We start from the raw sequence: 62,596 nt of genomic DNA, 5'->3' as shown, positions 1-62,596 counted from the left end.
TGGAGCCAGCTGGACCACAGAACAATTCTTCCTTCTCCCGGAGAGAAAAGGAGCCTGGGGTCCGAGTGCTGCCTAATCCTGGCCGCTAAAGGAAGGGCCCTCGGAGCTGAGCCTGGGCCCTCCGGGCAGCTGCGCCCATCCTCGGAAAGCTCCTGGAACAGAGGGCCTCTACCCTCCTCCTGAGCTTCCCAGGCCCGGTCTCCTCAGCTCCTCGAGGCACTCTAATCCTCTAAACATTCACAGTCTTAAGTGTCCGCGGATCGGGGCTGCTCGGAGGTGCCCCGGCCGGCCCCGGCCTTGGAGTCAGGAGGATCTCGGCCGGTAGCAATGGGACTCCTGGGCAAGACCCTTAAGCCGTTTTTGCCTCGGTTCCTCATCCGTAAAATGGGGACACACTGGAGAAGGAAAGGGCAAACCACTCCAGTATCTTTGTCAAGATAAGCACAGGGCCAGGGAGAGACAGACGGCACAGAACAACAAAAGCCAAGGGCTAGGTGGTCCAAAGACCAAAGGAAAACACTGCCCCAATCCTCTCGGATTTTTCCCTTCTGATTGGGGTACTTTAAGGAAGTAGGCTTATGGTGTGATAATGAGAGAGTGAGTGAAAAGTCCCCTCCCCCCCGGGGGTTTAAATTCTGTCCAGGGATACTATATGCAAATTAGAGATAATGGGAGGGGTGAGAGGGCAATGATAACTCTGGGGAGCTTGAAGCCCTGAACTTACTTATTAAAAAACTGGGGCAAAACCATCTTAATTAGCATGTTTATAAAAGAAAGTCTCCGGTCTGAAAGTACTATCACCAAACTGGAGATTTAGAGAGAAAGCTGAAATCTGACCTAGAGACTTCTGGGTGTTTGCGTCGTCATCTAATCAAATGTTAAAGCAAAATGATAACAATCCCATCTTTATTGTGAGGGGAAGGGGGAAGAGAGATCTATGCCACGTCAAAAGATATCGCTAGAGAGCTAGTTGGAAAAATCAAGAACCTTGAGAATTTATGAAGCGATTTGGTTTTTCAAAGAACTTTGCATAGATTGTCTCCCTGGAACCTCACCACAAATTTTGCCAGTCCCCTAAATTAGCCAGTTCTGTCCTTCCTGTGCCAGCTTCTGAGGACTGACCCAGCTGAGCTGAGGTGATTTTGCATTTTATTCCATTCAGATCACTCATATTCAGATCCACCCAGTCCTAACCCTACTCCAAAAGGAAACAATTTCTGGTATGGCAGCTGTGTCCTTGGCCATCATTTCATAGAGATCAGGACACCTGGAAAGCACAAGCCTGGGGTCAAGAGGCCTGAGTTTGAGTCTAAACTAACACTCATCAGTCCTGTAGTATTTGGCAGTTCCTCCTCTATATGAACCAGTTTTCTTATCTGTAAAGTGAAGAGCGGACGAAGAGTGTGTGACCATATCATCTAAGTATCCTTCTGTTCTAAATCCTATGAATCCGTGACCATTTTGAGCTTTCTCAGTTTCTGAAATGCAACATCTTTCAGTAAAAGCTAAATAAATCCTATGCCTTCTTCCCTTACTATCTCTCCTGCAGCCAACATAGAAGCTTTTGCTAATTAATATATCTTGAGAAGAACTCAGAAGAAGGGAAAAACCAGAATTCAGGAAGTACTGGCTTCCCCAGTGACTGACCATGTAACTTGGCATAACTTGTTTCTTTTTTCCAGATCTGTTTCCATATCTGTAAAATGAAAGGATTGGACTAGTCTAGCTGATATTGAAGGTCCTTTTCAGCACTGGCATACTATGTCCTGACGTTCTTGTTAGCTCTGACATTCAATTGTACAGTCTTTCTTACGCTCTGACATGTTCTATTCTAAAGTTCATTCCAATTCTGACATTTTATGTTCTGAGGTCTTCTCAGCTCCAAAATTCTTTGTTCTAGGATTTCTTCATTTTCTACATTCTGCATTCCAAAGGTCTTCACAGTTTTGATACTCTGTATTCTAATGTCCCTCTCAGCTCTGATGTTCTTTGTTCTAAGGTTCTTCTTGGTCCTGACATTTAGTGTTCTAAGATTTCTCTCGCTTCTGATGCTGTGTTCTAAGCTCTGGTGTTCTTTATTCTAAGGTCCCTCTCAGCTCTGATGTTCTGTGTTATAAGGTCCTTCTAAGCTTTTATATTCTATGTTCTAAGACCTCTCCTAGCTCTGACATTCTGTGGGTTAAAGATCATTCCAACTTAACCATTCTGTTTTTTTGTTCTCCAGAACCCTTTTAGCTCCCAGTGGCAATTTATTGCCCCAAGAAGAATGAACATGGAAGACCCTCAAATTTCCCATGGTCAGCCTTTTTTTCCCTTCTTAAAGGTACATGACAGCAGTGCCCATCTTCCTTTGAATACCCAGGAATGCTGCTACATTTCCTAGAATTTTCTTGGTTCCTAACCTAATCCCCGACCCCCACCCATTAGAACATTAGGAGAAATATTTTGATTTTGAGATGGAGCCATTTCGACCCTCTGAGTTCAACCAAGAATAATTTATTATATCCTAGCTATATATTTCCACACATGGTGCCAGGTCCTTGGTAGACGGAAACAAAAAGGAAACAAAGTAAACATAGGTATAGACCAGATAAATTCAAAGTGATTGGGGGGAAGAGTTTTGAGAAAAAAGGTCCTCTGAGGAAAAAGGCATTTGAATGGAACTTTTAAAGGAGTTCCAAGAGGTTGGGGAGGAACAGTCTAGAAAAGTGGAATAACATATGTGCAGACAGAGATAGCAGTCAGTCACTCAAAAAGGTTTTATTAAGCCTCTTCTATGTGCAGTACAAATAGAGGCAAAAGAGTCCCTGCCCTCAAGGGGCTTAAAAACAACTGACTTCTCAACAGGTGGAATGGAGAAGCAAGTTTTCAAGGTCTGGGGGATAGACAATGAAAAAGTTTTCAGTGGAAAGATGGAGTGTCTTGATTGTGGGTTTTATCAGGAATCCATAGTCAATGAATCAATTGAAGATCTAGGTGAAACATTTGTAGTCAGGAGGATGGGAGTTCCAATCTGATCCAGACACTTGACTGTTACTGGTTGTGTGACCTTGGACAAGTCTCTTAACCCTGACTGCCTTACATACAGAACCAGAATCTCTAGTCATCCTGATTCTTCTTTTTTTTTTTTTTTTTTTTTAGGTTTTTGCAAGGCAGATCGGGTTAAGTGGCTTGCCCAAGGCCACACAGCTAGGTAATTATTAAGTGTCTGAGACTGGATTTGAACCCAGGTACTCCTGACTCCAGGGCTGGTGCTTTATCCACTGCGCCACCTAGCTGCCCCTATCTTGCTTCTTATCAAGCCACTGGACTCAGATGACTCTGGAGAAGAAAGTGAGGTTGGTCCTCCTCGCTTAAATCCACTTCACATGCTTGTCCCCTTGATGTTGTAGTCTTCTTCAAAAATGAAGGACAAAGCATTATAAGGAAAGTGAAAAAGTCAGAGGGGGGCTAGTTTATGAAGGGCTTTGAATGCCAAACAGAGCACTTTGAATTTGCTGTTGGAGGCAATAGGGAACCACTGGAGTTGATTGAGTAGGGGGCGCATGTGACAAAATCAGACTGTGCTTTAGGAAAATCCATTGGGTGATTGAAGGAGAATGGACTGGAGAGAGGAGTAACTTGAGGCAGGCAGCCCTACCAGCAGGATATTGCAGTAATTCAGGTGTAAGATGAAGAGAGCTGTTCTAGGTGGTGACAGGAAGAGAAGAGAAGGGATGTTGCAATGAAGAAATTGGCAGACCATAACAACAATTTGGATATGGAGAGAAGGGGATGAGATACAGTAAGGAATCCAGGATGATTCCTAGATTGGGAGTCTAAGGGTCTGGGAGGATGGTGTTCTTTCTTTAGTCAAAGGGGAGTTGAAAGGAGGAAATAAATTCTATTTTAGACATCCAATTGGAGATGTCTGAAAGGTAGTTAGAGATGTGAAACCAATAGAGAAATTGGTGGGCTAGATAAGATTTGAAAAGTATAGAAATGGTCAAAAATCTAAGGGAGTTCATGAAATCACCAAGAGTAGTAGGATAGAGGCAGAAGAGAAGAAGGTCCAGGACAGAACCCTTAAGTCAAAGGTCGTGATCTATTGGAGGATCCAGCAAAGGAGGTAGAGAAGGAACAGTCATGTATAGGAGAACCAGGAGAAGGTGGTGCTATAAAAACCTAGAAGAAGGCAGCTAGGTGGTGCAGTGGATAGAGCACCAGCCCTGGAATCAGGAGGACCTGAGTTCAAATTCTGCCTCAGACACTTAACAATTACCTAGTTGTATGACCTTGGCCAAGTTGCTTAACCCCGTTGCCTTGCAAAAACAACAAAAAAAAACTAGAGAGAAGAGAGTACCAGGGAAGAGAGAGTCATCAACAGTGTCAAAGGCTGCTCTCTAGAGGTCAAGGAGTTTGATGGGAGAGGCAACATGCAAACGACTATGTACAAATAATATAGGCAGAATAAATTGGAGATAATCCTTAGAGAGAAAGCATTAACATTAAAGGAGTATCAGGAAAGGATCCCTGAAACTTGATACACAAAGAAAGCCAAAGAAAGCAGAGTATAGAATTGAAGAAGGAAAGCATTCCAGGTGGGAAAACATTTAAGAGTCAGGAGATAGAGGTTTTATATGCCAGGACCAGCAAGGAAACCAGTAGCACTGAATCACAGAGTATGTACATGATGGGAGCTAGTGGTAGGGAGGAAGTTAGGGGTAAGAAGACTTGGAAGTGACACAGGTGATAAAGGGCTTTAAGTCATAAAGGGTTGTTAAAAGGGCTTTAAAAAAATTGAGGGTTTTATTTTTGGTCCTAGAGGCAATGGGGAGCCACTGGAGCGTATTGAATAGGAGGGTAACATGGTCAGACTTGTGATTTAAGAAGATCAATTTGACATCTTGAACTAGAGTGGAGAGAGAGAGACCAACCAACAAGGTATTGGAATTGTCCTAGTGTGAGGTGATTAGTGTTTAAACCTGGCAAGAAAAGGGAGAAAAGGGACATATAGGTATATATTTGAGAAGTTATGAAAGTAGAAATAGCAGGACTTGACAAGTGATTGGATGTTGGAGAGACAGAGTCAGAAAAAGAAGAGAGACAAAGAGAGAAAAGAGAGAGAAGCAGAGAGCAGAGAGGAAGTGAGTGGAAGAGAGAGACAACAGAAGAAAAGGAGGGAAGAAAAAAGGGGGAGGGAGGGAGAGAGAGAGAGAGAGAGAGAGAGAGAGAGAGAGAGAGAGAGAGAGAGAGAGAGAGAGATCAAGAATGACAAAACGAAACTAAGAGCCTAGTAGAATGGTGTTGCTCTCCATAGCAACAGAGAACTTAGGAAAAGAGGTTTTGGGGAAAAGATAACAAATTCAATATAAGATATGGTGAGTTTAAAATGTCTACAAGATACCCAATTCAAATTATCCAGTAAATAGTTGGAGACCATTGTTATTGTTTGGCCTTCAGAGTCAGAGATTAGAGACTGAAGGTCAAAAACAAAGTTAAAACTGGATAAATAGATCTGAGAATCATCAGCTTAGAGATGAGTTGAATCCATAGGAATTGGTGAAATTATCAAGGGCAATAGTATAAAGGCAGATGAGAAGAAGGTCCAGGATAGAGCCTATGGACATAATCTAAGTGAGGATCTGGCAAAGTGGCCTGAAGAATAAGATAGGAAGAGGAGCAGTGTCACCAAACTGAAAGCAACTAGAGCAATAAAGAGAAGGTGATTACAGTCAAAGGTGGTGGTTGTTATTGACCTTCATGAAATCAAGTAAATGTGCAGAAACCATTCTCACAATCTCTTCCAGAACCATCTGAACACAGTGGCCTGATATAGCAGGAACAGGATGACTTTTTTTGGCCTGGATACCACTGGAGACCTTGGCCTTATAGATGGAGGTCTTTCTCATATGGCTGGGACATCTCAGCATTTCAGTATCATCAGGTTTAGGGGTTCTGACTTAGCACATTCAGTTAAAATTTCACAACTGGATCCTCATCTCAGCAGATACATCTCTCTTGCTAATGGCAAATCCTTCCCCCTGCCCCCGGCTCCTATTCTTTTTTCTTTATTTTAATATTTAATATTTATTTATTCTCATTTTGTACAAATAATTTTTTGTACATTAATAAAATATTCTTGTTTAAGAGTAAACAGAATACCCCCTCCCCCCCAAAATATAGACTCGCTTGAGCAATAAAGTAAAGGGGAGAGAAAAAAATTAAAATTAAAAAAATAATAGTAATTATTGTAGGTATGGCCAGGTGGCGCAATGGACGGACCACCAGCCCTGGAGCCAGGAGCACCTGAGCCCATATCCGGCCCCGTACACCCGACAATCACCCAGCCGTGTGACATACAAGCCACCCCAACCCCACTGCCCTGCAAAAAAACAAAAAAAAAAAAAGAAAAAAAGACTAAAATAAAATAAAATAGTAATAATAGTAGGGGCGGCTGTATGGGGGACAGAGCATTGGCCCTTAAGCCAGGAGCACCTGGGTCCAAATCTGGCTTCAGACACCCAATGATCACCCTGCTATGCGGCCCCAGGCAGGCCACCCAGCCCCATTTGCCCTGCACTCCCCCCAAAATAATAATAATAAAAAATGTGCTTCAGTCTTTGTTGCAACACCAACAACTCTGTCACAAGTGGATCACATTCCTTATGATAATTCCATCACAAAAGTTACTTCCATATTTTTCCACCACTGCCATTGCTGATCACAACTCCCTCATTTCATTTTTCTCCACTACCATGTACTATATTTTCTCTTTCCTTTCATTCTGACTCTGCTGTAGGGGAGCTGAATGGCACAGCAGACAGATCCCTGGCCCTGGGGCCAAGAGGCCCCGAGCCCCCCTACCACCCCTTAGGCCCAGCATCCACATGGCCCTATGGTCCCGGACAGGCCTTCCAATCCCAGCCCCTTGTAAGAAGTAAAAAAGAAAATGTGTTTTATCTGACCATTCACCCCCCCATGGTCCATCCTCTCCTCCATCACTCACATCCCCCCTCCCCCATCCCCCCTTTTCTTCTTACTCCAGATGCCTATACCCCATTGAGTATATATGCTGTTTCCTCTCCTAACCACCTCTGATGAGAGCAAATATTCCCTCATTCCCTCTTGCCTTCCCCACTTCCATATCATTGCAATAGCTCATTGTAATAAAGAAAAATCTTATTATATGAGATATCTTGGCCTATTCCCCCTTTCCCTTTTCTTTCTCCCATTACATTTCCCTTTTTTTTTTAGATTTTTCAAGGCAATGGGGTTAAGTGGCTTGCCCAAGGCCATACGGCTAGGTAATTATTAAGTGTCTGAGGTTGGATTTGAACCCAGGTACTCTTGACTCAAAGGCCCGGTGCTCTATTCACTGAGCCACCTAGCCACCCCATTTCCCTTTTTTCTATTGACTCCATTTTTACTCCATATTTTATCTTCAAATTCAGCTTTCTCCTGTGCTTCAACTATAAAAGCTCCTTCTACCTGCTCTATTAACTGAGAAGGTTCATATGAGTATTATCAGTGTCATTTTTCTATGCAGGAACACATGCAGTTCATCATCATTAAGTCCCTCATATTTTCCCTCTCTCCTCCAATCTCTATGCTTCACCTGAGTCCTGTATCTGAAGATCAAACCTTCTGTTCAGCTCTGGCCATTCCAACAGGAACATTTGAAATTCCCCTGGTTCATTGAAAGTCCATCTTTTTCCCTGGAAGTGGACATTCATTTTTGCTGGGTAGTTGATTTTCGGTTGCATTCCAAGCTCTTTTGCCTTCCAGTATATTATATTCCAAGTCCTACGAGCTTTTAATGTAGTTGCTGCTAAGTCCTATGAGGTCCTGACTGCAGCTCTATGATATTTGAACTGTGTCCTTATGGCTGCTTGTAATATTTTCTCTTTGACTTGGGAGTTCTGGAACTTGGCTATAATATTCCTAGGGGTTGACTTTTTGGGATCTCTTTCTCTGGGGGAATCGGTGGATTCTCTCCATTTCTATTTTGCCCTCTGCTTCTAGAATATCAGGGCAATTTTCCTGTAGTAATTCTTTGATGATGTCAAGGCTCTTTTCCTGATCATGACTTTCAGGTATTCCAATAATTTTTAAATTATCTTTCCTAAATCTGTTTTCCATATCAGTTGTTTTTTCAATGAGATGTTTCACATTTTCTTCTAATTTTTCTTTTTTTTTTGGTTTTGAATTAATGAGTCCTGATTTCTCATAAATTCATCAATCTCCCTGAGTTCTATTCTTTGCCTGAAGGATTTGTTTTATTCAGAGAGTTTTCTTATCTCTTTTTTCCATGTGGCCAATTCTGCTTTTTAAAGCATTCTTCTCCTCAATAACTTTTTGAACTGTTTTATTCATTTGACCTAAGCTGGTTTTTAGCATGCTATTTTCTTCAGCATTTTTTTGGATTTTCTTGACTAGGTTGCTGACTTCATTTTCATGTTTTTCCTGCATCTCTCTCATTTCTTTTCCCAGTTTTTCTTCTAACTCCCTCATTTGATTTTCAAAGTCTTTTTTGAGCTCTGTCATAGCCTAAGCCCAATTTCTATTTTTTTCTTGGAGTCTTTAGATGCAGGAGCTTGTGCTTCCTCATCTTCAGACTGAGTATATTGATCCTTCTTGGGATCATAGATAATGTATTTCTCGATGGTGTTCCTCTTGTTTCTCTGCTTGCTCATTTTCCCAGCCTAAGCCTGTTTTGGGGGTGCTTCCTGAGCTTTTGGGACACTCCCACAAGGGTCTCAGTGTGTGAGGCTCTGTCCTCCCTCCTGGTCTGTGAATGACCATATGTGCCCCCCTCTGCTACGGGGCTGAGGTGGAGGGGGCCCCTGCTGTTCTATAGGGGGGCCTAGACTGTGATCATTCGTGTTCAGAGCCCCAGAGTCCTGTTCCAGGGACAGAGCTCGGCAGTCTCTCTTCATTCCCCTCTCTAGGTTCAATGGGCTCATGCCCTGGGGGCTCCTGGTTACTGGCTCCACCTGCTTCTGTTCCTGGATCTGGGCTGCTTTGGCCATGCTGCTTGCTGTATGCCCTGAGGGCTGGGCTTCACATGCTCGCTCTGGCAGAGGTCCCCCGCTGTTCCCCCAATTTGTTCCCCGTGCTCCCCCGGCGTGTAGGTCAGGAGACTCCCCCGTTGCTGTGAACAACGGCTCCCAGCATCCTGGGGCTGCCTCTGGGAGGCCGAAGTTCTTTCACTCTGGTGGGCCACCCCTCTGGCAGGCTGCCCCTGCAACCCCGGGGAGCAGAGCCTTTCTGCTCTTTTCCAGGTTACCTTGAGTAGGAGAACTGCCTCAGTGGGTTCCTTTGTGGGTTCTGTCTCTCGAAAATTTAGTTAAAGTCCTTAGTTTCGAAGATTTATGAGAGAGCGCCTAGGACAGGATCTGTTTTTGTCGCCATCTTGGCTCCGCCCTGCTAATGGCAAATCTTCATCAGTAAGGTAGCAGAGTTCCAGAATGATGATGTTTGAGAAAAGGTCATTAGAAAATGGTAATTAGGGGAGGCTAGGTGGTACAGTGGATGAAGCACTGTCCCTGGAGTCAGAAGTACCTGAGTTCAAATCCAACCTCAGACACTTAATAATGACCTAGCTGTGTGGCCTTGGGCAAGCCACTTAACCCCATTGCCTTGCAAAACAAATGGTAATTAAGAGATCTTTGCTAACTTTGGAGAGAGTAGTTTCAGGTGAATGATGAAGTCAGAACCCAGACTGTAGAGGATCTCAATAGATGTGGGGAAGTGGAAGCATCCATAGGGAAAAGCTTTAAATGACAAGGAACTTGTAGTTTATTTTAGAGACAAGGGGGAACCACTTCTTGGAGCCGGAGGAAATTCTTAAGGAGAAAAGAGTGACTTAGTCATTCTTTAGGTATATTAATTTAAAAACTGTATATAGGATTATTAGAAAGGCAGGGAAACTAATCAAGTGGCTATTGAAATAATCTAGGCTGGAGTTGAAGAGGGCCTGGACTGATGTGGCTGTGTTATGAGCAGACAGAAGGCTGCAAAAAGATGTTGAGAATCAACAACATTTAGCAGCTGATTAGATTGATGGGGTGGGAGTGGGGGAGGGAGAGGAAAGAGTTGAAGGTGAGAGAGATTAAATTTGGGTGACTTGAAGGATGGTGATGCCATCAACAAAAATGGAGGAAGTATTTAGGGGAAAAGACATTGTTTGGTTTTTAGATGTGTTGAAAATAAGAAACCTGGACAGCTAGCTGGCATAGTGGATAGAACACTGGCCCTGGAGTCAGGAGGACCTCAGACACTTAAGAATGACCTAGCTCTGTGACCTTGGGAAAGTCACTTAACTTCATTGCCTTGCAAAAATAAGAAACCTATGGGACACCCAGATGAAGATATCCAGAAGGCAGTTAGAGTTGGGGAGCTGGAGGCTCCCCATGGAAGAGTGCTGGATATGCAGGTTTGAGAGTCATCTGCATAGAGATGCTGGTTGAATTGATAGGAAAAGATGAGGTTCCCCAAGAAGGAGAGTAGAGTGAGAGAAGAGAAAACCCCAATTCTCCTGGAAGCACCTCCTGGAATAAGGAGCTGGACATGGAGTTGTCAGGATTCTTTTAGTGAGTCTGCAACTTCACTGAGAATTCTAACATCTTAAAATTGGAAAGGACTACAGAGGGGGTTTATCTGCAACCATGGAAGGAATGTCCTCCACAAGGTCCCTGAAAGTCTCTACTTGAACCCTTCTAGTACTAGTGAGCTGGCCATCTTGTAAAGTGAACCATTCCTTTGTTGGACTATCAGAATTTTTATCAAGCACTTAATATGGGTCTATTATGTGACAGGAAATGAGAAAGAAAATATATATCTATGTATATACACACATGTATATTTGTATAGGTGTATTATATCTATGTATATGTAAACATTTACATAAATATACATATAAATCTATCTTGGTCATACATTGTTGTGTGCATATTGGCTCCTCCATTAGACTGGAACAAGGACTATCTATTATTTACACACACACACACACACACACACACACACAAACTTAAGTGTATTATTTTTGTTGAGTCATTTCAGTCATGTCCAATTTTTTGTTCTTTGGGTCCCCATTTGGAGTTTTCTTAGCAAAGATACTGGAGTGGTTTCCCATTTTCTTCTCCAGCTCATTTTACAATAAGAAAACTCTGGTAAGCAGGATCACACAGATAATAAATGTCTGAAGTTGAATTTGAACTCAACAATAAGACTTCCTGACTCCAAGCCAAGAACTCTATCCATTTCACTGACTAATTGCCTCTGGTGCCTGCCCCCTCCCATGTATATAAATATATATGTATTATATGGAGTTGTCAGGATTCTTTTGGTGAGTCTGCAACTTCACTGAGGATTCTAACATCTTAAAACTGCACAGGACCACAAAGGGGGTTTACCTGCAACCATGGAAGGAATATCCTCCACAGGGTATATGTGTATATATGCATATAACTGTATGGGTATTCATGTACATGTGTATGCACACATACACCATATCATACTGCCTCCCTTGTGAAGATGAAATAAGAGAATATAAGCAAAGAGTTCTGTAAATTTTAAAGAGATCTATAAATGTCAATCATTGCTATTAAATTGTTTTGTTAATAATGAAGGAAGCTAGGTATCACAATGAATAGAGAGCTAAACCTGACCTGGAGTCAGGAAGTTCAAATCTCACTTCAGATATTTACTAACTATGTGATTCTAGATAAGATACTTAGCCTCTGTCTACCTCAGTTTCCTCATCTCTAAAATGGGAATGATAAAAACACCTACCTCCCAGGACTGTTGTGAGGATAAAATGAGCTAATATTTGTAAAGTACATTGCACATCTTAATGAGGTATATAAATGCTAATGATTATTAAAAGTGCAAACCATATAAGGCATGCTCCCTCATAGGAGAAGGCTAGAAGAAACTATGACATCTAAGAAACTATGACATCTGGTCCACTCTGAGTCTCCTGGAAACACAACTTCACTCTTAATTGCTCCCAGAAGTTGAGCTTTCAGGGAGTCAGGGTAATTCAGTTTCAGACTCAGATAAAGCAAGTGGGACCCCAACGCAACTGCACCAATCCTGAATAGGTCAGTTGAGGCTAAACCCGGAGGTTGAGAGAATTCCTTTGGTGACATTGGCTGCACTCATGGTTATTCATCAGTCAGACTGGTCTACCATCTACAAACACGGGCTTGGCCACCTAGCCTGCATCACTTTGCTCAATTGGACTATGAATCTATAGGATTCTATGCTCTATAGGAACACAACCTATAAATTAATTTAATTAATTAAATTGCATGGACCTGTCCGTGCTTCACATCCCACCCACCCACCCATCCATACAGATGGACACCAGGACTGGCTGAACGCAAGTATTTTGTCATGTGACATATACCTTGCTGTCACTCATTTCCTCCCTCCAAACACATTGCTCCAAACTCCAATTCAAACTTGTATTGCTACTAGGGGTTATGACAGTTGTCTATTTTATAATCTTTCTCTCAATCCCTGTGAGCCTGTGACTACCTGGACCAAAGCTCACTTCCTTGGCCCCCACATCTGATTTGTATCGGATTTTCTTATTATAATGTAAACAACTCCAGGGCCGGGATTATAACACACGTTCCTATTTCTATTTTCAGTACCAGTTTCATAGTAGACACTCTTAGTTTGTTCTTCATTCTCAAAAAGCATCTGAACATTGGGGATGACCTGATGCCATGACATGCATAACATTGTGAATTGGATTTTAGTGAGAGAGGGCTTTGCAGTCACCAGCCTTACTTTCTCCTCTAGAACCAAAGGCTGATTGGTGCCCAGGACAGTATCCTGTACATAGCAGGTGGTCAGTGCCCTATTGTGAAATGATACTGAATTGAATACAACCCAGACATACCTTCTGGATTAGCCTTATATTCATTCAACATATTCAGGGATCACTATGCACCAAGGTCCTCTGGATGTGAGTCCTCAGAAAGAAGAATAAAACCCAGCCTTCCTCTAGATGTGAGCTCACAGAAAGAAGAATCAGTCTTAGTCTTCTTCTAGATGTGAGTCCACAGAAAGACCAGCTTCCCCTAGATGTGAGTCCACAGAAAGACATAGCCTCCACTAGATGTGAGTCCACAGAAAGACCCAGCTTCACATAGACATGAGTCAACAGAAAGACCCCTCTTCCCCTGAATGTGAGTCCACAGAAAGACCCAGCTTCCTCTGGATGTGAGTCCACAGAAAGACCCAGATTCCTTTGGATGTGAGTCCACAGAAAGAATCAGCTTCCTATGGATGTGAGTCCACAAAAAGACCCAGCCTCCCCTAGATCTGAGTCCAAGGAAAGACCCAGCCTCCCCTAGATGTGAGTCCACAGAAAGACCCAGCCTTCCCCTAAATGTGAGTCCAGAAAAAAAACCCAGCTTCCCGTAGATGTGAGTCCAGAAAAAAACCCAGCCTCCCTTAGTTGTGAGTTCACAAAAAGACCCAGCCTCCCCTTATTGTGACTCCACAGAAAGACCCAGCCTCCCCTTATTGTGAGTCCACAGAAAGACCCAGCATCCCCTAGATGTGAGTCTACAGAAAGACGCAGCTTCCCCTAGATGTGAGTCCACGGAATGACCAAGCCTTCCTCTGGATGTGAGTCCACAGAAAGACCCAGATTCCTTTGGATGTGAGTCCACAGAAAGACTCAGCTTCCTATGGATGTGAGTCCAAGGAAAGACCCAGACTCTCCTAGATCTGAGTCCAAGATAAGACCCAGGCTCCCCTAGATGTGAGTCCACAGAAAGACCCAGCCTTCCCCCTAGATGTGAGTCCACAGAAAGACTCAGCTTTCCCCTAAATGTGAGTCCAGAAAAAACCCCAGCTTCGCGTAGATGTGGGTCCACAGAAAGACCCAGCCTCCCTTAGTTGTGAGTTCACAAAAAGACCCAGCCTCCCCTTATTGTGACTCCACAGAAAGACCCAGCATCCCCTAGATGTGAGTCCACAGAAAGACGCAGCTTCCCCTAGACGTGAGACAACAGAAAGACCCAGCTTCCTCTAGATGTGAGTCCACAGAACGACCAAGTCTTACTCTGGATGTGACTCCACAGAAACACCAAGCCTTCCTCTGGATGTGAGTCCACTGAAAGACCCAGCCTTCCCCTAGATGTGAGTCCACAGAAAGACCCAGGCTTCCCCTAAATGTGAGTCCAGGAAAAAAGCCAGCTTCCCATAGATGTGGGTCCACAGAAAGACCCATCCTCCCTTAGTTGTGAGTTCACAAAAAGACCCAGTATCGCCTTATTGTAACTCCACAGAAAGGCCCAGCATCCCCTAGATGTGAGTCCACAGAAAGACGCAGCTTCCTATGGATGTGAGTCCACAAAAAGACCCAGCCTCCCCTAGATCTGAGTCCAAGGAAAGACCCAGCCTCCCCTAGTTGTGAGTCCAAGATAAGACCCAGACTCCTCTAGATGTGAGTCCACAGAAAGACCCAGCTTCCCCTAGATGTGAGTCCACAGAACGACCAAGGCTTCCTCTGGATGTGACCCCACAGAAAGACCAAGCCTTCCCATGAATGTGACTCCATAGAAAGACCCAGCTTACCATAGACGTGACTCCACAGAAAGACGGAGCATCGCCAAGATGTGAGTCCATAGAAAGACCCAGCTTCCCCGGGATATGAGTCCACAGAAAGCCCCAGCTTCCCCTAGATGTGAGTCTACAGAAACACCAAGCCTTCCTCTGGATGTGAGCCCACAGAAAGACCCAGCTTCCCCTAGACCTGAGGCCACAGGAACACCCAGCCTCCCCTAGACCTGAGTCCACAGACAGACCCACCTTTGCCCAGACATGAGTCCACAGAAATACCCAGGTTCCTCTGGATGTGAGTCCACAGAAAGACCCAGCTTCCTCTGGATGTGAGTCCAGAGAAAGACCACTCTTCCCCTGGTTGTGAGTCCAGGGAAAGACCCCTCTTCCCCTGGACATGAGTCCACAGAAAGACCCAGCTTCCCCTGGATGTGAGTCTACAGAAAAACCAAGCCTTCCTCTGGATGTGAGTCCACTGAAAGACCCAGCTTCCTCTGGATGTGAGGCCACAAAAAAGACCAAACCTTCCTCTGGATATGAGTCCCCAGAAAGACCAAACCTCCCCTAGACATGAGTCCAGAGATAGACCCAGCCTCCCCTAGAAGTGAGGACACCGAAAGACCCAGCCTCGCCTAGACGTTGAGTCCACAGAAAGACCCAGCTTTTCCTAGACCTGAGTCCACAGAAACACCCAGCCTCCCCTAGACCTGAGTCCACAGACAGACCCAGCTTTCCCTGGCCGTGGGTCCACAGAAATACCCAGCTTCCGCTGGATGTGAGTCAACAGAAAGACCCAGATTCCTCTGGATGTGAGTCCACAGAAAGACCAAACCTTCCTCTGGATATGAGTCCCGAGAAAGACCAAGCCTCCCCTAGACATGAGTCCAGAGATAGACCCCTCCCATAGACCCACAGAAAGACCCAGCCTCCCCTAGACCTGAGTCCACAGACAGATGCAGCTTTCCCTAGCCATGAGTAGACAGAAATACCCAGCTTCCTCTGGATGTGAGTCCACAGAAAGACACAGCTTCCCCTAGATGTGAGTCCACAGAATGAACAAGCCTTCTTCTGTATGTGACTTCACAGAAAGACCCAGCTTCCCCTGGATGTGAGTCCACAGAAAGCTCCAGCTTCCCCTAGATGTGAGTCCACAGAAACACCAAGCCTTCCTCTGGATGTGAGTCCACTGAAAGACCCAGCTTCCTCTGGATGTGAGTCCAAAGAAAGACCCAGCTTCCCTTAGATGTGAGTCCACAGAATGAGCAAGCCTTCCTCTGGATGTGACTCCACAGAAAGACCCAGTTTCCCCAGGATGTGAGTCCACAGAAAGCCCCAGCTTCCCGTAGTTGTGAGTCCACAGAAACACCAAGCCTTCCTCTGCATGTGAGTCCACTGAAAGACCCAGCTTCCTCTGGATGTGAGTCCACAGAAAGACCAAACCTTCCTCTGGATATGAGTCCCCCAAAAGACCAAACCTCCCCTAGACATGAGTCCAGAGATAGACCCAGCCTCCCCTAGAAGTGAGGACACCGAAAGACCCAGCCTCGCCTAGACGTTGAGTCCACAGAAAGACCCAGCTTTTCCTAGACCTGAGTCCACAGAAACACCCAGCCTCCCCTAGACCTGAGTCCACAGACAGACCCAGCTTTCCCTGGCCGTGGGTCCACAGAAATACCCAGCTTCCGCTGGATGTGAGTCAACAGAAAGACCCAGATTCCTCTGGATGTGAGTCCACAGAAAGACCAAACCTTCCTCTGGATATGATCCCGAGAAAGACCAAGCCTCCCCTAGACGTGAGTCCAGAGATAGACCCAGCCTCCCATAGACGTGAGTCCACAGAAAGACCCAGCCTCCCCTAGACCTGAGTCCACAGACAGACGCAGCTTTCCCTAGCCATGAGTAGACAGAAATACCCAGCTTCCTCTGGATGTGAGTCCACAGAAAGACACAGCTTCCCCTAGATGTGAGTCCACAGAATGAGCAAGCCTTCTTCTGTATGTGACTTCACAGAAAGACCCAGCTTCCCCTGGATGTGAGTCCACAGAAAGCTTCAGCTTCCCCTAGATGTGAGTCCACAGAAATACCAAGCCTTCCTCTGGATGTGAGTCCACTGAAAGACCCAGCTTCCTCTGGATGTGAGTCCAAAGAAAGACCCAGCTTCCCTTAGATGTGAGTCCACAGAATGAGCAAGCCTTCCTCTGGATGTGACTCCACAGAAAGACCCAGTTTCCCCAGGATGTGAGTCCACAGAAAGCCCCAGCTTCCCGTAGTTGTGAGTCCACAGAAACACCAAGCCTTCCTCTGCATGTGAGTCCACTGAAAGACCCAGCTTCCTCTGGATGTGAGTCCACAGAAAGACCAAACCTTCCTCTGGATATGAGTCCCCCAAAAGACCAAACCTCCCCTAGACATGAGTCCAGAGATAGACCCAGCCTCCCCTAGAAGTGAGGACACCGAAAGACCCAGCCTCGCCTAGACGTTGAGTCCACAGAAAGACCCAGCTTTTCCTAGACCTGAGTCCACAGAAACACCCAGCCTCCCCTAGACCTGAGTCCACAGACAGACCCAGCTTTCCCTGGCCGTGGGTCCACAGAAATACCCAGCTTCCGCTGGATGTGAGTCAACAGAAAGACCCAGATTCCTCTGGATGTGAGTCCACAGAAAGACCAAACCTTCCTCTGGATATGATCCCGAGAAAGACCAAGCCTCCCCTAGACGTGAGTCCAGAGATAGACCCAGCCTCCCATAGACGTGAGTCCACAGAAAGACCCAGCCTCCCCTAGACCTGAGTCCACAGACAGACGCAGCTTTCCCTAGCCATGAGTAGACAGAAATACCCAGCTTCCTCTGGATGTGAGTCCACAGAAAGACACAGCTTCCCCTAGATGTGAGTCCACAGAATGAGCAAGCCTTCTTCTGTATGTGACTTCACAGAAAGACCCAGCTTCCCCTGGATGTGAGTCCACAGAAAGCTTCAGCTTCCCCTAGATGTGAGTCCACAGAAACACCAAGCCTTCCTCTGGATGTGAGTCCACTGAAAGACCCAGCTTCCTCTGGATGTGAGTCCAAAGAAAGACCCAGCTTCCCTTAGATGTGAGTCCACAGAATGAGCAAGCCTTCCTCTGGATGTGACTCCACAGAAAGACCCAGTTTCCCCAGGATGTGAGTCCACAGAAAGCCCCAGCTTCCCGTAGTTGTGAGTCCACAGAAACACCAAGCCTTCCTCTGCATGTGAGTCCACTGAAAGACCCAGCTTCCTCTGGATGTGAGTCCACAGAAAGACCAAACCTTCCTCTGGATATGAGTCCCCCAAAAGACCAAACCTCCCCTAGACATGAGTCCAGAGATAGACCCAGCCTCCCCTAGAAGTGAGGACACCGAAAGACCCAGCCTCGTCTAGACGTTGAGTCGACAGAAAGACCCAGCTTTCCCTAGACCTGAGTCCACAGAAACACCCAGCCTCCCCTAGACCTGAGTCCACAGACAGACCCAGCTTTCCCTGGCCATGGGTCCACAGAAATACCCAGCTTCCACTGGATGTGAGTCAACAGAAAGACCCAGCTTCCTCTGGATGTGAGTCCACAGAAAGACCAAACCTTCCTCTGGATATGAGCCCCGAGAAAGACCAAGCCTCCCCTAGACCTGAGTCCACAGACAGACCCAGCTTTCCCTAACCGTGAGTCCATAGAAATACCCAGCTTCCTCTGGATGTGAGTCCACAGAAAGACCCAGCTTCCTCTGGATGTGAGTCCAGAGAAACACTCCTCTTCCCCTGGTTGTGAGTCCAGGGAAAGACCCCTCTTCCCCTGGACGTGAGTCCACAGAAAGACCCAGCCTCCACAGAAAGACCCAGCCTCCCCTAGATGTGAGTCAACAGAAAGACAGAGACTTCCTCAGGATGTGACTCCACAGAAAGACCCAACTTCATCTGGATGTGAGTCCACAGAACGACCCAGCTTCATCTGGATGTGAGTCCACAGAACGACCCAGCTTCCCCTAATGTGAGTCCACAGAAAGACCAAGCCTTCCACTAGATGTGAGACCACAGAAAGACACAGATTCCTCAGGATTTGAGTCCAAAGAAAGACTGAGCTTCCCCTAGATGTGAGTCCACAGAAAAACCCAGCCTCCCTTAGATGTGAGTCCACAGAAATACCCAGGTTCCTCTAGATGTGTGTCCAAAGAAAGACCAAGCCTCCCCTGGATGTGAGTACAGAGAAAGACCCAGCTTCCCCTAGATGTGAGAACACAGAAAGACCCAACTTCCCCTAGATGTGAGTCCAATGAAAGACCCAACTTCCTCTGCGTGTGAGTCCACAAAAAGACCCAGCTTCCTCTGGAGTTGAGTCCACAGAAAGACCTAGCTTCCCTTAGATGTGAGTCCACAGAAAGACCCAGCTTCTCCTGTATGTTAGTCCACAGAAAGACCAAGCTTTCCTCTAGATGTCAGTCTGCAGAATGACCAAGCCTTGCTCTGGATGTGAGTCCACAGAAAGATCCAGCTATCCCTAGAGGTGAGTCCACAGAACAAACCCAGCCTCCCCTGGATGTGAATCCACAGAAAGACTCAGCTTGACATAGACGTCAGTGCACAGAAACACTCAGCTTCCTTTGGATGTGAGTCCACAAAAAAGACACCTCTTCCCCTGTATGTGAGTCCACAGAAAGACCCAGGTTCCTCTGGAGATGTGTCCACAGAAAGACCCAGCTTCCTCTGACTGTGAGTCCACAAAAACACCCAGCTTCCCCTAGATGTGAGTCCACAAAAAGACCAAGCTTCATCTGGATGTGAGTACACAGAAAGATGCAGTTTTCTCTGGATGTGAGTCCACAGAACGACCCAGCTTCCCCTATGTCTGAGTCCACAAAAAGACCAAGCCTTCCTCTAGATGTGAGTCCACAGGAAGACCCAGCTTCCCCTAGACGTGAGTCCACAAAAAGACCAAGCCTTCCTCTACATGTCACTCCACAGTAAGACCAAGCCTTCCTCTAGATGTGAGTCCTCAGAAAGACCCAGTTTCCCCTAGATATGAGTCCACAGAAAGACCAAGCCTTCCTCTGGATGTGAGTCCACAGTAAGACCCAGGCTTCCTCTAGATGTGAGTCCACAGAAAGGCCCAGCTTCCTCTTGATGGGAGTCCACAGAAAGAGCTAGCTTCCGCTGCATGTGAGTCTACAGAAAGACCCAGCCTCCCTGAGACGGGAGTCCACAGAAAGACCCAGCTTCCCCTAGATGTGAGTCCACCAAAACACCCAGCTTCGCCTAGACGTGAGTCTAGAAAAAGACCCAACTTCCCCTAGTCGTGAGTCCACAGAAAGCCCCAGCTTCCTCTGGATGTGAGTCCACAGAAAGACCCAGCAAGCCCTGCATGTGAGTCCAAAGAAAGCCCCAGCCTCCCCTGGATGTAAGTCCACAGAAAGACCGGGCCTCCCCTTGATGTGAGTCCATAGAAAGACCCAGCATCACATAGACGTGAGTCCACAAAAACACCCAGTTTCCTCTGTATGTCAGTCCACAGAAGGACCCCTCTTACTCTGGATGTGAGTCCACAGAAAGACCCAGCATCCCCTAGACGTGAGTCCCCAGAAAGACCAAGCCTCCCCTTGACGTGAGTCCAGAGATAGACCCAGCCTCTCCTAGAAGTGAGTCCACAGAAATACCCAGCTTCCCCTAGATGTGAGTCCACAGAACGACCAAGCCTGCCTCTGGATGTGACTCCACAGAAAGACCCAGCTTCCCCTGGATGTGAGTCTACAGAAAGACCAAACCTTCCTCTGAATATGAGTCCCCAGAAAGACCAAGCCTCCCCTAGATGTGAGTTAAGAGATAGACCCAGTCTCTCCTAGAAGTGAGTCCACAGAAATACCCAGCTTCCTCTGGAGCTGTGTCCACAGAAAGACCAAGCTTGGCCTAGATGTGAGTCCAGAGAAAGACCCAGCTTCGCCTGGATGTTAGTCCACAAAAAGACCAAGCTTTCCTCTAGATGTCAGTCCCGAGAACGACCAAGCCTTCCTCTGGATGTGAGTCCACAGAAAGATGCAGCTTCCCCTAGACGTGAGTCCACCGAAACACCCAGCGTCCCCTAGACATGAGCCCACAAAAAAACCCAGCTTCTGTTGGATGTGAGTCCACAGAAGACCCAGCTTCAGCTGGATGTGAGTCCACAGAAAGACCCAGCTTCCTCTGGATGCGAGTCCACAGAAAGACCCAGCTTCCTCTGGAGATGAGTCCACAGAAAGCCCTAGCTTCCCCTAGATGTGAGTCCACCGAAACACCCAGCCTCGCCTAGACGTGAGTCCACACAAAGGACCAGCTTCTGCTGAATGTGAGTCCACAGCTTGACCCAGCTTCCGATGGATGTGAGTGCACAGAAAGACCCAGCTTCCCCTAGACCTGAGTCCACCGAAACACCCAGCGTCCCATAGACGTCAGTCCACAAAAAGACCCAGCTTTTGTTGGATGTGAGTCCACAGGTGGACCCAGCTTCTTATGGACGTGAGTCCACAGAAAGACCCAGCTTCCCCTAATCATAAGTCCACAGAAAGACCCAGCTTCAGCTGGATGTGAGTCCACAGAAAGAGCCAGCTTCCTCTGGATGCAAGTCCACAGGAAGACCCAGCATGCCCCGCCTGTGAGTTCAAAGAAAGCCCCAGCCTCCCCTTGATGTGAGTCCATAGAAAGACCCAGCTTCACATAGACATGAGTCCACAGAAACACCCAGCTTCCTCTGGATGTCAGTCCACAGAAAGACCCAGCTTCCCCTGGATGTGAGTCCACAGAAAGACCCAGCTTCCTCTATATGTGAGTCCACAGAAAGACCCAGCTTCCTCTGGATGTCAGTCCACAGAAAGACCCAGCTTCTTCTGGATGGGAGTCCACAGAAAGACCCAGCATCCTCTAGAAGTGAGTCCACATAAAGACCCAGATTCCTTTGGATGAGAGTCCATAGAAAGACTCAGCTTCATATGGATGTGAGTCCACAGAAAGACCCAGCCTCCCCTAGATGTGAGTCCACAGAAAGATCAAACCTTCCTCTAGATGTCAGTCCACAGAAAGACTCAGGCTTCCTCTAGATGTGAGTCCACAGAAAGTCCCAGCCTCCACTAGAAGTGAGTCCAAAGAAAGGTCCAGCTTCCTCTTGATGGGAGTCCACAGAATGACCAGACCTCCCCTAGATGTGACTCCACAGAAAGAACCAGCTTCACATAGACCTGAGTCCACAGAAACACCCAGCTTCCTCTGAATGTGAGTCCACAGAAAGACCCAGCTTCCTCTGAATGGGAGTCGACAGAAAGACCCAGATTCCTCTGCATGTGAGTCCACAGAAAGACCCAGATTCCTAAGGATGTGAGTCGACAGAAAGTCCCAGCCTCCCCTAGATCTGAGTCCAAAAAAAGACCCACCCTCCTCTGGATGGGAGTCCAGGAAAATAACCCAGCTTCCCCTTATTGTGAGTCCACAGAAAGACCCAGCATCCCCTAGATGTGAGTCCACAGAAAACCCCAGCTTCCCCTACATATGAGAACACAGAAAGACCCAGCGTCCCCTACATGTGAGTTTAAAGAAAGACCCAGCCTCCATTACATGAGAGTCCACAGAAAGACCAAGCCTTAGGCAGATGTGAGTCCACAGAAAGACCAAGCCGTCTTCTAAATCTCAGGCCACAGAAAGTCCCAGGCTTCCCCTAGATGTGAGTCCACAGAAAGACCCAGCCTTCCCCTAGATGTGAGTCCACAGAAAGACCCAGCCTTTCTCTAGATGTCACTCCACTGAAAGACCAAGCCTTCTTCTGCATGTGAGTCCACAGAAAGACCCAGCTTCCCCTAGACGTGAGTCAACAGAAAGACCCAGCCTCCCGTAGATGTGAGTCCACAGAAAGACCCAGCTTCCCCTAGATGAGTCCACAGAACGACCAAGCCTTCCTCTGGATGTGAGTGCACAGAAAGACCCAGCTACCCTGTTATGTGAGAGGACAGAAAGACCCAGCTTCCCCTGGATGTGAGTCCACAGAAAGACCCAGCATGACCTGCATGTGTGTTCAAAGAAAGACCCAGCCTTCCCAAGACATGAGTCCACAGAAAGACCCAGCTTCCCCTAAACATGAGTCCACAAAAAGAACCAGCTTCCCCTAGTCGTGAGTCCAAAGAAAGAACCAGCTTCCCCTAGTCGTGAGTGCACAGAAAGACCAAGCTTCCACTGAATGTGAGTCCACACAAAGACACAGCTTCCTCTATATGTGAGTCCACAGAAAGACCCAGCTTCCTCTGAATATGAGTCCCCAGAAAGACCAAGCCTCCCCTTGACGTGAGTCCAGAGATAGACCCAGCCTCTCCTAGAAGTGAGTCCACAGAAATACCCAGCTTCCTCTGGAGCTGTGTCCACAGAAAGACCTAGCTTGGCCTAGATGTGAGTCCAGAGACAGACCCAGCTTTGCCTGGATGTTAGTCCACAGAAAGACCAAGCTTTGTTCTAGATGTCAGCCTGCAGAACGACCAAGCCTTCCTCTGGATGTGAGTCCACAGAGAGATTCAGCTTCCCCTAGAGGTGAGTACACAGAAAGATCCAGCTTACCCTTGATGTGAGAACAGAGAAAGACCCAGCTTCCCCTCGATGTGAGTCCACAGAAAGACCCAGCATGCCCTGCATGTGAGTTCAAAGAAAGCCCCAGCCTCCCCTGGATGTGAATCCACAGAAAGACCAGGCCTTCCCTTGATGTGAGTCCATAGAAAGACCCAGCTTCACATAGACATGAGTCCACAGAAACAACCAGCTGCCTCTGGATGTCAGTCCACAGAAAGAACCCTCTTCCCCTGGATGGGAGTCCAGAGAAAGACCCAGCCTCCTCTGGATGGGAGTCCATAGAAAACCCAGCTTCCTCTAGATGTGAGTCAACAGAAACACCCAGCTTCCTCTGGATGTGAGTCCACAGAAAGACACAGATTCCTTTGGATGTGAGTCCACAGAAATACTCAGCTTCCTATGGATTTGAGTCCACAGAAAGACTCAGCCTCCCCTAGATCTGAGTCCAAGGAAAGACCCAGCCTCCCCTAGATGTGAATCCAAGATAAGACCCAGCCTCCCCTTGATGTGAGTCCACAGAAAGTCCCAGGCTTCCCCTAAATGTGAGTCCAGAAAAAACCCAGCTTCGCCTTATTGTGTGTCCACAGAAAGAGCCAGCATCCCCTAGATATGAGTCCACAGAAAGTCCCAGCCTTCCCCCAAAATGTGAGTCCAGAAAAAAACCCAGCTTTGCCTTATTGTGTGTCCACAGAAAGAGCCAGCATCCCCTAGATGTGAGTCCACAGAAAGATTCAGCTTCCCCTAGACATGAGTCAACAGAAAGACCCAGCCTCCCCTAGATCTGAGTCCAAGGAAAGACCCAGCCTCCCCTTGATGTGAGTCCACAGAAAGTCCCAGGCTTCCCCTAAATGTGAGTCCAGAAAAAACCCAGCTTCGCCTTATTGTGTGTCCACAGAAAGAGCCAGCATCCCCTAGATATGAGTCCACAGAAAGTCCCAGCCTTCCCCCAAAATGTGAGTCCAGAAAAAAACCCAGCTTTGCCTTATTGTGTGTCCACAGAAAGAGCCAGCATCCCCTAGATGTGAGTCCACAGAAAGATGCAGCTTCCCCTAGACATGAGTCAACAGAAAGACCCAGCCTCCCCTAGATGTGAGTGCACAGAACAACCCAGCTTCCCCTAGATGTGAGTCCACAGAACGACCAAGCCTTCTTCTGGATGTGACTCCACAGAAAGACCCAGCTTCCCCTGGATGTGAGTCTACAGAAAGACCAAACCTTCCTCTGAATATGAGTCCCCAGAAAGACCAAACCTCCCCTAGATGTGAGTTAAGAGATAGACCCAGTCTCTCCTAGAAGTGAGTCCACAGAAATACCCAGCTTCCTCTGGAGCTGTGTCCACAGAAAGACCAAGCTTGGCCTAGATGTGAGTCCAGAGAAAGACCCAGCTTCGCCTGGATGTTAGTCCACAAAAAGACCAAGCTTTCCTCTAGATGTCAGTCCCGAGAACGACCAAGCCTTCCTCTGGATGTGAGTCCACAGAAAGACGCAGCTTCCCCTAGACGTGAGTCCACCGAAACACCCAGCGTCCCCTAGACATGAGTCCACAAAAAGACCCAGCTTCTGTTGGATGTGAGTCCACAGAAGACCCAGCTTCAGCTGGATGTGAGTCCACAGAAAGACCCAGCTTCCTCTGGATGCGAGTCCACAGAAAGACCCAGCTTCCTCTGGAGATGAGTCCACAGAAAGACCAAGCTTCCTCTTGATGTGAGTCCATAGAAAGACCCAGCTTGCCCTGGATGTGAGTCCAGAGAAAGACCAGGCCTCCCCTATGCGTGAGTCCAGAGAATGACCAAGCCTTCCTCTGGATGTGACTCCACAGAAAGACCCAGCTTCCCCTGGGTGTGCGTCGACAGAAAGACCAAGCCCTCCTCTGAATGTGACTCCGCAGAAAGACCCAGCTTCCCCTCGATGTAAGTCCATGGAAAGACCCAGCTTCCTTTGGACGTGATTCCATGGAAAGACCCACCTTACCCTAGACATGAGCCCACAGAAAAATGGAGCGTTGCCAAGATGTGAATCATAGAAAGACCCAGCTTCCCCAGGATGTGAGTCCCCAGGAAGACCCAGCTTGACCTGGATGTGAGTCCACTAAACGACACAGCTTGCCCTGGATGTGAGTCCAGAGAAAGACCCAGGCTCCTCTATGTGTGAGTCCACAGATAGACACAGCCTCCCCTTGACGTGAGTCCACAGAAACACCCAGCTTCCCCTAGACGTGAATGAACAGAAAGACCCAGCCTCCCCTAGATGTGAGTCCACAGAACAACCAAGCCTTCCTCTGGATGTGACTCCACAGAAGGACCCAGCTTCCCCTGGGTGTGAGTCGACAGAAAGACCAAGCCTTCCTCTGCATATGACTCCACAGAAAGACCCACCTTCCCCTGGATGTGAGTCTACAGAAAGACCAAGACTTCCTCTGGATATGAGTCCACAGGAAGACTAAGCCTTCCTCTGGATGTGAGTCCACAGAAAGACCCAACCTTCCCTTGGATGTGAGTCCACAGAAAGACCCACCCTCCCCTGGATGTCAATCCACAAAAAGACTGAGCCTCCCCTAGACTTGAGTCCACAGAAAGACCCAGCTTCACATAGATGTGAGTCCATAGAAACACCCAGCATCCTCTGAATGTGAGTCCACAGAAAGACTCCTTTGCCCTTCGATGTGAGTCCACAGAAAGACCAAGCCTTCTTCTAGATCTGAGGCCACAGAAAGTCCCAGCCTTCCTCTAGATGTGAGTCCACAGAAAAACCCAGCCTTCATCTGGATGTGAGTCCACAGAAAGCCCTAGCTTCCCCTGGATGTGAGTCCACAGAAAGACCGAGCTTCGCTAGGATGTTAGTCCACAGAAAGAACCAGGTTCTCTTAGAGGTAATTCCAAAGAACGACCAAGCTTTCCCTAGATGTGAGTCCACAGAAAGCCCCAGCCTCCCCTGGATGTCAGTCCACTAAAAGACTGAACCTCCCCTAGACGTGAGTCCACAGAAAGACCCAGCTTCACATAGACGTGAGTCCACAGAAAGACCCAGCTTCCTCTGAATGTGAGTCCACAGAAAGACTCCTTTTCCCCTGGATGTGAGTCCATAGAAATACCAAGCCTTCTTCTTGATCTGAGGCCACAGAAAGTCCCAGCCTTCCTCTAGATGTGAGTCCACAGGAAGACCCAGCTTCACATAGACGTGAGTCCACAGAAAGACCCAGCTTCCTCTGAATGTGAGTCCACAGAAAGACTCCTTTTCCCCTGGATGTGAGTCCATAGAAATACCAAGCCTTCTTCTTGATCTGAGGCCACAGAAAGTCCCAGCCTTCCTCTAGATGTGAGTCCACAGGAAGACCCAGCTTCCCCTAGATGTGAGTCCACAGAAAAACCAAGCCTTCCCCTGGATGTGAGTCCAAAGAATGACCCAGCTTCCCCTGGATGTGAGTCTACAGAAAAACCAAGACTTCCTCTGGATATGAGTCCACAGGAAGACTAAGCCTTCCTCTAGATGTGAGTCCACAGAACAACCCAGCTTCCCCGGGATATGAGTCTACAGAAAGACCCAGCTTCCCCTAGATGTGAGTCAACAGAAAAACCAAGACTTCCTCTGGATATGAATCCACAGGAAGACTAAGCCTTCCTCTGGATATGAGTCCACAGAAAGCCCTAGCTTCCCCTGGATGTGAGTCCACAGAAAGACCAAGCTTCGCTAGGATGTTAGTCCACAGAAAGAACCAGGATCTCCTAGAGGTGATTCCACAGAACGACCCAGCTTTCCCTAGATGTGAGTCCACAGAAAGCCCCAGCCTCCCCTGGATGTCAGTCCACTAAAAGACTGAACCTCCCCTAGACGTGAGTCCACAGAAACACCCAGCTTCACATAGACGTGAGTCCACAGAAAGACCCAGCTTCCTCTGAATGTGAGTCCACAGAAAGACTCCTTTTCCCCTGGATGTGAGTCCACAGAAAGACCAAGCCTTCTTCTTGATCTGAGGCCACAGAAAGTCCCAGCCTTCCTCTAGATGTGAGTCCACAGAAAAACCAAGCCTTCCCCTGGATGTGAGTCCACAGGAAGACTAAGCCTTCCTCTGGATGTGAGTCCACAGAAAGACCCAACCTTCCCCTGGATGTGAGTCCACAGAAAGACCCACCCTCCCCTGGATGTCAGTCCACAAAAAGACTGAACCTCCCCTAGATGTGAGTCCATGGAAAGACCCAGCATCCTCTGAATGTGAGTCCACAGAAAGACTCCTTTGCCCTTGGATGTGAGTCCACAGAAAGACCAAGCCTTCTTCTTGATCTGAGGCCACAGAAAGTCCCAGCCTTCCTCTAGATGTGAGTCCACAGAAAAACCCAGCCTTCATCTGGATGTAAGTCCACAGAAAGCCCTAGCTTCCCCTGGATGTGAGTCCACAGAACGACCCAGCTTCCCCGGGATGTGAGTCTACAGAAAAACCAAGACTTCCTCTGGATATGAGTCCACAGGAAGACTAAGCCTTCCTCTGGATGTGAGTCCACAGAACAACCCAGCTTCCCCGGGATATGAGTCTACAGAAAGACCCAGCTTCCCCTAGATGTGAGTCAACAGAAAAACCAAGACTTCCTCTGGATATGAATCCACAGGAAGACTAAGCCTTCCTCTGGATATGAGTCCACAGAAAGACCCAGCTTCCTCTGGATGTGAGTCCACAGAAGGACCCAGCTTTCCCTAGACGCGAGTCCACAAAAAGACCCAGATTCACATAGATATGAGTCCATAGAAGCACCCAGCATCCTCTGGAAGTGAGTCCACAAAAAGACTCCTTTGCCCTTGGATGTGAGTCCATAGAAAGACCAAGCCTTCTTCTAGATCTGAGGCCACAGAAAGTGGCTGGGTCGTTCTGTGGACTCACACCCAGCCTTCCTCTAGATGTGAGTCCAAAGGAAGACCCAGCTTCTCCTAGATGTGAGTCCACAGAAAAACCAAGCCTTCCTCTGGATGTGAGTCCACAGAAAGCCCAAGCTTCCCCTGGATGTCAGTCCACAAAAAGACTGAGCCTCCCCTAGACGTGAGTCCACAGAAAGACCCAGCTTCACATAGCCATGTGTCCACAGAAACACCCAGGTTCCTCTGGATGTGAGTCCACAGAAAGACCCCTCTTCTCATGGATGTGAGTCCAGAGAAATTTCCCTCTTCCCCTGGATATGAGATCACAGAAAGAACCAGCTTCCTCTGGATGTGAGTCGACCAAAAGACCCAGATTCCCCTAGACATGAGTCCACAGAAAGACCCAGCCTCCCCTAGATGCATGTCCACAAAAAAGACCAAGGTTCCTTTGGATGAGAGTCCACAGAAAGTCCCAGCTTCCCCTAGACATGAGTCCACTGAAACACCCAGGTTCCCCTAGACGTGAGTCCACGAAGAGACCTAGATTCCTTTGGATGTGAGTCCACAGAAAGACTCAGCTTCCTATGGATGTGAGTCCACAGTAAGGTCCAGCCTCCCCTAGATCTGAGTCCAATGAAATACCCAGCTGCCCCCAGTTGTGAGTCCAAGATAAGACCCAGCCTCCCCTAGATGTGAATCCAGTAAAAATCCTGGCTTCCTGTAGATGTGGGTCCACAGAAAGACCCAGCCTCCCTTAGTTGTGAGTTCACAAAAAGACCCAGCCTCCCCTTATTGTGAGTCCACAGAAAGACCAAGCCTTCCTCTGGATCTGACTCCACGGAAAGACCCAGCTTCCCCTGGACTTGCGTCCAGAGAAACACCTAGCTTACCCTAGACGTGAGTCCACAGAAGGACAGAGCGTCACCAAGATGTGAGTCCACAGAAAGACCCAGCTTCCCCTAGATGTGAGTAAACAGAAAGACCAAGCCTTCCGCTGGATGTGAGTCCACGGAAAGACCCAACTTCCCCTGGACTTGCGTCCAGAGAAATACCTAGCTTACCCTAGACATGATTCCACAGAAACACAGTGTTGCCAAGATGTGAGTCCACAGAAAGACCCAGCTTCCCTGGGATGTGAGTCTACAGAAAGACCCAGCTTCCCCTAGATGTGAGTCAACAGAAAGACCAAGACTTTCTCTGTATGTGAGTCCACAGGAAGACTAAGCCTTACTCTAGATGTGAGTCCACAGAAACACCAAGCCTTCCTCTGGATGTAAGTCCACAGAAAGACCCAGCTTCTTCTGGGTGTGAGTCCACAGAAAGACCAAACCTTCCTCTGGATGTGAGTCCACAGAAAGACCCAGCTTGACCTGGATGTGAGTCCACAGAAAGACCGAGCTTCCCCTAGATGTGAGTCCACAGAAACACTAAGCTTTCCTCTGGATGTGAATCCACAGAAAGACCCAGCTTCCCCTGGATGTGAGTCCACAGAAAGACCAAACCGTCCTCTGGATGTGAATCCACAGAAAGACCCAGCATCCTCTGGATGTGAGTACACAGAACAACTCAGGTTCCCCTAGATGTGTGTCCACAGAAAATCTCAGCCTCCACAGAAAGACCCAGCTTCCTCTAGATGTGAGTCCACAGAAAGACCCAGCTTCCACTAGATGTGAGTCCCCAGAAAGACCCAGCTTGACCTCGATGTGAGTTCACCGAAAGACCCACCTCGCCCTGTATGTGAGTCCAGAGAAAATCCAGGCCTCCGCTATGCGTGGGTCCACAGAACAACCAAGCCTTCCTCTGGATATGACTCCACAGAAAGACCCAGCTTCCCCTGGATGTGAGTCCACAGAAAGACCCAGGTTCCCTTGGACGTGATTCCACAGAAAGACCCAGCTTACCCTAGACATGAGTCCACAGAAAGATGGAGCTACTCCAAGATGTGAGTCACAGAAAGACCCAGATTCCCCGGGATGTGAGTCCCCAGAAAGACCCAGCTTGACCTCGATGTGAGTCCACCGAAAGACCCAGCCTTCCTCTAGATGTGAGTCCACAGGAAGACTCAGCTTCCCCTAGATGTGAGTCCACAGGAAGACCCAGGTTCCCTTGGACGTGATTCCACAGGAAGACTCAGCTTCCCCTAGATGTGAGTCCACAGAAAGACCAAGCCTTTCTCTAGGTGTGAGTCCACTGAAAGACCAAGCCTTCCTCTGCATGTGAGTCCACAGAAAGACCCAGCTTCCCCCAGCTGTGAGTCCACAGAAAGACCAAGCCTTCCTCTGGATGTCACTCCACAGAAAGACCCAGGGTTCCTCTAGATGTCACTCCACAGAAAGACCCAGGGTTCCTCTAGATGTGAGTACACAGAAAGATTCAGCCTCCCCTAGATGTGAGTCCACAGAAAGACCCAGCTTCCTCTGGATGCGAGTCCACAGAAAGACCCCTCTTCTCATGGATGTGAGTCCAGAGAAATTCCCCTTTTCCCCTGCATATGAGTCCACAGAAAGAACCAGCTTCCTCTGGATGTGAGTCCACAGAAAGACCCAGCCTCCCCTAGATGCATGTCCACAAAAAGACCCAGGTTCTTTTGGATGAGAGTCCACAGAAAATCACAGCTTCCTCTGGATGTGAGTCGACAGAAAGACCCAGCTCCCTCTGTATGTGAGTCTACAGAAAGTCCCAGCCTCCCTTAGACGTGAATCCATAGAAAGACCCAGCTTCCCCTAGACGTGCGTCCACTGAAACACCCAGCCTCCCCTAGACATGAATCCACAAAAAGACCCAGCTTCTGCTGGATGTGAGTCCACGGCTTGACCCATCTTCCCCTAGACGTGAGTCCACCAAAACACCCAGCCTCCCCTAGACCACAAAAAGACCCAGCTTCAGCTGGATGTGAGTGCACAGCCTGACCCAGCTTCCTCTGGATGTGAGTCCACAGAAAGTTCCAGCCTCCCCTAGATGTGAGTCCCTTGAAACACCCAGCGTCCCCTAAACGTGAGTCCAAAAAAAGACCCAGCTTCTGCTGCATGTGAGTCCAAAGCTGAACTCAGCTTCCTATGGATGTGAGTCCACAGAAAGACCCAGCTTCCTCTGGAGGTCAGTCCACAGAAAGACCCAGCTTCTCCTGGATGTTAGTCCACAGAAAGAACAAGGTTCCCCTAGAGGTGAGTCCATAGAAAGACCCAGCATGCCCTGGTTGTGAGTCCACAGAAAGCCCCAGCCTCCCCTGGATGTCAGTCCACAAAAAGACTGAGCCTCCCCTAGACGTGAGCCCACAGAAAGACCCAGCTTCATATAGACATGTGTCCACAGAAACACCTAGCTTCCTCTGGATGTTAGTCCACAGAAAGACCGCTTTTCTCATGGATGTGAGTCCAGAGGAATTCCCCTCTTCCCCTGGATATGAGTCCACAGAAAGAACCAGCTTCCTCTGGATGTGAGTCCACTGAAAGACCCAGATTCCCCTAGATGTGAATCCACAGAAAGACCCAGCCTCCCCTATATGCATGTCCACAAAAAGACCCAGATTCCTTTGGATGAGAGTCCACAGAAAATCACAGCTTCCTCTGCATGCGAGTCGACAGAAAGACCCAGCTTCCTCTGTATGTGAGTCCACAGAAAGTCCCAGCCTCCCCTAGACGTGAGTCCACCGAAACACCCAGCCTCCCCTAGATGTGAGTCCACCGAAACACCCAGCCTCCCCTAGACGTGAATCCACAAAAAGACCCAGCTTCTGCTGGATGTGAGTCCACAGCCTGACCCAGCTTCCTCTGGATGTGAGTCCACCGAAACACCCACCCTCCCCTAGATGTGAGTCCACAGAAAGACCCAGCTTCAGCTAGACGTGAGTCTACCAAAACACCCAGAGCCCCTAGACATGAGTCCAAAAAAAGACCCAGCTTCCGCTGGATGTGAGTCTACAGCTTGACCCAGCTTCCTATGGATGTGAGTCCACAGAAAGACCCAGCTTCCCCTAGTCGTAAGTCCACAGAAAGACCCAGCTTCCTCTGGATGTGAGTCCACAGAAAGACCCAGCTTTCCCTAAATGTGAGTGCACAGAAAGACCAAGCCTTCCTTTAGATGTAACTCCAAAGTAAGACCCAGGCTTCATCTAGATGTGAGTCCACAGAAAGACCCAGCCTCCACTAGATGTGAGTCCCCAGAAAGGCCCAGCTTCCTCTTGATGGGAGTCCACAGAAAGACTCAGCTTCCTCTGGATGTGAGTCCACAGAAAGACCCAGATTCCTTTGGATGTGAGTCCACAGAAAGACCCAACCTCCCCTAGATGCATGTCCACAAAAAGACCCAGGTTCCTTTGGATGAGAGTCCACAGAAAGTCCCAGGTTCCTCTGGATGCGACTCCACAGAAAGGCCCAGCTTCCTCTACATGTGAGTCCACAGAAAGACCCAGCATCCTCTGGATGTGAGTCCACAGAAAGACCCAGATTCCTTTGGATGTGAATCCACAGAAAGACTCAGCTTCCTATGGATGTGAGTTCGCAGAAAGACACAGCCTCCCCTATATCTGAGTCCAAGGAAAGACCCAGCCTCCCCTAGATGTGAATCCAGAAAATAACCCGGATTCCTGTAGATGTGGGTCCACAGAAAGACCCAGCCTCCCCTAGATGTGAGTGCACAGGAAGACTCAGCATCCCCTAGATGTGAGTCCAGAAAAAGACATAGCTCCCTCTGGATGTGAGCCACAGAAAAACAGAGCCTCCCCTAGATGTGAGTCAACAGAGAGACCTAGCCCCCCTAGATGTGAGTGCACAGAAAGACCCAGCTTCCCCTAGATGTGAATCCACAGAAAGACCCAGCTTCCCCTGGATGTGAGTCCACAGAAAGACCCAGCTTACCCTGGATGTGCATCCACTGAAAGACCCAGCTTACCCTAGACGTGAGTCCACAGAAAGATGGAGCGTCACCAAGATGTGAGTCCACAGAAAGACCCAGCTTCCCCTAGATGTGAGCCAACAGAAAGACCAAGACTTCCTCTCAATGTGAGTCCACAGAAACACCAAGCCTTCCTCTAGATGTGAGTCTACAGAAAGACCCAGCTTCCTCTGGATGTGAGTCCACAGAAAGACCCAGCTCGACCTAGATGTGAGTCCACAGAAAGACCCAGCTTGCCCTGGATGTGAGTCCACAGAAAGACCCAGCCTCCCCTAGATGTGAGTGCACAGAAAGACCCAGCTTCCCCTAGATTTAAGTCCACAGAAAGCCCTAGCTTCCACTATATGTGAGTCCACAGAAAGACCCAGATTCCCCTGGACATGATTCCACAGAAAGACTGAGCCTCCCCAGATGTGAGTCCACAGAAAGACCCAGCTTCCTCTGGAGGTGAGTCCACAGAAAGACCCAGCTTCCGCTGGATGTGAGTCCACAGCCTGACCCAGCTTCCTCTGGAGGTGAGTCCACAGAAAGCCCTAGCTTCCCCTGAATGCGAGTTCACAGAAAGACGCAGCTTTGCCTGGATGTTACTCCACAGAAAGAACCAGGTTCCCCTAGAGGTGAGTCCACAGAACGACGCATCTTTCCCTAGATTTGAGTCCATAGAAATACTCAGCATGCCCTGGATGTGAGTCCAAGAAAGACCCAGCCTCCCCTAGATGCATGTCCACAAAAAGACCCAGATTCCTTTGGATGAGAGTCCACAGAAAGTCCCAGGTTCCTCTAGATGTGAGTCCACAGAAAGTCCCAGGTTCCTCTAGATGTGAGTCCACAGAAAGACCCAGCTTCCTACGGATATGAGTCCACAGAAAGACACAGCCTCCCCTAGATCTGAATCCAAGGAAAGACCCAGCCTCCCCTAGATGTGAGTCCAAAATAAGACCCAGCCTCCCCTAGATGTGAATCCAGAAAATAACCCGGCTTCCCGTAGATGTGGGTCCACAGAAAGACCCAGCCTCCCTTAGTTGTGAGTTCACAGAAAGACCCAGCCTCCCCTTATTGTGAGTCCACAGAAAGACCCAGCCTCCCCTAGATGTGAGTGCACAGGAAGACCCAGCATCCCCTAGATGTGAGTCCACAGAAAGATGCAGCTTCCTCTGGACGTGAGGCACAGAAAAACACAGCCTCCCCTAGATGTGAGTCAACAGAAAGACCAAGCCTTCCTCTGGATGTGACTCCACAGAAAAACCCAGCTTCCCCTGTATGTGAGTCCACAGAAAGACCCAGCTTTCCCTGAATGTGCATACACAGAAAGACCCAGCTTACCCTAGACGTGAGTCCACAGAAAGATGGAGCTTCACCAAGATGTGAGTCACAGAAAGATCCAGCTTCCCCGGGATGTGAGTCCAAAATAAGACCCAGCCTCCCCTAGATGTGAATCCAGAAAATAACCCGGCTTCCCATAGATGTGGGTCCACAGAAAGACCCAGCCTCCCTTAGTTGTGAGTTCACAAAAAGACCCAGCCTCCTCTTATTGTGAGTCCACAGAAAGACCCAGCCTCCCCTAGATGTGAGTCCACAGAAAGATGCAGCTTCCTCTGGACGTGAGGCACAGAAAAACACAGCCTCCCCTAGATGTGAGTCAACAGAAAGACCAAGCCTTCCTCTGGATGTGAGTCCACAGAAAGACTAAGCCTTCCTCTGGATGTGAGTCCACAGAAACACCAAGCCTTCCTCTGGATGTGAGTCCACAGAAAGACCCAGCTTCCTCTGAATGTGAGTCCACAGAAAGACCAAACCTTCCTCTGGATGTGAGTTCACAGAAAGACCCAGCTTCCCCTGTATGTGAGTACAAAGAATGACTCAGGTTCCCCTAGCTGTGTGTCCCCAGAAAATCCCAGCCTCTACAGAAAGACCCACCTTCCTCTAGATGTGAGTCCACAGAAAGACCCAGCTTCCCCTAGATGTGAGTCCACAGAAAGACCCAGGTTTCCCTGGACATGATTCCACAGAAAGGCTCAGCCTCCCCTAGATCCGAGGCCACAGAAAGACCCAGCTTCCTCTGGATGCGAGTCCACAGAAAGTCCCAACTTCCTCTGCATGCGAGTCTACAGAAAGATCCAGCTTACCCTGGATGTGAGTCCACAGAAATACCCAGCCTCCCCTAGATGTTAGTCCACGGAAAGACCCAGCTTCCCCTGGATGTGAGTCCAGAGAAAGACCCAACATTCCCTGCATCTGAGTCCACAGAAAGACCCACCTTCCCCTAGATGTGAGTCCACAGAAAGATGAATAAGAACCCACAGGTCAGTAGAGAAGATAGGATGTGGACAAGAATAACATTGGATGCTTCTGGGTCATGTAGAATGATATGAGAAATAGAAACCAAGTTTTGAAGGAAATGATTGTGGTGATTCAGAATCAGAAACCTTGGGTTCACATTTCAATTGGTTTACTTGATAGCCTGTGCAACTACAATCAAATCCCTGTTCTCTCTTTGGGCCTCAGTTTCTTCTTTTGTAGAGTTGAATTAGATGATTTCTAATTTAAACTCCAAAGAATGTGGTATTGTCTGCTAGCTAGATTAGGGTAGGGGATGGAGATCACTTCAACTACATAAAGGGAACCACTTTCCTGGAAGAAAGTGTTAAGAGTGAGAAAAGAGACAAAGACTAAACCAAAACTCTTGAACCTTACAACCTTTGGGCTAATTGTTCCATGTGGGAGTTTGCTTGCTTTCATGTTTTCAAGGCACCTTTTGTGGAGCCTCCTTTGAACTTTACTATAATTTTGGGAGACTAGTTCTAAAGACATCATTAAACCCATTTTTCAGATGAGCAACCCAAGGCTCAGAAAGATTGGGTCACCTACCTGGTGAGTCACCCAATTAGTAATCAATCTTCCATATAATCTCTATGTATTTCCATGTTTTTGTTTTTTTGCTTTTTTCCCTATTAGAATATAAGTTCTTTGTATTCTCAGGGCTTAGCTCACTCAGCTCCTGGTATATGTTGATGGTACCAGCTGTGTCTGACTCCTTGTGACCCTCTTGGCAATGATACTAGAGTGGTTTACCGTTTCCTTCTCCAGTGTGCCCCTATTTAACAGATGAGGAACTGAGGCAAAGAAGGTTTAAATGACTGTCCAAGGCCATACAGCTAGGACATGTATGAGTCAGGATTTGAATTCAGATCTGGCTCTAGGCCCACTGCTTTATCCACTAGACTGATCCAAAATACAGTAGACTCTAAATAAGCTCTTGTTAGTTGAAGCAATATTGGAACCCAGCTAGTTGCTTCTGGATCAAAGCTCCTCACTCTATCCCCCGGGACTATCATCCTCTCTAGACAGGTTTTTTTTTTCCTTTTTTTGAGCCTAAATCTTTCCACAATGTTTCTGCCATCTAGATCTAAAGAATAATCCCTTTTGCCACAGTAACCTTTCAGACACCTAAAGACATCATCAGTCTTTCCCTACTGAGTCTTCCCTTTTCCAAAGCTAAACCTGCTCCAATTCTTCAGGCTCTCTACTGGAATGGTGAGGTTCCAGGCCCCTCCCTATCTTGATCACCCTCCTCTGGGCTCCAGCTCTGGCTTGTCAGTGACCCTGGACACATTATTTCAGATAAGGCTTGACCAGAGGGAAACACAATGGACCCATTATTCCCTGGGTCTGGACAGTAGGCTTTTCATGAATGCTGCCTAAGGTTCACTGAGCTGTTTTGACTGCTGGGGTCACACTGTTGGCTCAGAGTGCTTTTGTGGTCATTAACTGCACCCCTTATTCCCATGCACTCCTGGTCAACATTATCCCACCCCCTCCTCTCGACAGCCCACCCCTAATCCTGAACAGGGCTAGCATGTCTAAACCCAGACTCAGGAGGGATACAACTATGGCTGAGATTAAGTCCCCTGGCAGAATCCAGAAAATAATAAGGAGGAACTGAGGCAATGAGACAACCATACCCACAACTCAGGATTAAAACTGCCAAAAAAGAAAAAGAAAACAAATAAAGATGAATAAGCAAAGGAAAAAGAACCTGATATATCATAGATACATCACAGAAAGCCACTATGGTATAAAAGAAGATCTGGGAACAAAATCAGAGAAAGACAGGTTAAAAAAAAGCCTCTCCTAGAGTAATGTCAAATGGTTACAAGCTCAAAAAGTATTCTTAAATATTTTTCTTTTTGGCAAGGCAATGGGGTTAAGTGACTTACCCAAGGTCACACAGCTAGGTAATTATTAAGTGTCTGAGACTGAATTTGAACTCAGGTCCTTTTGACTCCAAGGCCACTGTACCACCCAACTGCCCTGAAAAAGTATTCTTGCAAGAAGTTAAAAAGGAGTTCAAAATCAAATGAGAGATCAAGGAAAAATTAAGGAAAAAAATAAAAGCAATTCAAGAAAATTATGAAAAGAAAGTTAACCAACCAAACAAATTTGAGCAGGTATCTCAGCCTGGGATGATTTCAGGGATGAATCAGGTGACAAATTTACAGCTGTCACCTTAATTGAGCTCAGGGGTGCTTGTCACCACAAGGTTGACTGCCAAGAGATCTTTTTTTTTTCATACACAGCCACTTATGAACACCTATCTAGAGAGGACAAGAGCATCTCTGACTTAGTTGTCCTGGTTAAAATAGCTGGGTGACCTAGCAGATAGAATGAGAGACCTGGAGTCAGAAAGATCTGAGTTCAAATCCAATTTCAGACCCTTATTAACTGTGTGACCCTGGGGCTACTCACTTAACTCTGTTTGCCTCAGTTTCCTTATCTATAAAATGAACTGGAGAAGGAAATACAAAAGACTCCCATATCTTTGCCAAGTAAACCTGATAAGATCTTGAGGAGTCAGACATGACTGAACAACTAAATAATAACAACAACAAAGGGATCTAAGATACGGAGGTGATAGCATGACTAGTACGTTATAAATGTATAACCTTGATCAGATTACTTGCTTTCAGGGGGAAGGGAGAGAGAGAAAAATGTAGAAAAGATGAAATGTTGAAAATTATCTTTCCATATAGTTGGAATAATAAATAAATTTAAATAAAAAATTAATTTAAAAAATAAATACTCCTTATTAGCCTGAAAAATACATTTTTCAAAAAAGGAAAGGAAGTAAGGAGGGGGTGCATTCCAATCATGGGGGTGGGGAAGAATACAAAGTCCTAGAGATAGAAGATAAAATTTTGTGTACAAGTAAGTTAAACTAGATGATAGCCTTGACTTGACTGTAGTCTGTGTGTATTGTAATAGAACCTCAAAAAGAGACTGGAGCCAGGTTGGCAAGAACTCTAAATGCTCAACTAAGGAATTTATATTTTATTCTAGAAGTCATGGGAAGCCACTGAAGCTTAACTAGTAGGTACTGGACATAGTCCCATAGGCCTGTGGTTTAGATATAACAGTTTAGCATCTATGTAGAAAATAGATTGGACAGGAGAGAGTTTTAAGGCAGAAGGACCAATAAAGGGCCTCCTACAATAATCTAAGCAGAGATAATAGAGTTCTGAAGAAAATCTATGATCATATGAGTGGAGAGAAAGGACTTGAATGCATGCAAGTAGTGCTCAATAAACGCATATTGACTGGCCAACTGCAAGATATTTGGGAGGCAGAAACATCCCAATTTGGTAACTGATAGGCTAGGGAGGGTGAGAGAGAATGGAGAATTAAGCTATCTCTAAGGTCTAGAAGAAGGAGTAGATTTGGGGCAAAAGAAAAAAGATTTCCATTTTGAATATTTTGACTTTGAGATACTTTACTTGATTCAATTGTGTCCAACCCTTCAAGACCCCATTTGGGGTTTTCTTGGCAAAGATACAGAGGTGGTTTGCCATTTTCTTCTCCAGCTTATTTTACAGGTGAGGAAACTGAGGCAGGATTTCATAGATAGTAAGAGTCTGAGATCAAACTTGAACTCAGGAAGATTCGATTTCCATTTTGAATATTTTGACTTTGAGATACTTTACTTGATTCAATTGTGTCCAACCCTTCAAGACCCCATTTGGGGTTTTCTTGGCAAAGATACAGAGGTGGTTTGCCATTTTCTTCTCCAGCTTATTATACAGGTGAGGAAACTGAGGCAGGATTTCATAGATAGTAAGAGTCTGAGATCAAACTTGAACTCAGGAAGATGAATCTTCCTGACTCCAGTCTCCTGGCTCTCGATTCATCGTGCCCATTCCTCTGCCTGACTTTGAGATACTTAGGATAGCCAATTGGATATATCCCATAGGCAACTGGAAATTGGGACTTGGAGTAGAGAGCAGGATTAGATAATATAAATCTTGAGCTTGTCTGTATAAAGATGAAAAATGACTTCGGCATTCTCATCTAACACATTTCTCTCTCTCCTAGAAGGATTAGCTGTAGTGTCTTGGTAAATGTTTAAAATCCATTTCTCTGGAGAAGGAGCACATAAGATGTTAGAACTTAGAATATAGTGTCAGAAGTTAGAATATAAAATCTGGAACGTTAGTGGTGGAAGGAACCCTAGAACTCAAAATGTTTGAGCAAAAAGAATCTTCAAAACTATTATGTTCAACCTCCCTTTTTATATTCAAGGAAACTGGTAGGGAAACCAAGCCCAGAAAAAGGGAAGATTTGCCCATGGTCCTACAGAATAACAAAGTTGTATGTAATCTTTCAAGTCAAACTGACCTTTAACTCTTATCACCATGTCTCCTGTCCATACTCCCAGCAATCTGTGATCATTTCTAATAAACTATTATTGTTAGTAGTTCTTTGTCATCACTTTTGCTTTCTCCAGTGGCACTCAAATCTTAAGAGAAGCTAAGTAGCCCTCGAAATTCTTCTTGGGACAATTCTTGATTCAATTTTATTTTTCCCATTCCCCCAAAACTACAGGCAAATCAGTGAGAATAAGGGTAAGAAATCAGGATTCCCCAGTCCAGAGACGAAATTGTGAAACTTTGTGGGTGTGTGAAAGAATGAATGAAGTATTTAAGTACTTCCCATGTTGTAGGCCCCATGGATATATGGTTGTACATGGATATACTGGTGGTTATATATGAAAAGGAAGACAGTCCTGACCTCAAAGAGCTTACATTTTAGTGTGGGGTAGATGGGAAACAGCACTTAAAAGACATAAAGGGGACTGGGGTATGCTCAACCATGAAGATAGCTGAGAAGTGGTGTGGATATCTGGTTCTGGGCACAAGCAGGGGAGAGCTAACTGATCAGTGCCTAATGTTCCCTGGGCAGAGTTCAAGGTTGAGATGTCAGAATTTGTAATTGGTCAGAGAGAGTGAAGGAAGACCCCTTTACCCCCATTCCTCTGACACACCTATATACATCTTCATTCTCCCTGGTCAGCTTGAAAGTCCCAATACAATGCTCTGATTGTCCATCTACCATCCCTCAACCTGACTGAGGAATGTAATTCTATACAAAAAAACAAAAAATACAAGTTGCATGTAATTGGAAACAATGAAATAAAATAAATAAATATAAAGTAATTGGGGGGCAGTGGAGAATCAGGAAAAGTTTCATATAGTCAATGTATTTACCCTGAGTTCCAGGATGAGGAAGCAAGGAAAGAGTGAATTCTAGGCATAGGAACCACTCAGGTCAAAGGTTTGGAGAGGGAAATCCAGGGAAGATGGAACAGCAAGAAGGCCAGTCTGGCAGGACACCTGTGAGGCCTCATCAGTATTTAAACTGAACCAGGTTTAAACATCCTGAGAGCAAGGACTGTCTTGTTTTTAGAGGATCATAGAACTGGGAGCTAAAAGGGTCTGTAGAAGCATCTATTACAAGCCCTGATTTTATAAATGAGGAAACTGAGGTATAGGATTAACAGAGCTGGAAGTGAAGCCAGGAGTTGACTTCAAATTTAGGGTTTTTTCCATGTCAAAATTTTCCTATCTCCCCCAAACTCAGCACAAGACCTTGAAGAGAGAAGGAAATTGTGATATAGAGGGAAAAGCCTTGAACAAAGGGTTCAGGAGACCTGAGATCAAGCCCACACTTTACCATCTGCACGACCTTGACTGGGCAAGTCCGTCCCTTCTCCTCTCTGGGCTTCAGTTTGTTCCATCATTTGTAAAAAAAACAAGGAGGTTGGACTAAGTGATTTCCAAGGTCCTTCCAGTTCTAAAACGGAGTAGTCTTTATCTCCTTTCAGCCTCTCAGTAACCCTCTGAAACCTGTTGTACAAGTGTCTCCATTTAACAAGTAAGGAAAGGGAGATTCAGAAAAGTTAAATGACTTTTGCATTCATACAGCTAGTAAATTGCAAGATCAGTTTAAACTGGAATCTTCTGTCTCCAAATTCAGTGATCTTTTTATCATATAGTTCTCAGTATCTGACACAGAGTAGGACCTTAATAAATTTTTGTTGACCATTGACTATGTTCCAGTTACTTAAAAATTGTTAGCTGAATTAGAGGAGAAAAAGAGAAGGGGAAAAGGGAGAAGATGGATGTTGGAAAAAAAGAAGGAAAAAGAGGGAAAGAGGAAACTTCTAGAGAGAAGAGGGTTGAAGTGGGGAAAGAAGGGGCTGATGGAAGAGGTGGTTATTAATAAGTGACCCAGAAGAGCCCTTACATGGGAGTGCTGCCTCCGGAGGACCCTCCATGGTTCCGGCCTGGAGGTTAGGAAATCCTGGGCTAGAGAACCCTTCAGGTTACAAGTGACTAAGGGGACAAAAAGATCCTCCCTAGGAGTAGGTACAATACTGGCTGGGAGATTTTTGGTCAAGTAGGCCCTTCTGGGTAGAGCCCTGACAAGCTCAGGAAGTAATGCAAGGAAAATGACTGTCATCTCCTCCTAGGCAAGATTTGCAAAAGATGGCACTGCTCTCACAGCTGAGCAGCAGTGTCTCCAGGTCAGCCTCCAGAGACTCCTTTATCTCAGATACAAGTTTGGAGAGAGAGGCAGTTCTGATAAATCCCTGCTGGATTCTGAGAAGTTGCCACCCCAAGCATCATGGCAAACTAGCCCAGTTTAGCCTTGGCTCTTGTCTTTGACCAAGAGAACTCTAGCATTTAGCAAGAAAGTGAAAAAGTTAGGATGGGTCAGACTCTCTCTGGGATAAGGCTACCTGAAGACAAGGATACCAGGCATTGACGAAATACCCCAAGAGGCTCAACAAAGATCCTTCAGATAGGGGAGCAAAGAGAAATGAAGAGAAGGGAGGTCTCTTCTCTGGCCCTTACAATTTCTTCGTTGCCAAAGCTCTTTGTTGACTGAAAGAAAAAACAAGGGTGGGAAGAAGTCGATTCTGTTCTCCCTTCCCATCTAAGACTTCCCCTTGTTTCTTTGGCCCCTCCTCAAAGCCTGAGAACTCTTGTCTCCAATTTTTAGTTCTTAAGTCATCTCCAAGTCCATTCATTCACTTATTTATTCCTTAGGAACAGTGTAAAGAATACTGTATTTGGAATCAGAGAGCCTGAGCTCAAACCTTAACTCTGCTATTTGCTAGTTATAGAGTCTACCAGTAACCCCTTGTTCCCATTAAGGCTTAGTTTCCTTATCTGTAAAATGGGAGAACTGAGCTAACTGGACCCTTTCCTTTCAAAAATTCTATCATTGTTCACTTACTGACATATTCATTCAATGCAATTTTAAAAAATTTATTATGCACCTACTTTGATCTGTGCTTCATGCTCAAGACCTTGAAAAAAACAAGGTTTAAGATCAGTGAATCAACAAGCATTTTAAGTGTCAATGCTAAGTGGCAAGCCTTGTGCCAAGTGTTGAGGTCACAAGACATGAGTAGAGAAAAGTTTCTACCCCATTCTAATGGGGATGTCATTATTTAAGTATATACAGGATGTATGCCAGATGAATATATAAGGGACACTTAATAGCTGGGCAGATAACCCCTCTTTCTAATCTTATGAAACCCACAGTCTAATCACAACATTTCATGGGAGCTGGATCCTTTGAGTTAGGAGGGACCTCAGAGATCATATTGTCCAATATGCCTATATCTGAACAAGATTCCTATCCAACATAATCATATCCTATCTGCAAGATGATTGACAAGAGACCTTCCAGCCTTTAGTTAAAGACTTCCAGTGAAGCAGACTCCACAGGGAACCTACTCTGCTATGGGAGAAACTGCCCCGTGGTAGCACTCAATCAGTACACGTTTATTAAGCACCTACTATGTGCCAAGCACTGAGGATATAGAGACAAAAAAGTGAATAGTTTCTGCCCTTACATTCTATCCATTGTTCCTAGTTCTGACTTCTGGAGATAGACAAAACAAGCCATGTAAGTAGTTGAAGACAGCTATCCTGTCTCCTCCCAAAGACACACACACACACACACACACACACACACACAACACCCCTTAAGTCTTCTTTTCTCTAATCTAAATCCCTACTTCCTCCTTCTTTTGACATGAAATAAAAACCGTGGTAGCACTCAATCAGTACACGTTTATTAAGCACCTACTATGTGCCAAGCACTGAGGATATAGAGACAAAAAAGTGAATAGTTTCTGCCCTTACATTCTATCCATTGTTCCTAGTTCTGACTTCTGGAGATAGACAAAACAAGCCATGTAAGTAGTTGAAGACAGCTATCCTGTCTCCTCCCAAAGACACACACACACACACACACACACACACACACACAACACCCCTTAAGTCTTCTTTTCTCTAATCTAAATCCCTACTTCCTCCTTCTTTTGACATGAAATAAAAACCTCCCCCCCCATCCCTATTCTCTGCATATCTTCCATCTTCTCAGTATCCCTTTTCTAAACTGTAAGGTTCAATACTAAGCCATATTCCCCAGCCTGTCATCTCAGCAGAAAGCTAGACTATTAACTTGTTCTTCCTTTTTAAGTTCAATCAATCAATCAATCAAGATCTAAGTTGGCTAAGTATGTTGGTCATCCTCTTCAGCCTCCAGCCTCTATTTGCTTCTCTTCTTCCCAGTGGATTTGGTTTTTCTTTCATTCAAATTTTATTCTTGAGCACCTCCTACTCTTTCTAGGCTGACTTTCTCTATTTTATTTTAGCTCAATGGGATACTGACTGTTCTTTAAATGAACCTTTAAAATGAATTTTCCTCAAGTTCAGGGTGCATGTCACACTGTATACCTGACTTTCCTTCTGTAGCACAACCCCCCCCCCAACAAAATTGAGTCATTCCCCTACCACCACCCCAGGATTCTTATCATCCCTCCAGCCACTCATCTCCATCCTGGGGTTCCAATCACTCCCCCTACCTCCCACATCCATCCCAAAATCCAATCATACCCCCCCACCTAATTCCCACTTCCATCCCAGGGGTTCCAATAACTTCCACTCCAATAACCCTGTTGGTGAGAATCAAACCCAGAATAGAATTTCCTTTTGCTGGTTCCTCCAGTTTTTTTTTTACTCAACCTGTGATTTTGATTGCTGTTTGGAGGCCCCAGAAAGGAACTCCCTTTACTAATGCCAATTATTACCTTCCCCAAAGCTCATCTTCTTGAAGAGTTGCCTAGAAAAAATTAAGATACTTACCCATGATCATTTATGTTTTTGAATTCAGTTCTATCTGGCTCTAAAACCAAGTTTTGTATCCGCTATGCCATGTGGATGCCTTCCTCTAGCTTTAGAAGGATGACATCATCAAGGAAAGTCAACAATTTCTCTGATGTGGACGGACTGAATGCCAAATAAATTATTATTAAGACTGAATTGATAAGACTTGGTAAGTGATTTCTATTCTGATTTCTAGGAAAGGTGATGAAAAGAGGAATCAAAAGTAACCAGAATTTTGACCACAGGAGGTTGAATAAATGTTGAAGTTACTGATTGGGAAGAGAGAAAGAGTCAGCCAGATAGTTAAAGATCCCTCATCCCTAAAATGGGGCTGCTAAGTGACTTCAGTGGATCAAGTACCAGACCTGGAGTCAGGAAATCTCATCTTCCTGAGTTCAAATCTGACTTCAGATACTTACTAGTTGGCAAATCACTTAAGTTTGCCTCAGTTTCCTCATCTGTAAAATTATCTGAGGAAGAGAATGGCAAACCACTTCAGTATATTTTGCCAAGAAACTCCCACTCCCCTCCCAAAAGGAATCAGACAAATCTCACACAACTGAAAATATCTTTTTTTTTAGGTTTTTACAAGGCAAATGAGGTTAAATGGCTTGCCCAAGGCCACATAGCTAGGTAATTATTAAGTGTCTGAGGCCAGATTTGAACCCAGGTCCTCCTGACTCCAGGGCCGGTGCTCTATATACTGCACCACCTAGCCACCCCACAACTGAAAATACCTAAACAATAAGAACATCCCTATAATTTCATACTTTGGGTCTGTTTTCTGAACTTATATGTCTTTTCTTTCTGTTCAGGACATCTGCAGTTCTTAATAATGACATTCTCAATTCTGCCTCTGCCTCTGAAATTCCCTCATCTGTATGCCTTCTACTGGGCTTCCCCCTGGTTTCTGGATTAGTTCACCTGTATACTATAGATGATACTCTCCTCCTGCCTTCTCTTTCCTTTCTTATTAACCTTGGATAAAGCATATTTTTTCAGAGCCATGTGTTACTCATGTGTCTTATTCCATTGGGTTTCAGAGATATTCATTAGATGGAATTTACCTTCTCTTGTCAGGTTGTCTTTAATTTCTATTTTACCTGACTTGTTTCCCATATCTACTATGATTGGGGGGGGGGAACCCAGGTTTTATTGCTAACTCACTTCTTTATTGCTGAATTTATTTCCTGTGATTTTTTGAGTACCTTACCATTATTCTTTTCTACAGTATAGCACTCTTTATGGAGTCTGGTTTGCTGGGTACATTTGAACAGTTTTCTTCTTTCCCTTTCCATTTCCATTTAAAGTTCTTTTGATTAGACTTGCATGATACTAAGCAAATACACTTTTTTAAGAAAGATTTTATTTTGAGTTTTACAATTTTCCCCCATTCTTGCTTCCCTCCCCCACCCCCACAGAAGGCATTCTCTTAGTCTTTACGTTGGTTCTGTTATACATTGATCTCAGTTGAATGTGATGACAGAGAAATCATATCCTTAAGGAGGAAAAATAAAGTATGAGATAGTAAAATTACATAATAATATAATGTTTTTTCCCTCCCCAATTTGATGGTAATAGTCTTTGGTCTTTGTTCAAAGTCCATAATTCTTTCTCTGGATACAGATGGTATCCTCCATTGCAGACAGCCTAAAATTGTCCCTGGTTGCACTGAAGGGATGAGCAAATCCATCAAGGTTGATCATCACCCTCATGTTGCTGTTAGGGTGTACAATGCTCTTCTGCTTCTGCTCATCTCGCTCAGCATCAGTTCATGCAAATCTTTCCAGGTTTCCCTGAATTCTCATCCCTCCTGATACATATACCACAGTTTATTAAGTCATTCCCTGATTGAAGGACATTCACTTAATTTCCAATTTTTTGCCACCACAAACAGGGCTGCTATAAATATTTTTGTACGTGATGTTTTTAGCCATTTTTCATAATCTCTTCAAGGTATAGACCCAGTAATGGAAAGTAAATACACTTTTACTAGTCCTTTTTTTGTTTTTGTTGTAATGAACATTTTTTATTTTTTCTCAATTATGTAGAAAAAATGATTTTTAACCATCTATTTTCTTAAAATAATTTTTGAGTTCCAAATTCATTCCCTCCCCTTTCCTGTCCTTGAGAAGACAAGTATTTAGATAAAAGATTATACATGTGCAGGCATGCAAGACATATTTTCATATTAACCATGTTGCAAAATAGACAAAAAGCCAAAACCAAGAAAAACAAAGAAATTGGGGGAAAAGTGCTCTGATCTGCATTCAGACTCCATCATTTCTTTCTAGGGAAATGGATAACATTTTTCATCATGTCTTTAAGAATTACCTTATATAAATCTTTGTATTACAGAGAATAACTAAGTCTTTCACTGTTGATCATCCTTACAATATTGTTGTTTGTAAAATGATGTCCTGGCTTTGCTCATTTCACTGTGTATCAGTTCACATAAGTCTTCCCAGTTTTTTTTCTGCTTGTCATTTCTTATAGTACAATAGTATTCCATTACAATCATATACCACAACTTTTTCACCCATTCTTCAGTTGATTGGCATCCTCTCAATTTTCAATTTTTTGCCACCACAAAAAGAGCTGCTACAAATATTTTTGAACAAATGTATTATTTTCCCTTTTCTTTAATCTCTTTGGGTTATAGATCTAGTAGTGGTATTGCTGGATCAAAGGGTATGCACAGTTTTATAGCCAACCCTTTGGGCATAGTTCCAAATTGGCCTCCAAAATGGTTTGGATCACTTCACAACCTTACCAACTGTGAATTTTTGTTCCAATTTTTCCCTTTCCCTTCCAACATTTGTTGTTTTCCTTTTCTGTAATATTAACCAATATGACTGATGTGAGGTGGTACCTCAGTTGTTTTAATTTGCCTTTCTCTGACCAATCGTGATTTAGAGCATTTTTTTCATATGACTATAGATAATTTTTATTTCTTCTTCTGAAACCTGGTCTGTTCACACCTTCTGACCATTTATCAATTGGAGAATGTTACTAGTCTTTTCTTAGATTAAGTTCTTGTACAGAAGTACTCCTGGCTCTCAGCCAAGCTCCCATCTACTAGCCATGCTGCCTCAAGTCAGCAAAAGTGCTGAAAATATCACCAGTTCAGTGTGTGTGGGGAGGAAAGCAGCTAGGCTGTGCAGTGGATAGAGCACTGAACTTTGAATCAGGAGGACCCAAGTTCAAATCTGGTCTCAGACACTTAAGAATTACCTAGCTGTGTGAGCTTAGGTAAGTCACTTAACCTCATTGCCTTACAAAAACAAAGAAACAAAACAACAGCAACAAAAACCAAAACCAAAGTGGGGGGAGAAAGGGAATGAGGATATTCCCAGTATAGGCAATATCTTGGCTAAAAACCAAGAAGCAAGTCAATACAATACATTTTGAAAACACAGGTAGTTGAATATGTACTCTACATGTCCAAGCTCAGCATTCCCTCTTCCTTCTCCCTATGTCTGCATCACATGCCCCCCCACACCCAGAATGTTTTTCCTCTTTACCTCTAGATAATAAGCCTTTCAAGGCTTAGCTTGCCATCCCCTTGATAAAGACTTCCCTGATATTCTCTTCCTCTTCAAATCAACTTGTTTGTACTACATACACTTCATATCACTGACACCTGTGTGCTAGAGTATAAGTTTCAGAGTGGGGGAGGAGAAATGGGGTTTTTTGGTACAGTATGGGATCTTGGACAGCTTAAGTGCCACAATGGACAGAGCACTAGATCTGTAGTCTGGAAGACCTGAGTTCAAAGCCTGTTTCAGATACTAGTTTCTTGAGGCTGAGCAAGTCGAACTCGATTTCCTCATGATAGCATCTAACCTTGAAAAATTGTTAGGGGGATCAACTGAGTTAATATTTGCAAAAGGTTTTGTACAATGTCTTGTACCTAGTAGGCATTTAATGAATGCTTGTTCCCTCCTCTCTTGGACCTAGTAGGCATTTAATAAATGCTTATTAAATTGGAAAACGTGGCACCTTGGTGCTCATTGCCTAAGTGACCTTGATCAAGACCCTCAATTTCCCTGAGTCTCAATTTTCTTATGTGTATAATAAGGAAACTGGTCCCAATAGCCTCTGGGATTCCTTGCAGTTCTGTGAGCCTATGTATTACATAGAATTGAGTTAAATAAAATGAGATAAGACTGGAAAAGTAAAACAGCCCCAGTTTGTATCAGTAGTTCTATACAATTCTACTCTTTCCATAGCCTCTGGGATTCCTTGCAGTTCTGTGAGCCTATGTATTACATAGAATTGAGTTAAATAAAATGAGATAAGACTGGAAAAGTAAAACAGCCCCAGTTTGTATCAGTAGTTCTATACAACTCTACTCTTTCCCTTTGGAGGACCTCTCATTGAAAAAGTAATAGGGAGCTTTTGAAGATTTCTGAGTAGAGAACTGACATAGTATAAGGAAGTATGACATGACTAAAGGAAGTTAATGTAAAAAGTGGAGGCAGTAAAACATATAAGGAAACTCTTGAAATATTCTATTCTTTTAAGAGTTCATACTAGTTTGGAAGCGTGGGATTTAAGAGGAGAGAATGAATGCTAGGGGGGAATGCTAAAGTAGAATGCACAAGACTTGGTGACTAGATGGAAAAGGTAGTGGGAAAGAATTTTTAAAAAAACACCTGAATTTTGAGCAGTTCCTGAACATGGGAGCCTGCATAAATGACCATGATGCCATAGACAGAGAGAGGGACTTCAGGAGGAGCAGGTTTAGTTGGGAAGGTGGAAATAATTTGCTCAGTTTGAGGTGTATTGAATTTGAGATTATTGTGGGTCATTCAGATGTCTATAAAAGGAGGGGTTTGGACAAGGTGGTCCCTGAGGTCCCTTCCAGATCCTTGATCATTTGACAGTCAGGCAGTTAGAAATGTGAATTTGGAGCTTAGAAGCTTCTACAGTGTTATCTCCAGAAACAGATGAGAGTTGAAACTGCTGAGGGAGTGAGTTTCTAAGGGAGATAGTAGAGATGGAACTGAGAGAGAGTAGGACCAAGGACAGAACCTTGGAGAATGCCAACAGTGAGGGAGAGAAAAGAGAATGCAAAGCTGCTCTTTCAATCACTTAGCCACTTTTTTCTCAAATCAATTTGCTATGCATTTATTAAATACCTGTTTATATATATGGTATCATCTTGGTGTCTGGAATACAAAATTGCAAAGCTATGAAGTCCCTGTTCTCAACAAGCTTACAGATCCATGGGGATACTTGAATAGGGCACTAGTGATACCATAGAATCTAAGCTCCAAAACTGGAAGGAACTTCAGGGGCTTTCTACTCCATTCTCCCCCACCCCCACTCCACCCCTTATTTTACAGATGAGGAAACTGAGGCACGGGACAGTGAAAGTAATTTGACTGGGTCCACAAAGTGTCAGGAGGCAGGATTCACATCCAGATCTTTAAAACTCCAATTTTAGCTGTCTATCCACTATAATCAAGCAGAGGGAGATTGAAAAAGAGAAGAGGAAACAATCAGGAGAAATCTGAGGAGGGAGAAGAGGAACAGAGGCTTTCTTTCAGAGGAAGTAGTGCCCGAACTGAGTATTATTAGACAAAGAAAAGGAATCCACTGGGTGGAGATTAGGAGTAAATTCTGAGCAAGGCAGGTGGGAGATAGTGGACTGTGTTAATTCACAGGGGCAGGAGAATAGAAAGTACAAAATCAGGACAGCAAGTAATTTCATTTGGTTAGAACACACAGTACATGAAATGGAGTAAAGCAAAATCAGCTTGAAAAGGCTGGTTAGAGCCAGGTGGTAGATAGAGGGTTTTAAATATTTGGTCCAGAAAGTGGATTCTGTTCTCTGGTGGTCAATAAGTCACACAAGGTTGTGAAAAGGTCAGACATGCTTTAGGGAGATTATTGGGCAATGATAATGATAATGATGATGATATTTGTCCTTTGTTCTCGAAGAAGACAAGGACATCAAGGGAGGTGATGCCATGACTAGTACATGGATTGGATTAGTGCTGTGCTACATTAACAGCCTCACTTTCTCCTCCAGAGTCATCTGGGTCCAATGGCCAGATAAGAATCAGGATGACTGGAGAGGTATGCGGATGGCACATGCCAGTATTTTCTCTTGTGGAGGTGTCTGAGGCTGGTGGATCATGTGAGCTCGGGAGTTCTGAGCCTTAGTAGGGTTAAAGCTAATCTAGGCTCTGTAATGTGTGGTCCCAATAAGGTATTTGAATCCCTGAGGCTGACTGAGAAGGGAGCCATCCCAGGTTAGTGGGAAAGAGAGACGATCAACCTTTCTGTCCAGATCATTATGGGGATGGGATCATGAGTAGTGTTGAACTTCTAGCCTGGGAGGGGCCACCTCCATTCTCCAAATAAGGAAAGATTATTTTGGCACTTGTGTAGAAAATGGATTGGAAAGGAGATGAGATATTTGAAGCAGGAAAGGCAGTTAGGGAGTGGTTATAATTTGGTAGGCAAGAAGTCATCAGATCCTAAAATGGGATGGAAGCTACATGAGGATAAATGAGGAAAATATGACAGCAAAAGAGAAGGTAACATAGATAGGACTTAAGTCGATAGTTTACTCACTCCTTTCATTCATTCTTTCATTCATTCATCCATCCCCCTCACCCCCTCGTTTGCTCACTTTCACACCCATTTACTCACTTATTGACTCAACCTTCCTGGCTCAGCCAGTCAATCAAGCCAGTCAAATTACTCACTGGTTCCTGGATTGTATCCTGCCCACCCAAAGAACAGGCCCCTTCCTGCAAAAAAAAATGTCTTTTTACTAGGCAGGCCAGGCCTACCAAGAGGAAGTGGACTGGGGGGGGGGGGTGGATTGTTGCTGACTTGAATTTGGATCTAGTTCACCCAATTCCATGCCATTGAGGGTTTTGGTTCCCCAAGATGAAGAGCCTGAAATAAAGTGTAGAAATGAATAGTTTGGAATAGGGAGTGCTAGTAAAATTCTGAGGTTCTTTTTTATCCCATTTATCCATTCCTTTCACCCTCCCCTTGAGCTTCCCCAAAGGTTCACTCTGGGAGAAGGATTTGCCGCTGGTGTAATACTCTGCTCATAACTCTCTAGAGCTCCAGGATACAAAATTCTTCTGAAAAGCCCTAAAATGAACATTTTCAGGGACAGTCCTACAAATGGGAAGAGGACTTACATGGGAACAGGGGTTGGGGAGAATAGGGAGGTGGTGGGTGTAGGTTAGACCAAAGAGTGAACCCTATGGCAGAGCTGATACTTATTCACAAAGGCTGTTTTGGAGACAAGCACTGAGCTTCATGGAGGTCTTCACATGCCAGTAGAAGAAAAGATGGAGTGGGTAGAGTCTGGAGGTAATCACCTAAGAAGAGAATCATTGAGGATTATCTGAAAGGAACCAGAGAGATCATCTAGTTTGACCTCACTAGTTAACTTCTTAACAGGATCATTCAAGTCAATCCTTTACTAAATTAATCAGTCACTATAAGATGAGGAACCTGAGGCTTGGAAAAGTGATTTCTAAAAGATGCCAGAAGTCCCATGAGGCTGAGATCAAATCTGAGCCGGGGTTCTTCCCATGAAAAAACTGCTTTTGGCTAAAAAGGGATCATGTTTCACTATTGCTCTTCAGTAGCTGGCAGATTCTGGTAGACTCAATGATCTCCAAATGAAGAAAAGGAAGCATTAGGGGAAGAAATATAGACAGCAATTCATATGTCTCCCAGCAGCAACGTGTGTTCTCATGTGTTGGGTGGGGGTGGAGGTCAGCAGAGCAGAAAACAATCACTTGAGAAGCTGCAGTTCATCCTGAAAATATCAACCAGTTGTGGAATGGAAAAGGCCAGCACCTGCCTTGGTGAAATTGGAGACCAAGAGAGTGGGAGTAAATGGGTTATGTTTTTATCCCATCTAGGAGTGCCAGCTCCAGGAACCCCACTGACATTTGTGACAATCGGTTATATTGACCACCAAAGTTAATGGGGGTGGGGTGGGAGGTGGGGAAGTTGGAAGAGGGGGTCAGCAGTGGAATTAGAGCCCACATAGCCTTAAATAACTGGTTTGAGCCCACAGGATGTGCTTCCAGGTGAATGAGCTATGAGGCAAATCTAGGAGGTACCTTGGCAGGGACATCTGGAATTACAAAGACTACATCCCCTCACCCCGACCCTTCAGGAAGTTTAGTCTGAGAATATAAGCTTGCCATTGGGGTTACTAGCAGGTCTTTGACAGATTCTTGAAGTGGGACTCATTATGAATTTTTGTAAGGTAGTAAAAATACCTATTTTCTGAAGCTTGAATGTGTTTTGAATCAGATCAAATAGACTCCCTCCTAAAACACCTTCCATTCTAAGAATGAAGCTCTACAGAGATCTTGGAGTCTTGTCTTCCCAGGATGAGGTCAATGAACATTGGACAACTGAATAAGCTATGTCCTAGTTTCAAAAGAATTTTTTTTAACCTGGGGCAAAAGCACTCAGAAGGATAGAATGACTATAAAAATAAAAAATGCAAAAAACATTACAACATAGCCAAATTCCATGGAACTATAATCACTGATTTTGGCCCAGAGATGAAGAAATGCATTTCTTTCCTTTCCTTGGAGAGGTAGGAGACCACAGGTATAGAATGTTGCAGATGTCATTTGTGATTGCTGGCTTCATTGGTTTTGCTAAATAGGAGGGTTGAGATAGAGAGAAAGAGAAGGGGAGAAAATTATACAGAAATAACTGCACTTTTAAAAAAGGCATCAATAAACAGCTGGGGGATGGAATATGGTGATGACACAAAACTAATAACATATAGCATTTATAAAACCCTTTACAGATTTTATCTCATTTGATCCTCACAATTCTGGGAACTAGATCCTATTATTCCCACTTAACAGATGAAGAAACTGAGAGTTAAATTTTCTTGCCCAAGGCCATGCAACTAATTAGTGTCTGAGACCAAATTTGAATTTAGGTCTTCCTGACTTCAGATTCAGTGCTCTAGCCATGGCAACGCCTAGTTATCTAAGATAGTTTTTATGTAGGTGCAATTATACCAGGAGAAGGAAATCCCTAGCTTTAGCTCCCAAAAGTTGCAAAAGAGTGGAGAACCTAGAGTTAAGACTCAGGAAGAGTGGGCTCAGGTACTCCTGAGTTCAAATCTGGTCTGAGACACTTAATAATTACCTAGCTGTGTGGCCTTGGGCAAGTCACTTAACCCCATTTGCCTTGCAAAAACCTAAAAAAGAAAATGTGGTCTTCATGGGAAAGAAATACAACAAATACAAATACAGATCCCTCTGGATGTCACTCCCTTCTGAAAAAATCCTATTGGCTCCTTGTTCAGTCTGGTTTGCTCCCAGTTAGGAGTCACATCTCTCCAGATCCAAGCTAACTGTGTTTAGAGTTGGGGCAGTAAGTGGGATCGGACCTAAGATAGTCTAAGATAATCAGCCAGTGAATCTGTTCCTGAGTGTTCATAGTAGAACCTGGGTCTGGACACTAGGAATAGTCAGAAGCAAACAGATCTATGGTCCCAGTCCTGGTTGGAGGCTTCTTTGATGGTGGAGATCCTGTCCTCAGGAAGCCACCCAGTGAGACACAGCCCTTTAAGAATACAAAGACAGGCAGAGACAAAATAAGTAATGGAAAGAAAGAGGATAAGAAAGTTGAGACAATGAGAAAGATGAGAGAAAGATGAATCGAAGATAGTACACTTTATACTATTCTCCTCCTGCTTTTCAGACTGTTCCTTCTCTAGTTTCTGATCTTCTCCTCTTGTCCTCTCCCCTTTTCTCTCTCCCTTCTCCCTTTCTCCCTGTATCACTCTCTGTCATCCTCCCTACCTCTGTTCCCCTCCTTCTCTTTGGATCTTTCCCTTCCTTTTCCCTCTTCCTCTATGTTCTTCTCTCCCTTTCCTTCTTCTCCCTCTCCTCTTTCTTTTCCCTTTCTCCTTTTTCCTCAATTTTTCTCTTCCATCCTTTCTCTTTCTTCTCTCTCCCTCTCTTTCTCTCTTCTCCTCCTCTCTCTCCTCTCCTGTTTTCTCTGTCTCTTTCTGTCTCTCTGCTCTTTCTCTGTCTCCCTCCCTTTCCTTCCTTCTCTCCTTCATTTCCTCCCTTGCAGAGACCCTGTCCTTTCATCTAGAATCACTGTATCTTAGAACTTAAAATTCCAGTTCTCCCATTTTACAGATAGGGAACAGGCCTGGAGAAAGGTGGAAACAATGATTTTGTCATCTCTATCCTCATCTGTCTGACTCATTTCCCTAGACACAAGAAGTATTGGAGGAAGAAAGGTTCTCTCTAACTCCCTATCTCTAGATAACCCCAGACTGTGCCTTTCCTCCAATTCCCTCTCCAACTTCCTATTTCTTACTTTGAGATTAATTAATCACCTGTCCTTGTGTAAAGAGTGTGAGAATACAACATGACTAATATGGAAATACGTTAAAAAACAAACAAACTATATCAGATAGTTTGCTGCTGTGGAGAGAAGGAGAAGGAAGAGAGTATGGCAGGAAAATGTGAAACTCAAAAACTTGCAAAAGGATGAATGTTGAAAACTATCTTCATATGAAATTGGAAAAAGAAAAAGAGTCTGAGAATAGATTGCCCTAAGTTTCCACTTGCCATACTTGGAACTCCCCACATCAAAATCTCTCCCCTGGCCACTACTGGTCACCTATGTATTATCTCCTCCTCTTAGAACACAGACTTCTTTTTTCTCCCTCCCAATTACATTCAAAAATAGTTTTCAATATTCATCCTTTTGCAGGTTTTTGAGTTCCACTTTTGAGTTCCATTTTTCTACCACCCTTCTTTCCTCCCCCCCCATGATAGAAAACAATGTGATAGAGTTGCACATGAACAAACTTCTCATATTTTTCTGTGTCCAGAACATAGTAGACATTTAATAAATGATTTTTAATATTCTTTTTTGTTTTTGCAAGACAATGGAGTTAAGTAACTTGCCTAAAATCACACAGCTAGTATCAAGTATCTGAGGCTGGATTTGGACTCAGGTCCTCTATCTACTGTGGTCTATCCACTGTGCTACCCAAGTGCCCCAATGAATACTTTTTAAAAAATCAATTTACTCATCGAATCTAATGAATACTTCAACAGAAATTCCCACTACAACATCTTAGACTGGAGGTCGTCCAGTTTCTGCCTCAGGAGCTCCAAAAACAGGGAACTCATTAACTCTGAAAACCCTTCAGACAGATGAATTCAAAAACCATATTTCAGATTTTGAGCTCTGACCTCTCTCCCCAGCATCAATCCTGTGAGCCACTAGGGTGTTTTGACTGGGATATTTCACCTGTCTCCAAATTCCTCCTTATTAAACAAACTCTACTTCCTGATTTCCCTGTTCCATAAATATCACCACTGTTCTCTTCATCACCCATCCAGGGTTCAAAACCTCTATCTCCTTTCTGAATGACTCTTCTTTTTCTCCTTTTTATCATCTTGTTGCCAGTCAGTTCCTGGATCTTCTCTAAAGTTCCTTTGTCACCTCTCTACCTCGAATTCCTCCTTGCCATTTCTACTACCCTGCCCTAAGAGGGTCTGCTTCAAGGAAAAGCACCCAATTGTTGAGGGATCAGAACACCTAAGTACTAGTCTCTGATCTGTTCTTAAATAGTTGTGCACTCTTGGGGTGAGCCACAAACTCTGAGGGGAATTACAGACTTTCTGGATATCTAGAAAATAATGGTGTTGATTAATCTGGTCCAGCTAAATTTAATGATTCCTCTCTCTGGATCTCAGCTTCCTCATCATTCAACTGAAAGAGTTGTATTTGATTTCAAACTTCCCTTCTAGTCCTGATAATCCAGAACCTTGAATCTGACCTTCATTTATTTCCCTTCACCTGGCCCATACTATCAACCCAAGAGGCAGTTTGGCAGGTCTCCATTTTGAGATTATTTTGGTAATCTCATCCCTTCTCAGTTATCCTGGTGGTTTGACCCTGGACAGATGACAACATCTTGGTGTCCCAAAGATCACTTTGCATTGGCAGAGGGAGTCTCCTCATTGGGAATTCCCCTAGCCAATGAAAGATTCAGGTTGTACAGAAAAAAAAATTGATTAGTTTAGGATCCTAGATTGAGAGTTGAAATTGAGTCCAAGAGAGGCTTGCCCTGGTTCCCATAACTAAGAAGTGTATGAGACTGGATTTGAGTCTGTCTTGACTGCAGATTTAGGGCCTTTTCCACTACCCCACCATGCCTCCCAGCACAGCTCTACAACTGGAAGAATGTTTAGAGACCATCTAGTGCCTAGATTCTAGAACAACCTTTCATTTTATTTTTTTAGGTTTTTGCAAGGCAATGGGGTTAAGTGGCTTGCCCAAGGCCACACAGCTAGGTAATTATCAAGTGTCTGAGACCAGATTTGAACCCAGGTACTCCTGACTCCAGGTCCAGTGCTTTATCTATGACACCTAGCCGCCCAACAACCTTTCATTTTAAGCTTAGGTCAAATAGATTAAAAGATTTGCCCAGGAGCAACTAGATAGTTCAGCTGATAGGAGGCTCTAAGTTCAAATCCGGCCTCAGACACTTGAAACTTATTAACTGTGTATTCCTGGGGAAATCATTTAATCCTATTGCCTTGCCAACAAAACAAACAAAAAAACTTACCCAAAGTTTCACTGATAGTAAGTAATAGAACAAGTCATCTGACTGTCAAGTTAACACTCTGCACTTCTTTACCTGCCTCTATCTTTCTTTTCTTCCTCCTTTAACCCATCCTAGATGAATTGCCACTTCCCAGACATGGGAAAAGCATACTAGGAAAAGCATTATGAAAATACTTCAAGGCAGGAGAGACCTGAGTTTGAATCCCAACTTCACCCACTTACTAGTTTGTGTGATCCTGGGCAAATCCCCAATCCATCGGGATTTCTAGTCTTCTGATCCTCAAAATGGGGACAATAATTGTAATATCTGCCATTCTGGATTATTAAGAGGAATAATAGCTGTGAACTTTAATGTGCCACAGAAATAGGACTTCTCTTTTGAAGCAGACACAGTCTTAGACACTTACTAGCTTGCCCTTTGGGCAAGTCACTGTTTGCCTTCTACTACAAAATATGGATAATAATAGCTTCTACCTCCCAGAGTTGCTATGAGAATCAAATCAGACAAAAATTTGTAAAACCCTTAGCATAGGGCCTCACGCGTAGTGCAATGTAAATGTTAGCTATCGTTATTATTGTTTAGCATCATTTTTATTATTACTCATCCAGGTCAGCCTTAGGGAATGAAAAATCAGTAGATTCCAATCTCTTCCCAGAAAGAGAAAGAAAAAGAATCAGGATGAAATCAGATTTAAATAAGTGGACAAATGTCTGGGTTCGTGGGTGGGCTGAGTAATACAAGAAAAATAACAATTCGGGGCAGCTAGGTAGTGCAGTGGATAGAACACCAGCCCTGGAGTCAGGAGGACCTGAGTTCAAATCCGGCCTCAGACACTTCATAATGACCTAGCTGTGTGGCCTTGGGCAAGCCACTTAACCCCATTGCCTTGCAAAAAAAAAAAAAAAACAATTCTACCTAACTTAAATTACTTATTCAGTGTCATACCAATCAAACTTCCAAAACATTAGTGAACTAGGAAAAATATTAATTAAATTCATATGGAGGAACAAAAGGTTAAGAGTATCAAGGGAATTAATGAAAAAAATGCAAAGTAGTCTAAAATATAAAGTATATATTATAAAGTATCAGTCATTAAAATTGGCACAATGGATAGATCACTGACCCTGGAGTCAGGAGGACCTGAGTTCAAATCTGTCCTCAGATACTTAATAATTGCCTAGCTGTGTGATCTTGGGCAAATCACTTAACCCCTTACCTTAAATAAATAAAATTAAAAAATAAAAAGAAATAGAGTAGTGGATCAGAAATAGATTGGGTGCAAAAGAAACAGCAGTAAATGACTCTAGCAATCTATTATTTGATAAACCCCAAAATTCCAGTCTATGAGTTAAAAACTCACTCTTCAATAAAAAATGCTGGGAAAATGGGAAGACAGTATGACAGAAACTGGGCATAGACCAACAACTCACACTCTATACCAAAATAAGGTGGATGTAATTGCAGGATTTAGTAATAAAAGGTAATATTTATCATAAGCCAGACAAGAACAAAGAATAATAATTTATCTGTCAGAGCTATGGAAAGAGAACTATTTATGACCAAAGAAGAGACAGAGTACATTATAAAAGACAAACTGGATAAATTTGATAACATTAAATAAAAAGGTTTTGCACAAATAAAATCAATGCAACCAAGATTAAAAGAAATGAAGTAAGGAGGGAATCAATTTTTACAGCTAGTGTTTCTGGAAAAGGATTCACTTGGGGGGGGGGGCTTTTTGCAAAGCAATGGAATTAAGTGACTTGCCCAAGGTCACACAGTTAGGTGTCTTGTGTCTAGATTTGAACTCAGGTCCTTCTCACTCCAGGGCTAGTGCTCTATCCACTTCACTAACCCAACTGCCCTCAAAGGACTCATTTCTAAAAGATTTAGAGAACTGAGTCAAATTTATAAGGTTACAAGTCATTCCCCAATTGGTAAATGGTCAAAGGATATGGAAAGGCAATTATCAGATGAAATCAAAGCTATTTATAATCATATGAGAGATTGCTCTAAATCATTATTGATTAGAGAAATGCAATTAAAACAACTTTGAGGCCTCAGTTTGGTTTGGGAAGCAGAGAACATCTACAACCAGTCCACAGGAGGCTGTATCTCCTAGATCATCAGTCACATCCTCTTTCAAGGCCCTGAGATTTGGTCTGGGCAGGAGTAGATGCCTCACCTGATTCATCCCACCCGATTTACCTTCCTGGGATGAGCCTACTACTGAACTGCCCCTGAGAGGGGCACCTATCAGATTGACCAATATGACCATAAAGGAAAATGATCAATGTTGGAGAGGATGTGGAAAAACTGGGACACTAATACATTGCTGGTGGAGTTGTGAACTGATCCAACCTTTGTGGAGAGCAATTTGGAAATATGGCCAAAGCTCAATAAAACTGTGCATACCCTTCATCCTAGCAATATCACTACTAAGTCTGTATCCTGAAGAGATCATGAAAAAGGGTAAAAATCCCACATGTACAAAAATATTCATAGCACTTCTTTTTGTAGTGGCAAAGAATTGGAAATTGAGGGGATGTCCATCAGTTGGGGAATGGCTGAACAAATTGTGATGGAACATTATTGTTCTATAAGAAATGATAAGGGACAGGACTTCAGAAAAACCTGAAAAGACTTGCACCTAAGGTTGTTGAGTGAAATGAGAACACTATATGCACTAACAGGCAACACTGGGTAATGGTAAACTATGATGGACTTGTTCATTTTAGTAATACAATAATCAAAAACAATTCTAAAAGACTTGTGATAGAAAATAAGTGAAGACCAAAGCTTACTATCTTCAACTTTTAAAACTTGTCTTCTGTATTATTTTTTTTCTCTGTAATCCTTTTTCTTCCATTTGGATTGATTCTTCTTTCACAACATGAACAATATGGATCTATGTGTAGCATGACTATCCATGCAGAGCCAATATTAGATTGATGTGAAGGGGATAGGAGGGAGGGAAGGGAGGGAGAAAAATGTAAAACTCAAAACTTTACCAAAAAATGATTGGTAAAAAGTACCATTACATGTAGTTGGAAAAAAATAAATAAAATACTTTTTTTTAAAAGTAGCTGGATGCAGGGACTCTCCCACATTCTATATGATGTCAATCCATCAATCAACCAGTGACTACTGTGTGCCAGATGCTACTGCATTGGGTGCTAGAAATTTGTTGTTCAGTTATTTCAATTGCTTCCTACTTTTGTTGATTCCTTTTGAGGTGCAGTGGTTTTCAGTTTCCTCCTCCAGTCTATTATACAGATGAGGCAAACAGGGTTAAGTGATTTACCCAGGATCACATAGCTAGTATCTAAGGCTGAATTAGAACTCTGTTCTTCCTGTCTCTTGGGTCCAGATTGGATCCACTGAACCACCTAGTTGCCCTCCTGGGTATTAGAGATACAATGGCAGCAAAAGAAACAATTCTGGTCCTCAAGGAATTTACACTCTGGGGGTGGGGTAAGGGAGCAGGAGGGAGCATCAGGTACATAAATCTATAAATGGAAAATCAACAAAAGGTAGAGTTGTTTGAGACAGGTGCCTATCTTTGGCTCCTGTCCCAATCGGATACTGTCCCAAAGGTAACTTAGAGTGAGGCCCTACCCAGGGGCAGCTTAGTAGTAGGCTGATCTCAGAAAGGTAGATCAGGTGAGATGAATCAGGTGAGGCTCTACTCCTGGCCAGACCAGTTCTCAGGGCTTTAGAAAAGGATGGCCCAAGAGATATGGCCTCCTCCAGACTAGATGGAGATGTCCACTGCTTCCCAAGCCAAAGTGAGGACTTAGCCAACTCCTGCCTCCAGCCCACTAGCCACCAAGCACCAACCATCAGTGTGTCCTGATGAGGGAAGTCCTGGCTGCTCTGCAGAAGGTGTGAGCAAGGCTGGGAAGGATTTCAGGTTTCATCTAACCAGAAATTGCAGGCACTCATTTGCATTGGCAGAAGGAGTCCCTTCCCTGGCAATTCCCTATACCAAAGGAATAGATATCCATTCCCCTGATCCCATAGATTTTAATTTGGCTTCTGTGAAGCAATTTCAGTGTCCTTTCCCCTTCTTCACCTATCTCACCGCCTGAGGCTCAGAGAGGATAAGGGATTTGCTCTAAGTTGAGTCTCCACCTTTGCTAGCAGATTTTTCCTTCTGAGTTAAGGATAAATGTCTTCTACTGCCCAGAAATGCCTTCCAAGTCTCCTCATCATACAAACAATATAGATTGTAGAGTTGATAGAGTGATTCTTAGCTTGGGAGGTCAGGAAGAGCTGAGTTCAAATCCTCTCATATTTGATAGTTGTGTGATCCTATGAAAGTGACTTAGCTTCCCAACTTCAGTTTCTTCAGCTGTTAATTGGGGATAATGAATGAGATAGATGGGCAATTAGGTGATGAAGTAGACAGAGCTTTGGCCCTGAAGTCAGGAAGACTAGGGTTCAAACCTGGCCTCAGATGATTTGGATATCCTAGGCAAATCATTTAATCCTGTATGCCTCAGTTTTCTCAGCTGTAAAATGGGCTGAAAAAGGTAAACCACTCCAGTAGCATTGCCAAGAATATCCCAAATAGGGTCACATCTGATCTCAGGTATTTCTTTGTCCTTCATTTTTTCTTTTGGCAAGGCAATGGGGTCAAGTGACTTGCCCTAGGTCACACAGCTAGGTAATTACTGAGTGTCCAAGGGAAGATTTGAACTCAGGTCATCCTGACTTCAGGACCGGTGCTCTATCTACTGTGCCACCTAGCTGCCCCTTGTCCTTCATTCTTGAAGAAGACCATGACTTCAGGGAGGTGATGCCAAGACAAACACAATTTGAGTGAGGAGGTGCTGTGCTAAATCACCAGTCTTACTTTCTCCTCCAGAGCCATCTGATCCAAAAGCCAGATATGAATCAGGATGCCTGGGGATAACCCTGGATGCCAGGCAGAGTTGAGTGACTTGTCCACACAACCAGTGTCAGAGGTGAGTCTGGGCAAATCCCTTAACCCCGTTTTGCCTCAGTTTGCTCATCCTAAAATGAGTTGGAGAAGGAAGCGGCAAACCACTCCTTTACCTTTGTCAAGACAATCCTAAATAGAGCCACGAAGAGTCAGACACGACTGATCAGCACTAAAAATCAAATTTTAATAAATGTGGGTTGTTAACGTGGTGATCAGACATGGCTGGCTGAAGCTTTCTTCCCGGCAGAAGCTTGAGAAAGCCCTTTGTTTCATAAGTGGCTAGGAACACCACCAGGAGGGCAAGAAGGGGTTAAATTTTCTCTTAAAAAAAAAACCACGCGCACACACCCCAAATCCTAATGGGAACGGGGCTCCCAATGATTGGCTTTTTCCGAAGAAAGTCCGCCCAGGGGGCTGGCCCAGGGTATCTATACAGAATTGGGTTTTTGTCAGTGTGGGCAGGACCCCGGGGACTTAGAGACCACCTAGTCCACACCCCTCCCCCCACTTTGTACCGATGGAGAAACTGAGTCCCAACGAGAACAAGAGACCTGCCCAGGTTCATATAGCCTCTAGAAGGTCCAAGCTGGGACTTTAAGCCACCCTTTTAGGGACCCCAT

At 44.8% G+C, this 62,596-nt stretch overlaps 1 long non-coding RNA gene across 1 annotated transcript; it reads left to right on the top strand.

Moving 5' to 3' along the window:
• The first annotated feature begins 30,121 nt into the window (after positions 1-30,121).
• Positions 30,122-37,964, top strand: LOC141508752 (uncharacterized). The gene is made up of 2 exons (XR_012474492.1): positions 30,122-31,158; positions 31,402-37,964. It is a non-coding gene; the product is annotated as an uncharacterized LOC141508752 (long non-coding RNA).
• Positions 37,965-62,596: the final 24,632 nt, after the last annotated feature.

This window comes from Macrotis lagotis, chromosome 1 (assembly GCF_037893015.1).
Source record: "Macrotis lagotis isolate mMagLag1 chromosome 1, bilby.v1.9.chrom.fasta, whole genome shotgun sequence".
Lineage (NCBI taxonomy): Eukaryota > Metazoa > Chordata > Mammalia > Peramelemorphia > Peramelidae > Macrotis > Macrotis lagotis.
Note: the sequence above shows the minus strand (reverse complement) of the source record. Positions and strands in the feature narration are given on the sequence as shown.